Consider the following 72,089-nt stretch of genomic DNA (forward strand, 5'->3'; position numbering starts at 1 on the left):
CAAATTCATAGCCATTTTTCATTATATTATCCTCAATGTTTTAGCCCATAGCAGCAAAGAAAGTATTACATTCAGTTGCGATATTGATTTAATCATTAGTGATTTTGTTATCATTTTGATTAATATTATTTATTTCCACCTTATACATACTTGTTCTACCTGCTGTATGATTTAATGTTTTCCACATTTTTTTAAGATTATGTTGGAATTTTAGTAGAAGATCCTGAAAAAATATTTTTATTCTACTTTTGATTAAGTGTTTAGAATATTAGTATATTTTTCATATTTATGTTTTAAATTTATATCAAATGGGTATTTATATAATTGCTTAGATAATGTATGCACATAATTTGTAGAGATAACTAGTCCCTTAGTAATCCAGTCTTTAAATTTTTAATTTTTTTTTGATATTTCAAATATTTGATTAAAAGAAGACTTATTAATAATTTCTTCCATTTTATCTAAGAAATTATGAAAAAACTTGTCTATATTATTTGCACCAATTATATCATTCCAATTTCGTGTATTAATAAACGTATAAACGTAATTAGCAGTTCTATATAAATTTTACTTATTATTTTATTTTGCAAAATATGACGTTCTTTGGTATTATTAATAGAATTATTGTTCTAAAATGATCTGTGATTTTACATTTTGGAATAAATACTTGAATATTATCACTAGTACTATTTTTGGTAAAAATATGGTCTATACATGAATTTTTGTTTTTAGTAATACGAGTGTATTCATTTGTACAAGAAATAAAATTATGATTAGCCATAGTATCAAGATAGGTACCTAATCAAAAGACTTTCCATTGTAAAATACAAATCTGTTAACAACTTCAGTTGAACATTTGTACCTATCACTATGTGTACCTATAAATAACAAAATATAACAAATAAGTCTCATCGTGTACCTGAGCATAAATTCATAATAGCTGTATGTACTCACCTATGATCTATAAAATAGAATATTATACAGAGATCGCTATTTGTACAACTGTATACATAATAACAACTATTTTCTTAAAGCACCAATATAAACCTTTTTAAAAAATGTTTATTTTATAAAATTTGGAGTGCCTCATTAAAAAATTATTATGCTGTTAATTATTTTAATTTTTATAGTTGGGCCCGGTACTATTATTGAGTGGAAAGATGAAAGTATCGGATTTCCAATGATTATTATTATTATTATTTTTTTTTTTTTTTCGTTTTTGTCAGTGCACATTTTTATGTTATAAAGATACTTTTGATCATCAAATTCTAGGGTGCAGATTTTTGGTAGGAGATTTGATCTAATTAGTACTGAGGAGAGAAAGGGGTAAAAAAAATATCCAGTACATTTTAGAACTATCAGAAAAGTACAAAAAATAAATAAGGAAAAACATGAATTCATAAAGTATTTAAATTTCTTTTAAAGTTCTGAATATATTTATCAAAATATATTTTACAAAGTGATTTTTACAACAGATTTCAGGAGTAAAATTTGCTAGTTAAGTACCTATGTATAAAAATAGCTGTCATATGCCTAAATGATATAAACCTCGCTTCTAGTGTCTTTTGGAATAACAAAATGTTAAATACATTGAAAATTCTATTTCATCTGAGATATAGGCAATCTAAATTTTAAGTTACTGTTCGGTGTTTTGTTGTTGTCTGAATTCTGATTAGTGAACACTATAAATGCCAAACATTTTGTTCAAATCTATGTTAACAATAGTACCTGTGTACGAGATACGTACCTAATACCTATATTATGTTATGTTTTTATTCAATGAAAACTTTTTACTATCCACCTAGTAATACAATGAATTTAAAGTTAACTAGTAAGAACCTATGTATAATTTGTAAAAAATAATAAGATAATAATGTGGACTACGGTCAAACTAAGGGCTAGGTTGGGGGTCAGCTGAACCACAGTTTTTTTCTCAATAATATTTGGTACCTATTCATATATAATTATGTAATAAGACAGTTTTTATTTGAACAAGTATATATACAATAAAATTATTATGTATAATTTAAAAATTGAACACAAGACCACCGAATCCTTATAATGTAGTGTCTCATTGTTGAAGGATTACAATCAATAAAACATACTCAAAACTTGTTTAAAAATTGAAACATCAAAACAAACCTACGCGCAACCCTAGAAAATAATACCTTTTTATTATTTAAAACAATCAATACCTTCTACCTTTAAGCAGATCTTGTGTGGGTAGAAACCTTTACATTTGAAAATAGGCCATTTTACTCAAATATTAAAATAACTGAGTAAAATTGATTATTCTGCACTTAATGTATGCTGTATCATGAGTTTGCCTGTTTGACAATGTACCTCATCTCTGCTTTACATACACTCTATTCTGTTTTATTGTCAACTGTCCAACATTCCAATCTGTAAATTAAAATTACTAAAATATTTCTAATTTATATGAATAGACATAATTACAAATGCACTAAACAAATAAAGATATATTATTTGATTTTATTTCAAAACTGTCTTACAATTTACATATTTCATATAAGTAGGAAGTAAATTGTTAAAAATTAAATTAGAATTGTACTTAAAAAAAACATAAGTAACTTTAACTATACAATATTTATAAAAGTAACAAAAAATACTTAATTTAATAATTTAATTAATTAAATTTTTTTGTGTACCAATTTTATCACAAAATATTTTATATTTATTAAGAACCTCTTCACCAATCTGTAATTTATTATGTTTTAAATTTACAATCACACATTCTATTACATCAACAGGTATTGTCTTACCAAATGTACCTACAGTATCATCACTATACATTTCTTCATCAAAAATGTCTAATATTAAATATGCGCAATTCATCAGTTCCCCATAACTCAAGTATAATCTTAGCAATTCACTAACATTTCTTTTTTTGAATGTTCTGAGAATCCAACTCGGTAAATATGTTTGATGGCTTAGTAACTCATCAGCTACTTGATAGTGCACCAATGTTCTTCCTTTTTCTTCGTACATGTTTACCAATGTCTCCAAAAAACGCCAAGCTATTTTCTTGCAATCATTGCCATCGCTATTGACTCCATTGTCAGCTAACCAAACCCATGCTTTATCACATTGTTCAGAATCCGTGAGGGACAAACATGTTTTCACTAACTCTCTTAATGGCTGATAAAAAGATAAATTCCACATTTTAGATAAACGCATTGCTACTTTAAACTTATGTTTCATCAACAATAAAGATATCACGCTCTGTATGTTCATATCAGTTGTAGATTCATCAATTTCCAGACGAGCTCGAGTCAAAAAACATAATTTTCTTAGATGCTCAATTTCCATTAAACCATTATGATAATTATCAATATCAGTCTCTGGGATAAAAGGTAATGAAACTGTTACAAACCAAGCATCATTAGGATTTAAACATTCTAAGTATAAAAGTGATAGTCTCAAATATTGTTCTTGTTCAACACATGAGTCAGACCGTAAATATAATTCATAAAATGTCATGGATAGTTTTTTGTACTTGGCATATTTATCATGAATTGAACATAAAAACATGTAAAAAGGACAGGCATCAACATTTGACAAAGATCGTGCTTTTTTTAGTAGTATTTCTTCTACTGAGCTTTGTAAGCCAAAAAAATTATAACTTAACAGTTGTTTTTTTTCATCATTTTCTAATAACGTTAGAACAAATGTATGCAAACAATTCAATTTTCGTTCTCGATCCTTTAAACATAAAATGTTATTGTAAGCGCTTGCGTATTCTTTCAATTTTAAATTATTGAGAAAAATGCTAGAATGTAACATTGATGTCGTGATATTATCTCCATTATGGGTACATAGTTTTAGTACATAATTTCCAAGGTTAACTGCTTGATTATAGTAACCGTATTTTTCAAACAAAGTGATTGCTGTAACAAATTTGTCTGTACTTTTTTTTAAATCACTTTTAAGTAACTTAAGTGCATTATCAGGATCATTAATTAACATATATGAAGTAATTAATTTTTCTTCCCAATTCTTATAGTCTAGTAATTGAGCCATTTTTTGTATAAAACTGTATTTTCCCTCTTGTAATAAGAATTCTACGAGAGTAGAACCATCAATAAGTGGCCAAATATAGTTTAACAATCCATCAACATAACACATAAACGGTTCTCTGACTAATAATATATTAGTAGAGACAATTTTTTCAAATAACTTAATATTATTTGCAAATAAAGCCAGGATCCAATAACTATAAGCAAGATTACAAGCGTCATCAACATACTTTTTATTTTGTCCATAATTTTTAGAATTCAACTCAATGAATGTAAGCAATCTACAACATAAGTCAAAACGTGTAATCATTATTTGATAGAAACTATGAGAAACAACACTGGTACCTAATCTACTCCTGAAACATCTTGAATATTGTGTATTTTGCATATCTTGAATACTTTGAATATCTTGAATACTTTGAATATCTTGCATATTTTCATCTGGCATCAAATCAGCATGTAGCATTTTAATTAATACACGAACAGTATCAAGAACATTACATCCATTTAAATATAATGATATGATTGGATCACTACTATCAAACTTATAAGAATCTCTAATCAATTCTAAAAATTCGTCAGGAAAAGCTTTTATGTCTAAAAATAAACTGAATTTATTTATTGGTTCTGACATCAGTATTTTGAGTAAATTATTTAATTTATTATCATTATTAGGATTTTTAAATGAAAATATCTTGTTTTCAACTTTATCCGATGGCCGTAAAAAGCAAAAACTTGAATTTGTTACAACAACTAGTAAAAATGATGGTGATCCCAACCATAAAAGGCCAAGAGGAGCCAATCTCTTACAACGGTAATCTAAACAGCTTTTATAAAAACTGGCACTGCACTGTTCAATAAGTTGCATTTGTGACTCAATATCTGAAGGGTTATATTTATGCATTTCCTGAGCAACTTTTATATCAATTACATTACTTATCTTGGTACGGTAATCAGTGACAAATTCACAACCAATAGGTGTATCATAAACGGCAATAGCATTTTTCAAATCATCCTCTGTAAAATAAGTAGAAGACGAAAATATCTTATCCAAATAAGCTTGTTTTGAGTTAAAAGAGATTTCAATAGGTTGTTCAAAAGCAGCAGTATCTAAAGAACAATCTTTCCAAACACCATTCCTTATATTTACAGATTTAATGCAAGCAGTGTCTTTTCCAGTTCTCCAAACACACCAAATTTCATTACCATACAATGACATATCAACTAGTCTATCGTTCACAGGTGAGCGTACATAAAACTTTTGCTGAAGTTTAAACATACCATGGTCAATGCATGGTTCAAGAACCACAAATATTGAACTTTCTGATAAATTAAGGTAAATAGTAAGAAACAGTTGATCATTGAAAGATTTATGAAGAATATGAGGTCTTAAACTGTTCATCTCTGTTGAAGATACATACATTTTTTTCATATCAATTATATAAATATAAACTGTTTTATCGATTGACCAAACTTTTAATTCACATGTATCATCAAGAGAGTATACATATATGTCTTGTAGAAATGGGTGGACAGCTAAACTATTAATAACAGGATTCTCAGTATGTGAAGAAAAAACTTTGCTTATACTCGAAAGCATTCGAGGTACTCCAGATTCTTGACAAATTTCTTTGAAGGTGGGTAGTCCAGAAATATACTCCATACGTATATAAAGCATGATGTTTTTTTCTAAAGCTATAATAAATATAGCATCATGTTTTTGATCTAAACAAGAAGCAGCTGAATATGGATGACTAAGTACTGCGTTATAGGAAAAAAATGTTGCTGGATCGTCAATAGATAATACATTAAAATTTGAAAAAATTGATAAACCCAATAATACTTTTTCATTTTCATTATCATCATCAATTTTCACATGACTTGGTCGTGGAAATGTCAATCGATGACAACTACATCCTGTTGGCACTAAGAAAACAACAGATTCCGATGTCTCGTATACAGAGATTCCACATTCCAATATAGGCGAATCTCGAAAGTGTATCCTCACCTGGTTTTCAGAAAGATTAGTGTCCAAACTATGTTCAACTAACTCAAGTTTATCATACAAGACCCGCCAAAATATAAAATGGTTAGGAATGTCTTTAAAACAGTATCCACCTGATTGAGGTAGTGTACTTTCATTGCCCAGAGTAGTTGAAGCACCTTCAGGATTAATCAAAATTTCCTTCCATTGATTTGATTGAAAATGCTCAGTAACTACTTGTCTGTAGACAGTATCCACATATGGGTTATTGATAGCCATAGTCTCTAAACAAAATAATAAAATTTAATATTAATAAAAAAATAAAAATAAAAACAAGTTAGAAAAACTCAATCTGTATATTCTATTTTAATACATCGCTATAACTTTAATAGTAATTGGTAACCTTTATTTTGGTAGCTATTTTTTAATATTGACTAGTATGGATCCATGTTAAATTCTCATGTGATGATATTTGTTAATACTTGATAATATGAATGTACTTTGAGTAAAAACACTATAAAATCTTAATAAAATAATAACTATACACAGTAACTACGAACAATAAATAAATATCTTTATATCAACAATCAAACAATCATTACAGGTAAAATAATGGTTATTTCCACCTCAATTTAAAACTCAACATTCACTAACCCAATTTTCAAAACGAGAGATATTTTGTTTCCAATAATTATCACCCAATATAGGTACATAATTTCTATAAGTTTATGTACATAACAGTTGATTAAATAAAATATTTTGTTTAGTAAATAAATTCTAATTTTTTCATTGTAAAAAAAAAATTGTGTAATTGTGACTTAATATTTATTAATGTAATAAATAAATAAATAATTGTGTCAAATAGTATCATATAAAAATAATAAGCTACCATATTTATGGTACATACTTATATACAAAAGTTATTAATTTATCTTTAATAACTTTGAAAACAACTGTTAGGTCATGATATTTTTGAAAACATTAAATATGAATGCAAGAATACTAAAAGGAATTAGTACTTATAAACATAATTTGAACTATGTATTATTAATAAGTCGAAACAATTTTAATTGTGACCAAAAACATTAAGTGGAATAAATGTTTTATTTTAATAATTATTATAATCTTATATTCGAATATATTTCTGATTATTTCCACATTATAAATAATATTTTCAGTTATTTTTTACATGCTCTTAAAAAGAATAATTGTAATTTAAAGGAATTTATTTAATAAATTATTGACTAACAACCGATAATAATAATAATACCTATGATGAATTACACTTTAAAATAGGTAAAAATAAAAAATAAAAAGCAAAATCATATTCAGCTATACAGATACCCAAATTGACCAACATTTTTCATCACTTTTTTATTACAGTATACCTATATAGTCTCTGGGAATTAAGATTCACAGATTTCATAACTAGAACAGAGGCAATTGATAGAATCAGAATGTTAGTTAGAAAAGAGAGCATATGTCAGCTTTGACTCAAAGTAGGGGTAATGTAATGCTGCTGATAAGGTACATCTACACACCACATGACAATCTACTCAACTACAGATGTAATACTATACAGTAGTATACTAGGTACTATAAAATATAGTGATATTGCCGTATTATAAATATGAAATGTATACATGTACCTACCTTTTTTATTAAGAAATTATAAATGATATTATTATTAATATTGTTCATTAAGCAAATTATCAACCGTCCACAGTATTTAAATTGTCAGCACTGAGTTATTCTACCAATTCCAATCATAATATGCGTATTATACAAAACATTAACAATTAAGCAACTATGTCGGAATATGTTATAAATGATTTTAAATAGCATTCAAACAATATAATTACAAGCATTTGCAAATAAAATGATTTGATTAAAACCAAAGGTTAATTCTGGGATTTTATAATGAATGAACAATGAACATACATACATACATGTTAGATTCAATTCTACATTGAATAATAATAAAATATTATAAGTACATTGCAGTATAATTTTAAAAGGTTATTTCATTTTACACAAATACTAATTATATTAAGGAGAAACTACTATTGTTTGTTTTTATTAATGATTTAGGTAATTGAAACAAAAATGTTATTAAATCTTATGAAATCCAGTAAAATAGAGTATCATTGAACATTGATTATTTTAATTTCTGAGCAGAAAGATTAATGTATTGGTTTTACAATGTTGATGGATTAATATGAGTTATCACATATTTAAATCACCATAGCCCCAATAGCTTCCAAACTAAATTATCATGGACATATCCTCAGTAAACTAAGTTAAATAACTGCAAAACTGCTTGTTTGAATTTCGATTCATCATTATTTTCAGAAAAATTGTTTACTAGGTAAATAATTTATAGTATAAAAGGAGGGTTGTTCTCATTTGAAAAACAGAAGTTTGCATACCCGCAGGACACTCCTTAAGTTCTAGGAAATATTTTATGAATTTTAAAATATGGTCTTCGAGTAGGTAAACACATTTAAAAATTGAAAAAATTAGATTTTGAATAACTGAAGACTTGAAGAAATTGGTGAGCATGCATGGTGTTAGTGAATCACTCTATAATTTATATACTGATATAGTAATAATATAAATAAAAAATATAGTTGAAACCATTTATAATGACACCGGCTGTAGTGGCATATTGGGTGTTATGACCTTAGATTAAAAATCCCGGCAAAACTTCTACATTGTATGTACTAATTTGAATCGCTTATTATTACTATACAATGACTATACGGATGTTATGTTTATTTTTGGTTGTATAGGAAAAAAATGCAAAATTTGTATGGATCTGAATAACGGAAGTTCAAAGATAAATTTTGAAGAACTAGAAAAAAAATAAAGCTTGATTTGTATTCAAACAAAGTTCAATCTAAAATCCTAATTTATTTAATTTATTTAAATATGATGTACATAATAAAATGTTTTTATCTTCACTTTTTTCTGTACTACACATTACACGAATAAATAAATAATAATAATAATATGTATTGAAGTTACAATTTTTTTTTGGCATTTTTGTTATAATAACAACAGCTTATAACCTATTTTCTTTGGTTCTTTGAATGTCATTATAAACGGTTTCTACTGTGCTCAATGATTTTTTTATCAATAAATGAAAAATAATTTAAATTGGTTTGATACATCCGACTTTACAAAAGATATTTGTTAATTACCTCACTAGCACTTTAACCATACTATTACACTATCAACGTATTCAGTGTAAAAAGTGTGGTAATATATATGTGTAATATATTATAACTATCTATAGGTAGCTTATATTTAATATTATAGATATAAAATCAATACATAATATAAGAGTACATCAAGAATATAAAATTTTTCTATTACGTATATCACTTTTAAAGATTATTATACGAAAAACAACTGAAAATAATAGGACATTAAAACTAACCTATTTATTTTACATTTTATTCATACACATCATAACCTTACACTGAAAAATATGTTAATCCATTAAGATTTTGTACTCGATCGTCGGTACCTAATGGTTGATCAATAAGTCTGTAATTTATTCAAATTATCTGAGAATACCTGTAGGCCAATGAAATTAAGACGTACCTATACTACGAAAGTAGGTACCTATAAATGTTTCTGTTCACTACTAAAACTATAAATTCAGATTTTGATAGACGCGTAGGTAGTTAAAAAAAAACGATAATATTGTAAACAACTTACCGCTTTTAATGGAACTTAATGAGTCAGTGTCAAGACAACAGAATAACAATCGAGGTCGATTAAAACATTTAACTTTCCAGAGCACGCTTTTACGGTCGTCACTACAGTAGTCACAACAGCTATAGTAGTGGTACTAGCTACAGCTACAACACTGTCCACTCTATTCAATAAGAACAAGCAGATTGTTTCACAGACCACAGTTTTTTTAACGTTATTTGATTGCGCTTTCGTTTTCGTGTTGCCGGCGACTACGCTCAAACAATAGACAAGTATATTTGCTCGAACCTTAAGTGACGAATGTTCGACAAACAACAGTCAACAACTTAGACAAAAGGAGGGAGTTTAACATTGTTAATGCTTATCACGGCTTGTTGGCAAAAAAATTCGTTAACGTGAGCATCACACATTTGTCCCAACGTCACCTTCGTCCACAATGTAGATACGTCCCCGCCGACGACCACTCCACAAAAAACGAGAGATCATTTAGACGGGGGATTTTAATTTGAATACATTCCACTGGGAGCGCCACAGTGGCAGAAGCTTACTTTTTAGTTTTTACCGAGCTCGACGTGCAGGCACGAAGCTAGAGGGTGGGTGGCCTTGAAATAGTGAGCGGAAGTAACCTAACCGTAAGGCGTAAATTATTAAAACACTTGCCATTTAGAGTGACTCGCAGTATTTGACTCTCGTTGCCCGGGAAATGGGAATGGGCACAAAATTATTGTTCACGCGATTACGTCGTCGGCCGTCTACTTGTTGACGTCACGCGTCGTCTTCCACCGAAACACGGTTGTTTTTCGTTACCTACTCATCTTTCTACTTGTTATTAATATTTTGTATTTGAATGATTATGATATACAATAATAAAATGTAGGTACAAATATTTTGTGCCTGTAGCAATGATCAATATTGTCACGAACCTCTATTTATAATTTATTAGTATTAACTATTAAGCACAATAAGCATTTATACGCCATGCCCGTCGACGAAATAACGAAATACCGAATGAGCGTCACCGGCAATCGTATTTCATTCTATACATAAGACTCTTGTGAATTCGTATTCAATAAAAGTATTTAGTTAAGTGATTTAAAGTCTATTTAATTAATACATAATCAGATCCTCCGGAAATCTATCTTATAATAATATAAGTTGTTTCCATATACGAAGACGAATCTACAACCCACATAATGTACCTATACGAATTATTATGATGTAAATTCCTTGTATTGTTTTCATTTAAAAAATAAGAAAAAATATACATAATAACCTAACCTAACCAATATGTACCAAATAAAATTAATTACTATATAACTGTGAATTAAAACTTGTAAGAATAATTTAACTATATATTCAAAACTATATAGCTATAAACCCGAGAGTTATAGGACGTTAAATTTTAATTTTGTTTTGTAATTTGTATATTGTTTAACATTTTTAATATTTACATTAGTTAATTTTTTATTGGCAACAGTTTTATTAAAACGTATTATTGTATTATATTATATTCGTAAATTTATTGATTTGCATTGTATATTATATTGCTTAATATTTTTACTTTTAATTTTTTGTCCACTTTGTTGGGGAAACATCCAATGTCCAATAAATATGGCCTTTGAAGGCAGCGGGGAGATTGTCCTGGATTTGTATACTATTTATTAATATATATTATACATAATATTAAATTCACAAAACAAATATTACATGTATATTTTTACATTAACATATAGTTATTTATTTTTTGATATTTCAATCCAGTCACTAAAAAAAAGTTTACACACAAAAAATGACAGTTATACGAGTAATATTTTAAATTTAGATAAATAATAGAATAATAAACAACATTTTACTGAAAAAATAAGTTTTCCAAAAAAACGGGTTATGCCGAAAACATAACCGATAAGACTAAAAAGTATTGAAAAATGCTCAATGATTAATTAATATACTAATAACAACTGTGTACGATAATAATAAAATAATAAGACCATAAAAAAAACTACAGGTAATTCTATTTTTTAATCATAACCTAAACACAGGTTACTACGGAAGAATTTACAACATTTTTTTTCTGAGCAACCGATAAAACTAAAAGTAATGGAAACTGTTAAGTTCTAACTATTAGCAGAGTTATTCATTTACTTTTTGTTTTTTAGCTTATAATGCATCCTTTTAAAAATAATAATTTTTTTGGGGTGTAACATTAGACAATTTATTCCTGGTAAGATTATTTATAAATCTTATAGACAAAAATAAAGTAGGTGCATTCGACGAGTCCAGAAAAGAAATAAGAATAATAAGTTTTTGAATACAATAGGATAGTTATTAAATTTATTTAAATATTTATTTTTTCAAATTCGATTAAATCGAGAATTTTACTCTTTAGTAAATATTTTCTGGGGACATTTTACCTTAGTGCATTAATAATCATGGTTAAAAATTCACTAGTCACAGCGAATTGATACTTGATACTATATTTTAGCGTACATTTTAACTGCTCCGTAAACGTCGACGATAACATAATAAACTCGAATAACTCTTATGTAGTTTAATTATTGTAATATAAGATTCCATGAGTAAAAATAACTAGCTTGATATTTTTAACTTTGTTAGTTTTATGTATTACTGTGTATTTAAAAGTCAATAAGTATGTTGTATGTTTGTACTTTTAGTTCCAGTTATTAGAAAACAATTGTAGGGAATGATATATTTTTAGTCTTGGTCTATGATTGGACGTAATTCTAATATTTTCCCGGACGTAAAAAATCTTAGTTCCGCCTCTGTTGGTGACCTATAGGGTCATATAGCCATATGGCCCGTAAGTGACTACATATAATATAATGTATAATATAATTGAACATGAGAAAATCGTATATAATTATAAAACTGTTTATTTGCGACGATTATGTAATTATAAGATGCGTTAAATTTTTTCTTATACTATAGAAAAACAATTATAAAAATATAAAATAACTACCTAGGTAGGTAGTGGGCACTAAATATACATAATTTATTGTATTAAATATGCATTATGTAGCATAATTTTTAATTATACAATGTAATAGGGTAAATTACTTTATAATAAGAGGCATAAATATATAAAAATATGAAATTTACCAATAAGAGCACCACAATTTAAACATGCACAGTTACGTCTATTGTTTCTTATATTGTTTAAGGTTTTACAACTGGATGTCTAGATATGACCGAATTCAATGCTGTAGTCTATTTAGGTCACGAAGATAATTGTTGAAATATTTCACCTTGATAAAGATAAAAACATATTTTAAAATTGTAATTCATAAAACATGTACAGCTAAATTTAAATTTACATTTGTTTTCACATCGTCCAGTAGATGAGAGTAGTTATTTATAATGTGATCACACACACATTTGGGACTTTTGAATATTTTTCCCGACAAATTGCATAGCCAATTGTTATTTAATAGTTCTTGTGTATTAGAAGTTATAAACTTTTCAATTTCTTCTTCTTCGTTTTTACCTCCAAGCCGAAGTAATTCCTTTTCACTCGCATCATAAGTTGAGGCAATCAACAAATTAGCTTTTGCTTGAGAAAAACGACAAAAATCAGTTAATTCTTGCTGTGTAGGCTGAAATCAATTTGTATTTAGCACTATTAATATTAATACATTAAATAGGTAGGTAGTAGGTACATACCAGAAAACGAGTTGGTGCATTACGAGCATGCATAGTTTGGCATTTGCTCGGCATGTAATCTTCATTTGTATATTCTTTATAGTCGTAAAAGTCAACTGAATGTACAATGCGTAAATAAAGTAACATTCTATCCAAAGCCTAAATATTAAAATTAAAATTATAAAATACCAAGTTTATTGTACATAATATAATACCAATTGAATACCCATTGAATATCCATTCTCAAAAATATGTTTTTAGGCTGGCTACAACATTTTTTGTTTCCTGATTGACTTTAGTGAAACTTAACTATTATACAATTTACCATGGTTTTTGTTATATTATTGATATCAATTTAAAGTTAGGCATGTTGACAAATGTCTACAAAGACATTATATATTATTATGAAATAATATGAAGAAGTTTGTAGTTTGTAAAAATTAGGTCACATGCTCTCATGCTAAGTTCTGCAATGTCCCTTGCCACTCCCCCCAATAAAAAAAAAACCAAAACATATTTATGATTTGAAGATTTTCCTCCCTAATGTGAAATATCAGATAACGTACTATGATTCAATATAAATATTTTAAATTTAATCAATTATATTATTATACCTTTAACAGCTGAATATGTTTTTCAGCATACACTTCTGGTTCAAAAGAAACGCATTCGCCTGAAAGCTCTTCGTCTTCAGACGATGCTTTGTCAATTACGAAATCGTTGATGTTTTGTAATACAGGATTAGGTGATATAACACCATAAGTATTTTCCAAGGCTGATTGCTCTCCATCAATTGACTTCCATAAACTTGCACGGTTATCAAAGTAGTTTATGATACTGACGCAAAGTTTCATATCATTACAAGCAATTTGAAAATGATCTCTTATTCCATTCACAGGCCGTATGCGGTGATTTGGGTCATTGTTACCATAAAAAACATCCATATTACTGCTATGCAACTATAAATTCAATTCAACTAGGTTACTATTACAAAACTGAGATTTAAGGTAGGGGTATGAAAAAAATGAATAGCATCCAATTGAAAATTTTCAAAGTATTGGCTCTGAATATACAAGCCATCAACTGCTTACCACTAAGATACTAGTTTATTGTAATTTGTAGTCTTATTCAATATCAAATGTACAAACTGTTCAATTATGCCACAATGCATTTTAAGTCAAAGCAATTTAAAGTTTAAATATAATTTATAATTTCAATTAGGTAAAATGTACTAACTTCAACATATAATTTCCAAAAAATGTCATTCATCTTCACATCTCCATCATATGTTACCCAAGCTTGTCTAGTCCAAAGATACTTTGGTTTAGGATCACCTATAAATATTCTTTTAAATCCAGTATAAACCTTACAAATCTAAAAAAAAATAGGTACAATTACTTTAATTTATGACAAAAAAAAAATAAAAACCGTTATTACTGTACAGCTTTTGTTACAAAAATCATCAGATCACTGGCAATTTATTTGTTTATACATAAAAATTCACTTACTGCTTCTATATCACTTTTGATTGCTGTATACGGTATATTACGTAAATATATTGAAGTTGTGCGATGCAATGCTCTTGGTTTTACAATATGCTGTAATATACATAAAATATTATAACATTAATATTTATTCTACACGCAATTAAATATTTGTTTATATAATTTATACATTTTGGTTCTTATTATTTGTTTTGTTGTTGATTTCTTGTCTTTGAACAATATCTATATCCATTGCTTCTATAAACATATTAATTAAATACAAACAATTATTTTTTCGTAGAGAATTAAAACTAAAGTGAATAAATACATTTAACTCAACATAAATAAATGCTGAAACTATTTTCAGCAAGTTAATAAAAATAATCGACTATGAGAAAGTTAAGTTAATCCAATTAAATTACCTAAACTCAAAAGTCAAAATTTAACAAAGGAAAAATGTAACAAGATAAAATTAATGTTAAGATAAAAAATAAAATAAACTTAAATCAGTTTAAACAGTTTAAAAATGTTAAATTTTTTTCAAGCTACAATTTGTATAAGTCATAGTATTTTGTCAAGTATTTTGATTTGCACAAACATTTTTAAAGACGTTCTATAACACTGTGCAAACATTAGATTATTATGATGAAAATAAATTACCAAAATGCAAAAAGAGTCAAAAAATTAGTATGTCTGTTGGTTTCACATATAATATGAAAAGAAAATCAACTTAACTGCAAGATAATGATAATTAACTATCTAAAAGTTAAGTTTCAACAATAATAACAATTTTTACTGAATAACTAAAGATAATAAGTTGAAAACAAAAATAATTAACTAAGTAGACGGTTAAGTTAGCAAGCTTAAAAAAAATTAACTTAGTAACTTAACTTAAACTTTTTGACAAGTTAATTCCCACTTTTGCTATTTTGAAAAAAATATTGATAGTGTTATAAACATAGTTTAGCGAAATTTAATAAATTACCTTCGGCTTTATTGACTTCAAATTTGTCTATTTTATTTCTTTCATTGCCATCTTTTTTGTCAATATCCACTATGCCATCAGAATTTTCACCATCAATTAAACTATGTATAACATAAAGGTTAAAATATTAAAATTGTATTTTACATTAATGTAAAATGAATAAATGCTAGTTCATACTTGGTTTTTTTATTGGTTTCATTTTTTCCATGTTCGTGTTTATTTCGGAGTTTTGATGTCTCAGTAGGACCTAACACTGTTAAATCAAAATCTGTGCCTCCTTCAAGTTTTATTACAACTGAATCAAGTAGACGAATTAGAGGGTCTGGATTCTCAGCATCCACACTAACGGAATCAATTTTACCATTTGCAAAAAATTCTTTAAAAACTTCTAACCGTTTCTGAAAATAAGAAAATAAAATGTAGTTAAAAGTATTAGAATAAAAAATATAAATAAATGCTTACTTGAAGTGCTATGGCTCGATTTTTCTTTTGTATTATAATATCATCAGGATGGTATTTATTCTTGAACCTTATGCAATTAAAATGTTACGACACTTATTATATGAATATATTAACAACAAGGGAGTCTTGTCAAACACATGAGTAAAAGTATTCAAATATTTTTTATATACTCAAATACAGTAGAAACTCGATTAACCGTCACTCGATTTACCGTCAGTTTCTGTTATCCGTCGAAAAAAAAGTTTATGTGTAATGCGATAGCGATAAAATCGTCGCGGTACCTAACGCGACGACTATCATACGTATAAAAATAGTGGTAATTAAATGATGATCAAATTATTTTTAATTTCACTACCGTTGACGAAGAAGTTGATTCAGTGCTTGACTTAAAACCATGAACTAGCCACGCAGAAGTAGAAGCAATGTTATCAAAATGCATTGATTGGTTTAAGGTACAAGAGGAGGAAAATGCAAAGCAGGTCTTACTTCTTCGTAAAATATGAAACATGGCCGCTCAAAAAGCTCGTGAATCAAAAAAACAGAAGATGACGGATTATTTTGTTAAATATTTTATAGAATGGTATATTCTTATGTTATCACATAATATGTATTATATATTATTTGTATTTATTATTCATTATTATTTATTATTATTATTATATTTATTATTTTTGTCTGAAAATTACATTGTAAAATATATGGTTTATTGAAAAATTGTTTTGTATTATTGTATTTCTGTCATAGATATATATATATATATATATATGTTTTATATATCTATGATTTCTGTTAACCGTCATTGTCCCAGTCCGAACACTGACGGTTAATCGAGTTTCTACTGTACTTAACTGTTTTAAATAAATTTTCAAAGTATTTATGATTAACTTAAATTCTTAATTTTTTTAGTATATATATATATAATATATTCTATTTTAAAATTAATTTTTATCATGTAAAATAAAAAAAATAAAAAAATTTAGAATTTATAATAAAATATTTTTTTATTGTTAATATACTCAAACGAAAATTATAATATTTTGACAAAAAACCAGATGGGTATTTTTTAGTTACTCCAAATATTTAAGATACACTGTAAAACGCTGAAAATGAGTTCAGTTGATTTAGTAAGTAAAAAAAATGTACCTGAAAACATCTTTTTTTGTACTCAAATACTTTTTTTAACTGAGTATTCAAATATTATTCAAAATAAATATTTGTTTATGTGCTTGAATACTTTTAAAAAGTGTATTTTGCAATATTGCTCTAAGTATAGTATATTTATATAATTACCATTCCTCATTTTTATGTACAATAAAAAAATTAGTTAGTTGGTTTCTTTGAATCTGCAACTTGTACTCATCATGTTCAGATAGTGCTCTCTTGTCAGTAATATTATCTCCTTGAGTAATCGAAAAATCTCTTAAAGGCATCATAGTTGGTGGAGTAAATCTGGAAAGTGGTTTTTGCAGTTGTTGGAATAGGTTGCTAAGCTAAATGTGCTCCAGGATCTCTCACTGTCATAATTATTAAATAAATACTATAATATAAAATTATTATTATCTGAACATTTTATATAAATTTAAATACTCCCAAGTTTCACCAAGATCATAGTCCATAATTATAGGAGGTTCATAGGTCATTAGTCATTACCAAAATGTCCGTTTTCCCATAAATTAATACTTTAATTCATATTTAAATATGCTTAGTAATTTAGAAAATATAATTATTTTATATTAACCCTTTATACAAATAAATTAAAAATGTTTAACTAAGGTAAATACTTACCTATGTGTATACCAAGTTGTCTTAACTAAAAGCGATTGATCTCTTTGAGCACCTTGACTAAGACGATCACACTTTGATTTTCTATAGGTAACCTCTGAAAATTATTTAACATTAAGTCAAAGATAACTTATTTTAAAAATTTAGACTAATATTTTTTAAATTGTTACCAGTTCTTTATATGAATAAAATCGCTACTAATCACTAAAAGCTAAGACTCATAAAACTTCAATAATAAATAAATAATACGTATCTCGGAGTCTAGTGTAAGTATATAATATTATTTAAGTGCGCTGAGTCTCGTGAACGGGTAGGTACTGACTACTGAATAGCTGCTGGAACTGACTGGACAGTGGAGCCTCAGTTTAATGCCAGGTGCGTTTTGATTGGTCGCCGTCGGTTGGCAATCATCGTTACTCCTCGTTTTCGGCGGCTGCTGACGTGTATATAGATGATTACAAAAACATTATATTAGTATAGGTACCTACAATATATATAATATGTAATCAGGGCTTGCATTTTAAAAAAAAAATTTTGTTTTGCGTTATTTACAATCAAAACGTTATACAGATTTTGAGTTTATCGTTATTCAAAATTTAAACGTTGTTCTACTTTTGCGTTTATCGTTATTTAAAATTTAAAAGCATTTAGATACCTGTTTTAAAAGTCCACAGGCCGCAATTTAAAAGTATATGACTATGACCTTTTTTTGGGGATATAATTCCCTTATTCTGAGTTTTAAGTAGGTATTGTATAATTATATTTATTTTATTAAATGGGTTAAACTAATATAAAGAAAACGTATGCACGTTAAAACTATAAGTATATTAGTATAAAATATAAATATTAAACATATGACAACAATTAGACAAACACTGACGAGTGACAACTGAACAAATCTGAGCAAACTGAACACCGAACACAATAGTTGAATAACTTGAATGGTATAAATTTCGACCATAGTACAGATAGTATAGTACAATATTATCAGAGTATCACTATTATTAGCTATTGGTAATTAAGTTATTCTATTAATACCTTCTTATTAAGTTTTAAAATAATACCTAATACGGGATCTCCCAGATAGGCCGGATACGGAATAAAATTAATTCTTGGATTGAATAAATAATTGAATATTACTAATATATTACTCATAGACGGAGCATGCCTTGCCGGCGGTGTTAGGTGCACCGGTGACCACGCCGAATCGCGTTGCATTGACGTAGGTATTATCATTTATCATAACAAGTCAACATACGTAGGTACCTAACGAAAATGTAAAGAAAATCAAAAACCAGACGAGTTAGTATAGTAATACTTAATCCAAGGTTATTCATAATTCGTTTAATTCTTTGGAAACTTGAAAGAGATATTCTTGAATGATGTATTAATACGATAATTACGTATTTATGCTGTTTTTGTTGTAAACTATGCACAAGCTGATGTGGTTTACTCATATCTCCAAAAGTGTGGAACAACACGATCACAGCGGAACCTTTTTTTATGCTCCGTCAACGAGTATAAAGTCTATGGGTAATTATTTGCTATGGTCGGATGTCTTCAGCGACCGACCACAAGTTGTCTCACAAATTTTATTTTATATTATGTAAACACACAAACGTGGAGTAAGGTCCACCGACAAATAAAACATCAAATGATGGATGACGTTGATTTGTAAATTTTTTTCTTTATTTGTGGTAATGTATAAATCTGGTTCATACTTACATTTTTATTTTTATTACATACATATTATGTGATGTGAACCTCTACGTTTACGAGCATCCAGGCCCCATCGCTAGGTTTTTTTGTATTATTATCATTATTATTATTATTTACCCTCATTGGCTATCGTCAATAGTATACAATGTTTTTTCTTTTAAACCTACTGTATCTATTTAGTATATTATACTATTTCAGTATATAATCAGGTAAGATATTATATTATATTATTATTATCGTACCTCACGCTAGGTGTATACTCTATATGAATAATATTTTTTATTTTTATTTTATTTTTTATTTTGACTGTGGATACGCCGATGAGCGGCTATAAATACAACTCAGCGATCTTTATAGGAAATGTGTGATTATTGGATTAGTTATTAGTTACTTGTTATTTTTTACCAATAACTAATATATCACATTCGCTTGGATATTCAGATAAAATTAATCATGTTTTTTTTTGCTTAACTAAATAATTTTATTAATTGTTTATTATTCCACGTCGATACCGACCTGCCTAGAAGCATCTGTGGTTGTCGAGTTTGATTGTTATTTATTTTGAGCCAGCGACTATTTCTTACTAAAAAGGTTCAGTGCCGTATTTCCCAGTAAACAATATAAGCTAGTGCTTAGGGTGGCAATTTCTAAAGGGCGGCAAATAATTTTTAATATTACATTTTTACTATAATATGTAGGTACCTAACTAGAACTAAAATAAAATGAAACTAATTATAAAATGTTTTTAGATTAACGGGATTGTGGTAATATTTATATTTTATGTTTTCCAATTTCATAATCGTAGAGTTGTATGTTTTTATTATTCATCATTAAAATTTTAAGTAAAAAATAAAAAACTATAATTGTATGCTCTAATAACATTTTTAGACTAGAAAAATATTTATATTAAAAGGCGGCAAATTATTTAGTGCTTAAAGCGGCACAATGGTTAAATCCGGCACTGAAAAGTTATAGGTATACAATTTAAGTACACGTTTATTTTAATTAATAATAACTAATTATTTATTAACTTTATCGGACTAAATTTATGCCTAAAACTTTCTCAGTGATGTCCTCTTTAATTTTAAAAAAACTGCACGACGATTGAATAAGTAGTTTGGGAGTTTATCCCGAACAAAAGAAAGCGACTTCATATTATATAGTAGTAAGTATAGATGTACTATATAGATATAAATATAGTCTATAGATATAGATTTAGATCTAGATATAGATATAGATATAGAATAGATATAGACATAGATATAGATATAGAATAGATATAGACATAGATATAGTAGATAGATATATAGATATAAATAATAAAAATGTAGGTACCTCAATCTCACTATTATAGCACCGGTGCCACTGAAACTCCGCAACCAGCAGTCTGTACAATCGAAAATAACAAATTTGTAATATAAAAACCAGATATTATTGGAAAAAAAACCAAAATCACAATTTATTTTATTATCGAATTGTATTACATAATTGATTGTAATTAATTGATTATATATTTATACACATTTATGTATAAATGTTACTTTATTTATTTTAAACTTAGTACTAAACTGGCATAGTTAGGTTTTTGAATTTAAGGTGTACTGGCTAGTGGTTGTTAGTAGCTATTTGTTTAAAAAATAATAAGAGATATAATTAGGTATACATATTGGTGAAGTTTTTGATGGACTGCCAGCACCAATGCACCATAAAAAGCGAAGTTGATTTTTTATAATAATTTTTTACTATTTTAGATCTAATAAAAATTATCAATGAAATCTACTCAAAAATAATGATTACTGTGTGAGTTGGTATTCAATATGTAGAATTTCGTGTAGGCACACAATACAGCAGCTGTTTCACTTCTTAAACTGTGTTCCTCGATAGTAATTTTTCATGGGCTCAGTGGACATATCCGAATTAAATTAAATTAAAATAATATGATATGGTTCTTTATGTTTAACCCACATAATACTTATTGTTTCGAAGTCTAAAACAATGGTAGATGCGAGTTTGTTAAATATTATATTGTATATGTTTCTTTATAATAATCTTTCATGAATTATTTTTCATAATTTACCTATATTTTATAACCATTCCAAATTCATTTCTATTTCTATTTAAAACACCAAAATCATTATATAGCTGGACAGTTGATTAAAATCGATCTTTATTAATTATAATTTTAATTAAAGCATCTACTGCAACCTCTTATTTATGTAAACTAATTTTGTTCATCCCACCCCATGGCCTATATAACAGTTATATAACATTATATATCATATCATATTATATGTGATTCCTATCTATATTATTTTAATGTATATGAATATGGTATATCTATTTTGATTCATTATAATTTATAGAAATAATAAATTCGTAAAAATAATCCACAAGTTGTGTATTGTACATTATTGTAAGGAAAACAGTTTTTGATAATACTACATTTAACACTTAGAATATTGCGCTGGTATAGTTAGCCACGAGTCAGGTTAAAAATACTATACAACACTTTATTACTAATTTGACAATTTTAGGGGTATTTCTGTCATCTTATGAACCACCTTGTACGATAGTTAACATTTACTAATCAAAAACTTGAGCTGGTAATAAATATTATATTATTTTTCATTAATTGTCCGGTCTGTATAATATCTTCCAATATTGTATTAATGATGGTTCATAATTCACAAAAATTATCAATTATCATAGTAGGTTTTCATTAACATTTGGTTGACATCCACTGACATTTTCTACTCTTCTACAAATTCAAATATATTTAGGTAGGTACTATTGTTTGTCAATATTTAGAGTATTTTGGAATGGGTTACTTGGAGGCTAACTTGTTCACCAATTATGGAGGTGGCGAATTTTTAGTGCCGATGGCCCTAAAAAAGATAAAGTCCACCTCTGGGTACCTTCCATAAAAGTGATTCAATGTCTTAAACTCTTATCCCATCCCTTAAATAATTCCTAAACACTCCGCTGACACTCCTACATATGTATATATGTATAATATGTATATGTATAAACTCGTAGCTAGACATGCTATCCTTTACTTTTCCCGACTCCAGCTCTTTTGTGAGTGTGTATACTGCGCCACTGCATATTATATTCGATAAAGTACTGCGTAGTTTTTAAACAATAATAATATTACTAGTGATATATTATTATAATATGTGATTATTCTCATATCATTTATCAGTGTCATTGTTTATCGTAATATATACTGTGGTATGTCGTGTCTGTGTGCGTTCACTATCTGCCCCTTTCTTAGTAGTAAACTCATCTCGTATTGTCAATTGTCATAATTCTTTCTTGTAGAATTGATCGTAGGGGGATTGTAATTGTGTCTCCGAAGGTTGACTCCTGTCATAACCTGCCACTCAATATTCATAACCCGCCACTTCATTGTGACTCAATTTATAATTATAGGTTAGATTGGGTTAGGTTACCATATGTAGTGGCGATTTTGGTAGTATTTTTTTGGTGAGGCAACTTATGTATCAACCATTGGTATATTGACCCTAAAATACAAATTTGGTTTTAGGCGCAATTGGTTCCTCGACTCACTTCTACACTCAAACGTCTCATTATTGATGGTCTATAAAATACAATCATACAATATACACAGCTATATAGGCAAATTCAACGCAATATGGCAATTTATTCTTAAGACATATTATTTTTCACAAAATGTTCTTAAACGATGAAATATGCTTTTTTATGCTCCAAAAATGTTATATATCAGTTCATAGAAAAATTAATCGTCGAGAAAGTGTATTCAATTGGAGATATTCTCAGTAAAAATATGTAAAACATAAATTTTCGGTCTTTACTTAAAAATATAATATAGTAACTACTATAGTATATAATTTAATTCTTAATATTCCAAAAGGTTACAGTTAGCAATAGTAGGCCAAAATAGTTACCTAGTATCTGCCTTCTATTTCGTAGACCAGCCACCAGGCTATACGCTAACCTAACCTATGGTATGACTCATTTTGGAACATTTTTGAATTTGAATGATCCACAACATATTAATTACAAAGACTCGGAATTTAATGCACTTATGAGCTTATAATAGTACAATTAATATGATTTAAAAATATCCTCTTATTTTTTTTTAAACAAAATTGTTATAAACAAAAATATTTTACTAAAATATATTGTTATATTTAATAGTTTGTGCTAAATATGTATTAATAAAAATGATAAATTGTATCGGAATTTGAAAAACACGATACAATAATACCATTAATACCAGATAATTCTCTGTGAATGTAACTTTACGCGGACATGCATTTGGGGTGATTACACGAGTGATGAACTACATAACAACCAGCATTCGATGCTCAACGTCGATTGTATCGGAGGTAATGTTAGTTAATACAGTAGAAGCCGCTTATTAGAAACACTGATGATTGATATAATCGCGTTATTGAAACAAAATGTACAGCTAGGGATGGACCTGCCGTATATTAGAACATTGAAAATAAATCGGATTATTGAAACATCACATCGGTTATTTGAAACAATTGGGAGGTCAGTTGACAATTTTGACATATTCACCATTTATCCTTGCGAAAACCAATATAATTTAATCTTATTTTTGCTGTCTATAGCATACATTAATATATATATTACATATATATATTATATACTATATGTCCATATATAGTATATAAACATCACAATATTACGTATTTTCTAGTATAAATTGTCGTACTTACATTAATATTTGTCTTAAAAAAAATAAAAGTATTGGTATAATACAATAATCATAATAATGTCAAAAAATAAAAGTATTCATATGTTAATAAAAATTTTTTATGTTATAACTGTTTTAAGAATATAGGTAGTAGAATATAATGAAAATAATTTTTTAAAAAATAAAAATATTCATATATTAATAAAAAAATGTTGTTATATAAATAAAAATTTGACTATTGTTTTGGCAAAACTTAAAACTTATTTTTTTTAAATTAACGTTTATCTTAACGAGTTAAACGCGAAAAAATATGAGTAACTTTTAACTTAACTTAACTTTATTATTTTAAAATAATTTAACTTATCGAGTTAAAAAAAATCGTTACCCTGACCAGCCTTGGTAAAAGGTATATATATATTATATAGGTAAGGTACAAAGATAATGATAATTACTCGGGCCACAACTAACCTATACCTAATATATTATCGGGCCGGAATTCACCGGTCTCCAACACCGGAAACGACGAGTCGGGCCGCAACTCACCCACAGCCATTCTATACGATGTATAAGAATGCTTTTTCCAATACGTATCGTTAGTTCAGCTTCGGCGTGCGTACGTAAAGGTGATTTAAGTGTTTTGTTATTCTAAAAATCTAAATCTAAAAATGTCTAAACGCCAAGATATAAGTTCTAAACAGAAGTACGAGTTATTAAACTCATACGACATGCTTCCAAAAATGTATACATTTTTACAAAATATGTACTTTTTTTAAATTATACATTCATTTTTCATTTTTTTTTCAGGGTACAAATCAAACCAATCGCTTATTAGAAACAATCGGTTAGTTGACACATTTCACTTTGGTCCCAAAGTGTTTCTAATAAGCGGCTTCTACTGTAGTTGAAAACAAAAAGAAAGAAAACTCACTTGACTTCTGGATTTGCAGTTTGTACGTAATTATTTTTCTGTTACTGACATGTATGTAGTATGTGGCTCCATTTGCTGACAAATAATAGTATCTACCTACAACGAAAAAATGATGTTCGTGCCGCATAGGAATCTAGGGAGTTCCACCCCCCCCCTCTTCCCCAAAAATGGAACAATTACCACCCGGACAAAAAATTAAAATATGATAAATGGATAAATGATAATAATTCACAACCGAGAATGAAAGACAGTAAATAATATAAAATTTACCAATAACAATAACAATAATAATAATTCAGATGATTTAAGGACAATATGCTAATGAGTTTATGATTCACAGACGAATTTTTAGTTGACAGAGAAGATTGTGGAGGAGTTATGGTACATCTGGCCGCCATGAAATTGTCTTTTATACAAGCCTTGTAAATTCTAATTGAAAAAAGCGACTTCTCCATGAGCCGATCGTGCGACAGACGCGGCCGTCTTTGAGAGGATGCTACCCAGGTTAGGTTAGGTCATATCTCGCTTGAAAAGTCCAAAAATCCGTAGAGGCTAATCTAAGCATAGATAAGTTTTTACCTAATACTTTTATAATAGGTCAATTTACTCTAATAACAAAAATAACATCACACTATTGAAACTAGTGAACGAAAAAGTTTTATGACATACGTGTGTGAGACAACAAAATATACATAGGTAGCGTCCTCCTAAGTGTAAGTGCCGTGTTTACGCCGATCGCTCGTTATTTTTTGCTCGCACGCTGTCGTTGTGCGTTGGCCCGTGACCTTATATTGTGGCTCAACACTCGAGAGAACGCCGCACTTGTGTCCCGCCACTCCCGCCGTCGTGTCATAATATACAATGTACTCCGCGAGTCGCGTGAAGAGCATGACCGGGCGGGGGGCGATGTAGGGTAGCTGATCATCGTTATTTTTTTTAATCTTCTGTGTCAGGATTTCTACCTGCAGTAAAATACTCGCGACGCACACGTTGAACAATAAACCTACCTCGCATCTCTCACTTATAACCGAAATATTATGACTATACAGCAATTTGGTTGTGTACCTATAATATGTTAGGTTTACCACACGTGGCCCCCGAAAGGCCAAGCATTTTGATCACCTATGTAACATAGTAGGTATTGTGGACCGATGTGGTGCCAGTGTGCCGCTGTATTATAATATAAATAGGTTTGAGGGGAAGTAATGCTAACGCGGTCACCCCTCTGGTCCTCGATACCACAACAAACAAAAAAAAAAATATAAATAGATATATTGGTAATATTATAACAGCCCTCTCTATTGTTATACTCAACAATGTATCGTTAATCTTATTGTATTATATTGTCACTGACGCCGACCGATGTCTACCAACTTGTGTACCTGTACATAGGTGTAATATAACCAATATACTTAAGCATGTCTGAAAATTCCCAAAAAGAATATTTCGGAATAAATACTATTTGGTTCGTTTCAAGTTAGTTTACTCAATAATCAATATTTATATTTTAAAAATAAATTGTAAAATATGAAGTGCTCGACTTAGGAGGACGCTATACACGGATATTTGTTGTCTCCATCTTACAAGTGCGTAATATGGCAAATTAACGATCAGCAGATTAATTTCAGCTTCGTTAGCTTAAAAATTAGATCGAATCAACCTATAATGAGACTTAATGGTAAAAACATTATCTGTGTTTGTATGTGGAGTTTTGACGATCATTTATTTTTTAAGTGAGTTATGAACGTTTTTAATTTTAGCTAAATTAGATACTCAAATCTTGGTGAAAGTTGAACTATAATAAAAAAACCCACATACAAATGCAGCTTATTAGCCATTTACAAGCTTATCGTGAATTTTCATAGGCATCAGGGCGATTCACTTCGCTCTAGTTTTTATGAAAGGAGCTAAACGTAATCTGCTGAGCCTAAATATGGTATTTTAAGCACTTGTAAGACTACGATGAAAACGAATGTCTGTGTAACGTCCTCTTAAATAAACGTTTTTACTTTCAATATTTTTCTAAAAAATAAAATTTGCAGTCTAATTTAGAATTCAAATAAAGGAAATATAACGATAATACAACATTGTTATTGTTTAGATTGTGTTAAAGAATACTGATATTAATACAAGTCCAAATTCCGATGGGTGACAAGACAAGTGGCAATTCTATATATATATATATATATATCCGCTTACTATTCGACCCGGATGTACAGAACTCCAGGAAACGACACGTTTTTATTTATATATAATGGATCCTATTAACAATGGACCTATAATAATATACTTCGCACACATTGTTGTTGGCTTTTAAGAGTAATATTTTATGTTTTGTGTTATTTTTAAATCACACCCGAAATACCCGACCGCCCGCAGTTTACATATATATAGGGTTAACATAACCTATATGTAAGACGCTCTCGACTTTAGCTTCTATACACACAAATGTCTTATTGCTAATGGTCTATGTCTACCTATAGGTATCATACAATAACACACAATATAATACTGTGAACACTTTTTTTTATTTTTACAGCTGTGGCCACAAATATTATAACTTTCTGATAGAGGTTTATCGAAGGAATGCTATATAATATAGAGTTTCTCCGATTTTTTATTTAGGGATTAACATTATATACCTACAATTTCTAGATGGTTAGATGGATGCAAAACTACGTGTGTCCTGCGATTATGCAAAGACCCAGAGTTAGTGAATTTCTTCCCCGGAAAAAGTCAGTCATATGAGTAAGTACTACTTGTATTGCATCATTTAAAAACCTGTTAAGTGATTAGGGAACAAAAAGAAGAAAATATATGGGAAGGTATACTGCAAGTTTCGTGGTCAGCCGTGAGTTGTGAACATTTTAATTTAAGTTAATGAGCCAAACATTAGATATTATGTAATATATTATAATATTCTGTATAACGAATATCATCAGCTGTCTGAAAAAATTCTTCAATTTTCATATTTTCACTGCGAACCAATAAAAAATGAATACTTACCGATGTTTACATTCGTAATACAGGTTTATTTGTTTTTAGATAAAAAGAACACAGTATTGGTATTCTATTAAGTACAATAAGCGTATAATGATGTATTAAATATTATTATATTTATATAGTACCTAATCGAAACGATAGTAGGCAAAAATTACACCTATAACACCATAATATATTGTAACGATAAATAACATTAAACAATTGGTATGTGCCTGACACGGAGGGCTGATCGAAAAAACAACAGTAGGTGGAACCAAGACAAATTATATGCACGGAGTGCTATTTAGCGCCTACTAGCGTTTGGATAGGCAACCCAACTCAGACTCTGAATATACAAGTATAGATTTTAGTTGTTTTATATCACTTATCATTTCAAAATCCTTTATTTTTGTGTTTTTCAAACTTGAATAACTTTTTTGTAGTTCCGATATCATGAAAACGACATTTTAGTGTGCCCAAGTCTTCTTTTTATGCAGTGAAAATGTCGTTACTTAGTTATAACTGTAGCTCTCGGTTCTCCCGAGGAAGACGAACACATGACAACACATGTGGGTGGAGCGTCTTCTTAAGATAAAAGAACAAAAAATAAATAAGTTAGATGTTAACAGTTAACAAATCATAAATTTAACTCGATAAATTAAAAGTTAATATGGGGAAAAAACATTAACTTAGCTCAGTTTAAAAATACTTAATCTATTTTTTTTCACATCTCAATTAATAATGCAACAGAATATATTAATGTTTTTATATCAAATGGTAATTAAAGGTCAAATAATATAATGCCTATCTAATCAACTAAAATATACCTATAAATACACACGAAAATAGTATTAAGAAAAATAACAGACATTTTTACAATACTTAAGTATTGGATTATTTTTATTTCTATTTTAATAATTACTTAGAAAACCATACAAACGAAATAATTACAAACATTTATAACTTGATGGATTATTTTTAAATAAACTGAAGAAATCTAATTATTTCAACTGTCAATTAAATTAGTTTATTTCATAAGTTGATTAGACAATTCGGTAAAATACGATATAGAATGCCGTTTTCAGCAACTTAGTTGAGAACGCTCGATTTATTTTTAAAATGTTGCCAAATTTAATCAAATGACAATTTGAGCATGATAATCTGTTGATATTTAGGATCGGAACTTTACTGAATTTACTGGATGTATAGTAACTTAAATACCAGATACGAGAGAGTTGCGGTCGTCCCATTAACGTCAACGAAGTATTCGTCAGTTTTTATACATATTATGTAGCATATAATTATTCGTCAACTAATGGAAAATAACGAAATAAAAATTATACGCAGTGAACGAGGTAAAGATCTAGTGTTATTAGATTGTAATAAATATCGTTGTGTTCGAAATAGTAAAGATACACATATGAAATGGAAGTATTCAAACAATAAATGTACTGCAACTATTCTAACAGACTCAAAAAAAAACATTGATTCAAAGATTTGGTAAGCATAATCATTCTGATATGCCTGACTACACTATAGAACATCAAGTTAAAAGTGAAAACTGCCAACGAAATCCGTAGAGTACATTTCAACATATCCGAATAAGACAATACGCACATAACTTTCAACAGACAATAATTCGACTCTGTGCCATAAAGACATTAGAAAACTAAGAAAACTACGTACACCAAAAGAAAAATATATAACCCACAATATCCAAAATCATTTTATGAAGCATTCACTCAACTTAAGGAAAATCAAAACGAAAACAGTTTAATGTGTGAAGGTCAAAAATTTATTCACGTACCTGACAATCAACTGTTCATATGTTTAAGTTAAACAGTTTAACTACTATTACACAAAACAGAGTGTTAACTAGGTATTACTAATTTCCACTTGGGCTTTGAACCTAACCCTAACCTTTAAAGCAGCGAAAAAAATGTTCACAGATATTAAAATTATCGGTTGTAGATTCCATCTAGGACAAGCATGGTGGCGAAAGGTAACTTAAAAATAAATTATAGTAGTAGCTTATTGTTTTATCCTTCTTGAATATAGGTTAATATTTAAGTATATTATTTATTAAAATAATATTTAAAAATGCAAACCTCAAAAAGGATAGCGATAAAAAATAGGTTGGTAAATAAATCGTTTAAATTGAAACATTGATTTTTTTTAGATAAATAGTAAAAGTAAACTTCGAAATGCATACAACAATTCTGATGATGCCCCAGGAAATTGGCTAAAGATGTTTTTTGGTCTTTCATTTGTAAATCATGACGAAGTTTAAGATGCATTTGTAGAATTAATAACTGTTTGTCCTAATGAAAAAGTTGGTCATATTTTTCGGATTATGTTTTAAACAATTACATACAGCCTGGCTGTTCGTTCAATACGAAATTCTGGACAATGAAACCTTTGGAAAATCCCAGTTAATTTTCAAATAAACGAATGCATGAAAATTAGTAATTACAACAGTTCATAACTCTTTAGCGCTACTAATGCCGCAGAAAGCTTGCACAGAATATTCAACAGCCAATTTTACAGCCTAGTCGAACAATAGATGTGGTCATAAAAAATTCTAGTCAAAACTCAATCCGAAACAATATTGAAAATAGCTACAATATAACAGAATCATGAAAAAGAAATTCCAACAAAATAAAAGGAAATTATACTCAATATTCATAATAAATACATGTGGTATATGAGAAATAAAAGTCCTAGTAATTTATTAAAATCTTTTGAGTATGTTGGCTCCCGCTATCCCGCCATAACTGATTTATAGGTAACTCATTGGTCATTCAATATGCATCAAATAATTTATACATAATATATTACACATTTGTATAAGTTCTACATATTTTTAATTAGTTTACACAAGGAGATACAACATATTGGGGGCTCATATATTTGTATAAGATTAAAATAAAGTTTATGACTTTTTTCAAGAATATTTATTTTATGTATATACCTACTGCTGAATCTTTCAATAGCCAAATAAATTATATAGCAACGTTTCCTATAAATTCATTCTCAATTAAATTCTTTGTTGCGTTTTTTCGGATCAACGGTAAGTTCATAATTAAATGTTTATTATTTTATTAAATGTTCTCAATCGTTCAGCCAAAAAGGTATAACGTTCTCAAACGTTCGATAGCTAGAAAATTAAATAGCCATACAACTTCCTAGTTAATTCCCAACTTTGTTGTGTACCACTAAGTTTATTTTATAATAGATATATTTATGTATTGATTTAAGGTAATATAATATATAGATATCTATAGTGGGCTGAATACATGTTTACCGAAAACATTACATTTTACGATTTTATGATGTGTACAATATTTTAATAATATACATTTTTTAGAGCATACAATTCCAAGTTTATTGTTATTTAATGTTTCGTTATGATTATGTCAGGAAAAAATATTAAAAAAAATATTAAGATCCAACATCGCCGTTATTCGTTGCATATGAAAAACTATTCTAAACGAAAACTGTCTTTTCGTCCGTATTAATGAATACATTTTATATAATTATTTACTGTAATATTATAAATTACACTATAATTATTATGAGTCGTTAATTATTTATGACCTTTATTGTTTATTTAATTCTATCGGTTTGTTCTCATTTTGACATTTAAACTAGATTCATATAATAAGTACAGTCGACTCTCGATAATTTGTCTATTACGCAGTATAATAATATATTCCACTTAAAGATGAAATATTAGTAAGCTGTAATATAAAACTAGAATACTAAATTGAATTTCTAATTATAATAATGAATAAAAAAATTAATATTTTTGTAGCTCATTATTTAAGTTCTCAATAATAGGAGCCCTAAGATAATTTGTGTAACATTATTTTAGGATACCTAGTATGTACTAATAAATATATACTTAATTCAAACAAATCAAAAACAATATTATATAAGAAATAATGATACTAATTATAATTTACAAAATACAAACATTTATATTTATTCAACTTCAATATTATAATGTTGCCTAGAACGCATTGTAATATATTCTACTCAAGAATGAAATATTAATTGTCTAGGGACCACAATAATACAAACATTTATTTCCAAATAATAATGGATAAAAATAAATCATTTTTTTTTTAAACTTACTAGTTATTATTAAGAGCCAAATGATTTTATCCAAAATATTGATTGTTAAAAAAATATTGAGATATTACCTACTTTCTAAACTCCAGAGCATTAGATAATTTCCATCCTCTTCCACACAAGATTAAACATTGTGAGAGAGTGATTGATCCTGACCACTATTTAATGCAGAGTGATATATCTGGATTTAGAATTTTACAGAAAGAAAATTATTTATGTTAAAAGTTTTTTTACAACTAAGTCATGTCAGAGATTTGACAATCTTATATTTCAAAAGTATCTACAAGCATAAACTATCTATTTTAGATTTTAATAACTCCAGGACTGGGTATTCTGATCATGTATTTGTATATGAAGTATATTAAGTATATTCCATAATATGTAACAAATTATTTTTTTTTAATGGAAAAATAACATAAATATTACAATTACTACTGTATGTACCTTACTTAATTGATATGAAAACAAAATAAAATTCGGTGAATTATCTACTATGAATTTAGAATAAATTTTAAATACTATTCTATGTAAATGAATACTCACCTTATCATGTCCACTTTGTGTTTCTTCTATTAAAAGCGTTTGAAGCATTTTGTGTTTGCTATAAGTTTATTAAATTATGTGTAGCTAATTAAAAAAATTCTTCTCCTGGCAATTCCTCCAGTGATGCCCATCTATGTATTTGTATTGTTCCATTTTTTCCAACCTTAATTTCCTTGGAAGACATTTCTTTTTTTTCTAGTAAAATGTATGACAGTATTTATACATATATTATATACCTTATAATATGAGCAATAATAAAAATGAATTTATTCAATATTTTCCACATACCTGATATTTTGCTTATTTTTTTAAAAAATAAATTGCTCAAAACTTGTTCACATAGCTTTTCTTTGGCCAAAATCATGGAAATATCATATTCAGTATACATCTGACCATCAATCTATAGTCTTTTTATGTATTTATGATTAATTATTATATTATTACACAAGTTATAAAATCTATTATTATAATTTAACTATACCCCAACACTTACCTTAAATGTGGCACTATAACGTCTTGGCGTCTTGCACAATTTAAAAATGTTTGAGGGCGCTTTTGTAATTTTATTTGTACACTTTGGAACAACTCGGAGAATACCAAAAATGAGGTTTTGGGTGATAGTAAATCATACTTTTTAACATTCAAGAGCTTTCTAAATTTTTCCCTTTTACATTCTACAGTAAAAATAAATTCAGAAATTTAAAATTATCAATAAATAAGTATGACAGTAACATTATTTAAAAATAATTGTCATACTCAGTATGGGGAGCATGTTTAATTCATATTTTTTGGTTATTTCATCTTCAGTTGTAATACATATATTCTATAAAGCCAAAAATAAAATAATCAATTTGTATAAATGTAGCAAAGAAGTATTTACAGTTTGCACAAGATACATTCATTTTCACAGATAATATATCAAGACAATTAAACATCAAATATAATTAATAATAAAAATATTTTAATTTTGGAACTATTATCATCATCATCATCATTATTATTATAAGAGGACAATGTTTGATCTAAAAAATCTGTGGGGTTGTCAAAAAAACTATGACACAATTTATGAATTGGAATTAATTTATTAATTATAGTCTAAAGAAACTAAAAATATTCAAATTATTTTTGATTTTGAATAATTTATTAATTGCAGTATTAGGTAATCATATTCATAATTCTATTTTATATTTGAGTAGAAATAATAAATATTATTAGCAAAAAGCAATTGCTTCAACCATATTGAATTTACATCACAAGTTACAACCAAATTGTATGCTTAGCTCTCTCACAATTATGCGAAACGCCCAGAAATAATATTTACAATCATTAAATCTGCACTATGACAAATTTATTTTTGTAGGAATAAATTTTTCAGATTCATACATAAAATTGCCTAGTTGGTCCCCTTTTCTGCAATATTATTTTCATTACAATATGATACTATATTAAATAAACAGGACTAGGTATAATAGTATTATTTATTTGTACCTACATTTAAAATAAAAAAAATGAATACATACCTATAATATTAACTTCATTTATCATTTAATAATACACAATTCATAATAAAAATAATAATACATTATTTTTTAACAATAATATTATTTTCAGTAAAATAGTTTAATACATATAATTATGATACGATTTTCATTTAAAACACAAAAATAAAATTTTTACCAGACTGTGCAATTAGTGATATTTTAAATGTAAATTTATCTGACAATCATTCTCATAGTGTTAAAAGAAAATTAATTTCCTAATAATATTATTGTTAAAAAATAATCTATAATAATAGTAGTAATAGTACCTATTATTTTTATTATTAATTGTGTATTATTATTATATTTTAAATGACGAAAATATTATATGTATTAAACAATTTTACTTCTACTTGGAATCTACCAATAAATAAAACTTCTTTAATAGTCCTAATTACTAATCAGTAGGTACCTATGTAAATATGTTAAATTAATTCACAATATCTTAAAGAATCTTAAATCTACAATTCATAATAAATTATATTTTTAATTACCTATCAAATTAATTTTCTTATATTATTATTAACTATTTTTTTTATATTACAACTTACAAGTATAAAATAATTTAATACCATGTGACGTGTAATGCAAATTACGTCTGTCCTAATTATTTATATCAACTACCAAATTACCACTGCACGTATATCCTTGGTATAATATATATATATATATATAATATATACGCATAATGTTTTGTCGAATTTGTACTATCGAACCGTCGCCGCAGCCGTTATCCGTTATAAGGAAGCCCTAGGCCGTGACGATAACCGCTGCCCACCTACTATACTGCACACCCAGCATTTTTTTTCCTTCTCTTCTTGCCCTCCGACCTGGACGCAACCAAAAGCCAGCGTCCGAATTTTTTTCATATATTGTGTAAGGCTTAAAAATGGAGTGAGATCCACTAAATCGTTTCCGCGGCGGATTACCGTCGGTGGATCGGATGATGAGTGGAATGTTTTTTTGTTTAACTATGTTGGTGTGTGGATTTTTGGCTGGTATGTAATTATTTTTTTTGTTCCTTTTATGTATATAGAAATATAATGGTATGTATACCTAGAAAAAATATGTTATGTATACCTCGGCATCTACGAGCGACCGAGCCCATTCGCGAGGTTTTGTAGTATCATTTTCATAATTTATTATTATAATCGGTGGCATAGTCATATGTATGACGACTGTCAAAATATACATTATACTTTTTCTTTGTCCGAGTTTTATGCCGTTCGGCTTTCTCGGCGTCAAAATAATTTCAACACAAAAAAATCAATAAAAACAATAGATTCTTTTTTACATTTCGTGATCATTTATTATACATATACAAAATCCACGATGCTCCGGTCTTTTGGGCCTCGGTTCGTGGTTGGCGACCTTGTCAAACGGGCGACCACATGACGTTCGACGAGCAATTTGTCTAGGCAAATTGTCGAACGGTCACAACCACTATAAAATAGTATAGTAGTATTAGTGTACAATAGAAACACACATGGTCATGTCTGTATTCCTAATTAAAATTTAAAATATTATATTATATTATTATGAAAATAATCTAATAACTTCAGCAATGTATCTCTTATCATAACAGTTTTTTAATTAAAAAAAAACTAAAAAAAAATTGGCCATTAAAGGCAATTTCATATACAGATCCAAAAAATGTTTTCCTGCTAAGATCCAATCATGCACTATGACTCTGAAATAGATGTACCAACAACCTACAAATTACTGTAATTTTAAAATATGTGGGAAAATTCAATGTAAAAAAATATAAATGAATGAATAGACGTGTTCTTTTTTGCAATGTCGTAGTAGGTAATTAGTTTTTAAATCAATATAAATATTAATAGTAGTTTGGTGTCATATTACATAAACCTTTAATTGTAATCACTTAAATGTAATTACTATTTAGTATTCACTATTTAAAATTGAATGCCTAATGCTAAAGACAATGGTAAATTAATCAGTTAATAATTGTTTAAAACCTTTGATAATAAATATTTTATGTATTTACATAATATACTCTGTAGTCTGTTGAGTTAAACTCAAGGGTATACAACGGTGAACAAAGGTATACAGATATTTTGATTTAGAACATTTAGTTTTGGACTCACCTACAGTTTGCAAAGCAAGTTATCGTAGGTAATCAATAATTTATCATTTGAATCTAAAATTAACGTTATTTGTGGGAATATAACAATTGTACGTAGGTAATAGGTATGTTATACATATTGTCTCATAATTTCATATGGGGTTTTTTTCCGTGGTTATTTTTTCACGGGGTTATTTTTTCGGGGTCTAAATTTCCGGGGTTATTTTTTTGCGGTACCACGTACATTTGTTATATTCCCACAAATAACGTTAATTTTAGATTCAAATGATAAATTATTGATTACCTACGATAACTTGCTTTGCAAACTGTAGGTGAGTCCAAAACTAAATGTTCTAAATCAAAAACCGCTGAAAAGAGTTTAAAAACCTTGTGTGAACGGTTAAATTCAAACGAAATTGAAGTAGACATGTTTTTGAAAAACAATATCCTTTAATTTGAGAAAACGAATATAAAATAGATATAAATATTATATATATTATATACATTTTTTAATATTATTATTTACCGTGACTGAAAAAATTGAAAATTTGTTTTAAATTATTATTATATTATTGAAATTGTATTGTATTTTTTCCGGGGTTATTTTTTCGCGGTACCATTTATTGTATGATTAGTCGTAATAACAAGAATGATGTTGTAAGCTTGGCGGTAAGACAAGAAGTTACAAACTATTTCAAGGCCATTAAGAATTCTAAGCACATTAACATTGGCCGCCCGAGAGTGTCGCTTCTTTAGTGTTATATGGTAATAATAATTGTGTCACCCTCACGCCACAAATATGAGTTATCATAGGTATAATTTCATGATATTCACTAATTCGTTTGAGTTTTGATTGTTCATGGAAAAAAATTAAAATATACTAATAAGTTATAACACAAGTTATTTACAATATCGCAGACGAGGTCAAACGCACGATTTCAAATTGAGCATTGCACAACTAGCGATTATACAAGGCAACGTAGTAGTTCGGACGGTTGACGCGGTAAGTTTAAATACAGTTCTTGTCAAGGCATGAGAGCGAAACGATGTCCCTAGGGAAACTTACACAATGTGAGATGAAAAGTGGTGAATCGTGCACGAGAGTAGGATAGAGAAGTTACATTATGTTGCTTGTTAGAGGCCGGATCGTGCGACTCTTTTCGGGTCGTTATCATAAACGGAGTTTGGTCTCTTTATTCTAGTCTTTATGGTTTGAAACTTAATATTATTTTATTCATCTGGTATTTGTATACTAATAATTATACCTTCAATGGAAATGTTACTGAGTATAGTATTTTTATATTGAAAATAATTTTTCAAATATTTTTTAGCAATCTATCTACATGCAATGGCATCAGCAAAATCAGAAGTTTCCAAAAGTGAGTGTTGCGCTCATGCCTCGCAAAATAGTATACAACACATGGGCATAATGGATTATAAAATATTTTTTAAAATTTTTTAACTTAGAATATTACAATTCTGGCAAACTGCTATTAGCATTTTAGCAACAAAAATAATAATTTTGTGATAGTTCCGCATTAAGATCTCGATTTAATATATATAATATATTTAAATATATTTAAAATAGTGATTAAGATAACACAATGTAAAAATGTATAATAGATAAAACAAATAGTACAAAAAACGTTTCGTAACGGTGAGAACATCATTGAAATTATTAATAAAACTGAAACTATGATTTCTCTATGTACACGACTTTTGTCGCGCATTACCAACATTATTATTATTAATATCACTATCAAGTATCGACAATTGATTTTGTAAAGTAGGTTTTTGGTCGTTATTTTAATTAAATTTAAACCAATGAATTATTAATTCCAATACTTTTCTCAATAAATACGTTATACGATGTATACTTGATTACTTGTGCGTAAAATCATCGAAAACTAGCAAACATACGCGCTTGGCGCTTCAAACAGTTGAAAATTGCAGAAGTGTTATCTTCAAATAATACAGATGTATACCACTTACTAGTTGCACTTACACATAAACATAGTCTTTTTGACATTAAACATTAAACATTTAAACATTGGTATAAATTTGGCTGATGATAAATAAATAAAATGTCTTAATGATCTTTGGACACCTGGTAAGATTTTTTGTATTTACCTAAGTCATTAAGATTTCAATTAATTTGTCTTGAAAATTGGAATTGGCTTGCATATAGCAGTATAGAGGAATGACTAAACTCTCATTTTGAGTTTTCGTAGGTAAATTATAGATTTTTTTTCTATAAATGTCAATAAAATTATATCTATTGGGTCAAAAAGCTTGACTATTGAATACAAGGGAGCTTAAACATTTAAAACAAAGTTTTAAAAGTCTTTAAAAACAAAAATATATAAAAAATATAAACACAGTTTTTATAGTTATTTTATGTTCAAATTTGGACGAAATTACATATTAAATAACCATGAATAATGATTTAAGTTATTTAGTTATAATTTAAAAATGTTACTCGAGGGTACCTACTTGAAACATTTAGAGTTGGTTAATTTATATTTTATACATACAATGACATTTTTAATGGGATTTTTTTCTACTTATATGAATTTATATAAATGAATACATTTGCATAGTGAATTTATATAATTTATATAAGTTTATAGGTAGTAGTACCTACTGTAGTACTAATGCTTATTGGTAAAATAAATTACTTTAATCACAATAATATCCTAAAATATATCTACTTAGAAATATTAAAGGCTGTCAAACTGTCTTCTCTCAGAATTGTTTTTCGTATACAATTATTATTGAGTTCAAATTTAACGCATCTATTACAGTTACTTCCAAGAAACCAAACGTACAGCAAAGCGTTTCCCACAAACCAATCATTTTAATAATGTTTGGAACGAATTTAATGTTATTTTATATTTTGTGTAAATATAGGTTCTAAATATACTGTTAAATGTACTATACATTGTAATTTTTGTATTTTATTACTGTAAAAAATGTATTGACATTTTGAATAGTTTACAGAACTGAACACAATGCACACAAGCCGTAAGCGAAAAAAAAAATTAAGAATTTATTGTTATACGCTAACAATATACTGCCTATATTAATATAATTCATGTAAAATTAAACGCTTATATACAATAATAATTCAAAGCCACAAAAAAAAAATATATACGCAGACGTATAGACGTATAGTAGATGTACATAAAGATATAACTCATAATATTATGTTAGATATGTATAGGTTTGCTATTGACAAATGAGACTTATCGCAGGGAAAATACTTTTCGACAAATCGTTATAATACATTAATACATCATACTTGTCTATTGTTATTGTTAAGGTCAACAACTAAATGTACCGGGTGACTGCTGTGGTTAGTTTTCATTCATAAAACCTGTTTATAATTACAACCACCCCGGCGAAGACGTCCTCTTAAGTAGGAACTATAAAGATAATCATTTGTATCGGTGTTTGACACATGGTGTACAGTACACGCTCATACACATATTATTCATATATACAGGGAGATTCACCAAGCACGCTCACCCTCATTTTCTACTCCGACAATGCAGTTATTCAATATCTGATTTTTGTCTATCGTTAACATTTGAAATAGTCAAAATGATCAGGTTCTCGACATCATCATCTTTTCTGGTAGGAAAGTGAAATTACATTGGTTTTATGAGTGGTCCAAATTACAGAAGTTTTTAAAAGCGTCTTGAAAAACGAAAAAAAAGTGAAATAAATTGTAATTTTTGAGCAAACCCAATTTTTGAAAAAGCCTATTTTATTTTTATGGCGTAACTTATAAATATTATATATTAAGTATATAGTAACATTTACGAAATATTTTTCGTGCTATTTATAGCCTTGAGACATTTTTTTTAAATTTTGAAAAAAAATTTTTTATTATTCCTTAAAAACTTTTTTACTCAATGAAAGAGTTTGAAAATTTAATGCAAGGATCCTCCATAAGTTTTTTAATGAAAGTTTAAAAATATTATAGATACTTGGGCCCGATTATTTTTTAAATGCATCATTTTAATTTCAAATTTTGACAAAATTTATCAAAATCCAGAAAATGTTAAAAAAAAATTTCAGTTGGAAATTCATAGGTAAGTTTTTTTTCCATGGCTAACATTTTAATGGAGGATTCTCCACAAATTGTTCTACTTCAAAAAAAAAAAAATTGTCTTGCCGTATAGGTATCCACATAATAATACATTATTAAAGTATTAATAATATATTATGCATATAACATATTTGTTTCTTCTATATACATAAATAGTATTTTTAATTTATCATGAGTTCGTAGAATCCAAATCTAAATAGTCAAATAGACGTAATACAGGGCTTTATCAGAGCCAGGCGTAGCTAAGTGTAGGTTGGGGTATGTGCATAGGGAGGCTCTACCAAATGAACGAGTTCCTACTATTATAGTTAAAGAGACGAACAGTGGAAAATCCAAGACGCACAGTCAGGCCAAATAACGAACTCTAACATACCTACCGAAAGCATCGAATTACGACGAGGTACTAATGCCTAACACATCATTATAGTAAAATCAATAAATTCATCACTCCACTCAGAATCTAAAATTAAGGAAAATCAGTGATTTTCACGCAACCCAGTTTTTGATAAAATCGTTTTAATTTTTTAATTTTTTGATGCGTAAGTAACTAATAACCGTGGATAGCTTTATTTTTGCCCGGATCATATATAAGTATTCAGATACTAATTTCAAAAAATATTTAAAATAAGTATTTGAATACTCGGTAAAAAATGTATTTGAGTACAAATACTATGAATAACTGTTTATAGATATTTGCAAATACTTTCAAATATCGTATAAAATATTTTTTTTTACGTAATACAAATCAACTGAACCGAGGTACATGTGTTCCGTAAATTGTGTAGAGCATTGTACACCGTATTGATAGGTGTACGTAACTATGAAATACTCTGTTTTCTTTATCAACATTTTGGAACCTTCGGTCGGGTATAAACAAGTAAGAGTACCTACACGCAGTAAAAAAAATATACTTTTAATTCTCAATGTTTTTTTAACGTGATTTAAATTTAAAAAGTAAGCACGTATAGGCATAAACTCAAAAGTAAAAAAAATTGAAATCTAGAATTTAATTTTAAATATAGATACTCTGAGGAAGTATTTAAAATACGACGCAATTGTATTTAAGTGAAAAATCACATTACGTGCCTATAGGCTCAACCCGCGAACAAGCCTGCACAGGGTTAGGTTCACACAGAACACACAACTTCATGATTGTGTTCGGTGTTACTTTTCTCAATATAATTTAAAATATTTATTTTTAAAAATTATGAGCACATTTTTTTTTATACATTTCTACCGTTTGATAATTTTTTTTTTTTGGAATCAGTTTTTAAAATCAGTAATCACAAAGAGTTTTTAGTTTTTTTCCACTTAGCATCACTTCTGTTTTGATAAACTCACTTAAGTTGCAATAAATACGCACGTGTAACCTGCTGTTAGATTAGTTGCCACTAGTTTTACGAGAAGCATTTAAGTTAAATTTAATAATCGATAACATCCACAAGACCACACTTATTCTATTCTGTCATTATCATCATCATCTGTACACGGGCAAAAGCAATTCACATTTAAGCTAACAACACAAAATCAAAAATGATGGGGTACAATATATGTCATGTTGGTATATTGAGAAAACGGAGACAATAATATATACAGATATCTTCATAGGACATCAGGCCATCAGTGCAGTGTCATCATAATTTTTTTATAAAAATCTTATACAAATATATATGCACCTGCCACTTAATAAATAAATAATGTGTTTGTAACTATAAATTTAACATATATTTGAAATCAACATCCATGGTCATATGGTAATATTACTAACATGTAAGAAATAGATACCTACGTAGTAAATATATAATGAGTTCGACGATAATAATAATATATCAATTCCCGGAAAGCATAAGCCTACATAATATAAATATTTGAATAAGTCAACCGAATTTTTATTTTCCAAATACCAAGTAATACATTTATTATAAAAATGTTCTTTCCATTATACTAATATTATGTAGACAAACGAGATGAATCATGAATACTTCGATGACTGCTGGCAGTGCCTCTCGCTGACACCGCGAGAACAACCGAGAGCGAGTGTACTATAAAAATTGTTGCACTTGGATCAACTTGCGTCGACCTGTTTCGTCGTCTTGTCGTCACTAGGTCTGAAGTCAATTTTTCGGTGCACCTTTTGTCTCTCTGTATATTCTCAAACATTATTGATTATTTTTTTTTTAGTTTCATGCTTCTCGAAAAGTTTTAAGTGGTTTTTACTTTGAACTATTATCATTATTCAAATAAACATGTCGGATTGGACCAACGAAGTCACGTTGAAGTTTTTAGAGCTCTATCGAAATGAACACGTTGTATTATGGGACCCTATGCATGCACACCATAGGAACAAAAACAAAATAAATGAAGCATGGGGTCGATTAAGCACACAACTACAGTGTTCAGTACCAGATTTAAAAAAAAAAAAAGACTCGCTCATGGCTACATTTAGGCGCCATCTAAGGAAAAAAAAAGAGTCTATCAAATCAGCAGCTCGTATGACTGATATTTATAAGCCATTATGGTTTGCCTATGAATATATGGAGGCTTTTTTAGCAACGGAATTTTATGAATGCAATCCAACTATGAATACGCAAGATACAGTAAGTACAATAAAATATAATAATACGAGTTTTAATGTTACTAAATATATCATATTAATTATTAATAGGTATAGGTGATTCATATTATAAGGAATAGGTATTATATAATTTATAATATAAAATAGAGTAAGTTACAAAATAGAATTTATTTTACATATCACAAGTGGTCACTTATCAAATAACTTATTTCAAAGACTGGGTACACCTCATAGCATTTGTGGGTAATCCTAATAACACTCGTCATAATTTAAACGAAGTACCTTTTTAAGGCCCCCTCAAACCCTATCGTTTTTTCACCAAAAAGACCTTATAGTGACTGACAAAAACTAAGGTACTATTAATAGTTCGATTTAAAAAACGTATAGACTTTTCATTTAGTAAAAGAGTTTACTTAACATTGATCTTATATATTTTCAATATATATAATAGGTATAAATAAAACCGGTTGAGTTGGTAACGCTCTGCGGTATGTTAGTTGTCTAGGGAATCACTGTAATGGATGTGTTAAATTTGAATTCAATTCAATGATATAAAATCATTGAATAAAATTATTTAGCCTATAATATTACTAATTAGGTATATTGTATGATGTTATTGTAATTAAAATAATTTATTTTACTTCTAATAGGCATTATAGTAATAATAGTAGTATATTAGTACTTTAAATTCAATTTTTTTCGGAAAAATTACATTTGAAAATGTCATTGTGTGTATATAAGGTATATAATTAAAGTTTCAAGTACCAACGAATAACATTTTTAAATTACAGTAAAATAAATAAAATCGTTATTCTTGATTAAAAAATATAATTTTATGAAAATTTGAATTTAAAAAAGAATAAAAAACAGTGTTTATATATTTTTAGGATTTTTTGGTTATATAATTAAATACTAACACCTTATTTTGAATTTTCAATCCTTAGCTATAAAAGTTGAACATTTTATACATTATAATTATAAAATAATTTGTAAATTTTGAATTTAATAAATGTTGTCAAAATATGAACTTTAAATGATTATAAGAAAATCTTGAATATTTATTTTATATATTTTTAAACTACTAACAAATACCAACATATTAATTATATTATATATTTATTAAGCTTTTGGACCCCAACAACAAAATTTGATTGACATTAAACATAAAAAAAAAACTAAATGGAAAATTGAAAATGTCCTTACACAGCTCAAAACTAGTCAAAATATTTCGAAAATTTTATCGAGTATAGAAAATCATAAAATATACATTTGTTGTAATTTTCAAGTACATATCTATGGTTGTTCGTACTTGAAAATAACAAATTCTCTAAATCGTTTAAATAAAAAAATTACTTCATGATAAATCTAGTGAATATAAAATGTTGTAAAAAGTTTGGATTGATTTTTTGAACTTCGAATAGGGCATGACCCACTTCTAATCTTATGTACCTTTTATCATATCTTAATATAATATACAGTGAAACCTCCACTAACAGACACCTCTCAATAGCGGACTTTTTTTGATAACAGGGACATTTTCACTACTTTTCCATATAAAAACCTCCGAAAAGCCGACATTATTTTAATCTTTATTAGAAAATAATACTTAGGTATTCACATTCGTACGTACTCTCGTAATAATGTAATTACGATAACAAATTCGTTGTGGGACGTCAAGGTTACGACAGATTCGGTTATTGGTGAAACGGTTGGGCCCGTTTTACATAGACGCGTATCATACGCGACGTATCGTACACGCGCGTTTTTAGTTTGCATTGGTTAAATTCATACGGTGCGCACCGACGGTGACGCGTTTCCCTTGCGGGTATGGTGCGCATGAACTTAATCAATGTGAACTAAAAACGCGCTCGTACTATACCTATACGTCACGTATGATACGCGTCCATGTGAAACGAGCCTTATGAGTTTAATGACAATACTACTACATATATCATACTGTACATATCTACGCACTAAATCGCACTAAATTATATTAAAACGATACTTCGTCATAAACATATGATGTAAATTTCATGTATCTTCGGTCGAGGCCGTATCTGTGGGGGGCCAAGGGGTCCTCCTCCCCCCCAATTTTTTTCAGTATTTTAAAAATGTTTAAAATAACTATTTATTTTTAATACCAACACAAATATTTTCAGTTATAACTTATAAATGACTTAAACTCCAATTAAATTGACTGCTGAGTGCTGACTAATATGAATCATAACATCATATAAAAATATTATTACTTCGTCTAATAATAGATTATTATTGATAGACGGAAGCATACGACCACTATCGACGCCGGTTCAATAAACAACAATATTAATTTTGTGTACATTAAAAATATTATTTTAATGACAATTAATATACTGTCGTTCGCCGTACTGTGACAAATACGTCGAATACGTATTAAAATTAAAATTCATCATGAGTAAACTTTGTTGGTCTTATTTTTAACCAATTTTTAAAACCTAAATTCAGTAAAATTACAATTAACATATTTTGGACCCCCCCCCCTCGAAAAAAAAACAAAAAATTATTTCTGGATACGGCCTTGTCTACGGTTATTCGTTTACGAAAATGACAAATTTTTTCAAGTGCGATATTATTAAGCACACCCCCAACATTCCTACACTTTTAATACATTTTATTTAAGTATTATAGCATTTTAGTTTTATTTTATTTAAAATAAAATATATTTAACTATGTAAAATCTAAAATGTTAGTGAATATGGATTTATATTTCATATTACGACAAAATAAGAATATGACTCCATGATAAATTGAGTTGTGAAGATTTGAACTTTAAAAGTCGTTATAAACGCTAATACAAATTTACATAGACTTTTCGGTAGACATTTTTTTTTATGTTAAAGGTAGACAAACTTGACGAATCTCGTATTACATTTTTTAATCTTAAATATAAAAATAAAAAATGTTATGAATATTTCTAACTCAAAATAATTTGCAAATTTTCATGATTTTAAACTTTAGACTAAACTAAGAATTATTGTGAAATTACAATCAACTTTTTTTTTTATTTCCACTAACAAAAACTTACGAATAACCTTATATTATATTTCCAAGCTACTTTTAATATTGCAAAAATTGTTTTATCGATATTAATTTTTTTTAAATTATAATAATCGAAAATTTCATATTAAACTAAATAGTCAAAATATTTTGAAAATTTGTTTAGAGTTACAACACAAACCAAAACTGATTTTATACGGTTATATACGAAAAACTGTTCTGAGCGGTGACGGTTTGTCGGCATAGGTTATTTTGTTTTATATTTTGTATTATTATTATTGCTACTGCAGCCGGTAGGTTGAATTAATATTATTTGCATATTATCATATTTGAGTATAATAATATACTTTAGTGGTTTCAAGTACCCACAATAATATTTCTAGATTACAATACAATAACTTAAACCGTTATTCTTGGGGTTATATATTATGTAATTTCGTCCAAATTTGGACACAAAATAACTATAAAAACAAACTATGTTTAATGTTTATATATATTTTTTTAGATATTTTGGTTACAGAATAACCTACTTGAAAATTAAATATTTTTTATATTAGAAGAAAATAGAATTAGATTCAGATATTTTTAGATTTATTCAATTTCTTTGAATGCCATACATGATACACACAGATAGGCTATAATAATAGTACAAAATGTGAAATATGTAAATTATTTATGGATTTAAAGGTGTTAAACTGTTAACTAATCATTTGTTGGTCAAATATGTTGGAGTAAATATATAGCTTGTATCCTATAATCAGATTAAGATTAAGACTCAATTACGCAAAACTACCATTTTTTCAACAGACAATATTATACCCTGAGGATTAAATCGATAAATTTATACGCAAAATCCATTTTTTTTGTAGTTTTTCAAAAGCATATAACCGTAGTAGCTATCGATTTCCACAAAATATTTGCATGAAGATATTCCTTCCAAGGTAAAATGTTTTATTATTTTGACTCTTTTTAAGCTTTTTTTCTATAAATATTGACAAGACATTTATACTAGATCTAAAAGCTTGACAATTGAATACAGCGTTCCTCGTAAGTTGTTATTACAACAAATTTTAAATATTATGAAAGATACATGAGCACAATTGTTTGTATAACCAGTAGTTGTCAATATCGTTTTCAAATGGTAATAACATGGTTTTAATTTTGAAGAGACTGTTCTAGAGATGAACAACATATTTTGTGACATACTTTGTACACTAGTTACATCAATTGTTAAATAAATAACTTCCATGCTAATAAAAATTAAAGTAGGTGTCTATATATTAAAATGTTATATGTTTTTAAATATTAAATAATACTAAAATGTAAACATTATGCAGTAAATATTATTCACGAAAATAATATTTTGCAGGTTAAGAAATTGGTGGTTAGGTAAACTTAGGTTTATAACTCTGTAGGTGGGTATCAGTAATTATTCATTTCCGCACCTAAAAAAATTAGTTCATGCAATAGCAATATGCATATCATCACCACTACATAAAACTACTAATCGCATTCAGGCCCCTTAGAAATATAATACTATACAGAAAATATGTATAAAAAAAATATATATATAAATACAATACTCAAACCATTCAACACAAATCATGACTATAATTCTGAATGGAGATAAATATTTTGATTTTACAATATGTTTTATTTCGCTTGTCGTCACCTATCATAAAGTAAAAATGTCTTCAATCTTCAATTTTGAGGTTAGTTTCTAGTAGAAAATTGAATCGTGCTGGTATGATGACAAAATTCAAAAGTAAAAATAAGATCGGCTTTCGTCAAAATCGATTTTGTTATTTTGTTGAAACTTAAAAACGAAAAATTGTGCATCATAAAATATCTATATTAAAATTATGTTTACGTGGTATAACTTCCAAAAACTTATTTTGAGCTATGAAAAACTATTAATTGTCAATTCAAATTTTTTATTTTTCTCTGTACCTAACTATAAAACCTTTGACGAAAAAAATAATTATGCTAAGAAACATAAACAAAGTTTTCCTAATGTTCATTTAAAAACATCGAAAATGCATGTTCAAAATATTCTATAGAAATTTTAAGTTCAAATTTCAACAAAATCGGATACTTTAATAAAAAATAATTTTTTTTAGTTATTTTGTGTTAGTTAAAAATATATTATTTATAGGGACTTGAAACTTTTCACCGTTACGTGTATTATTATTGTTTAATAAGCTCATTGTGAATTAAAAAATATTTAGATACATTTTAAGCTGTAACTACTATAGGTAATAACTAATAACTTAATATACATATATATTATATATGTAAGAGTATATAATATAATAAAATATTATTCTTTGTTTGTGTTTTATTTAGATTGAGTCTTTTGTATCTGGATCTGCATGGGGCGAAGAGAGTCGAGCAGTGGTAACTAGAGATAGAAAGAACTTTACAACAGAGGATATGACAATCCTTGCATCACCAAACTTAATGCCACCACCGCCTGCAAAGCACATGCCATCAACTTCTTTAGAGTCAATTGAAACGCCAACGATTCGACGTCGCGGTAACCCCCCTGAGCTTCGAGAGGCCGAAAGTCAAATGAAGGAAGCATTTAACACGCAAAAGAACATATTAACCAAAAGGCCAGCTAGTGACAAGAAAGAGGATGAATATGACCTGTTTGGAAAAATGCTAGTAAAAAAAATTAAAAGATTGCAAGAGTGTGAACGAGAAGAATTTATGCACGAGATCGACGGGTTGTACATCAACAAATTACGCAGTGGAAATCCTACACCTACCGCAGCTCATTCCTATACTCTATCTACTGACAGTTTTGATGCACCATTATCATCTGTTTTGACCCCTAAGTATGAGAAAAGACTTTCGTCTAATTTTTCATCATTTTCTGAGTCAGGATTTGTGACAAATCCATCAAATTTGTATCAACAACATTTGAACAAAAATTCATCTGTCCGTCAAATAAATTTACCTATGACATCTCAAGAAAAAGAACATATTATGACGAAAGCCTTTTCAATGGCTGTCGGACATAAAAACTACAATTAATCAAATTATGTTTTTTAAAGTACATTAATAAAAGTCGACGTTTTTTTTCCGTTTGAAGTGAATAGGTCTATCAGTGGTATGTGAAATTAATATAAATTAATCGATGAATAGGACCTACATACATGAGTATTACATTAAACGGATTTGATGTTAAATAAATAAAATATAAATATTTCGTTTTAATAATTTTTATCATATACAAATTAATTAAGTACCTTTGTGGTCCAATAAAATTGTATCCGAAGCGGCATAAACTTCTGGTACAATTATTGATATGATTTCACTGGAAACGGTAAATAAATAAAAAATAAATAATTTATATTTGAATAAATATAAAATAAAAATTTAGAAACAGGTTAAATTAATAAATAGTCGAATAATTATTAGTTTTAGTTTTAAATAACTTAAAAATATAATTTCATTAAGAATATGATTATTCTCAATCAAACATGGTTTTCGGCCTTTTAATTCTGCTAAAATGCTTTTAAATTCAATACAAACTTCTGCTAACTAGGTGTAATAAAAAAGAAATCATTTTAAATAGTGGTACAGTAGAACTTCGATTAACCGTCTATTCGATTAACCGTCATAGCCCCAGTCCCGACAGTGACGGTTAATCGAAGTTCTACTGTACAATCATCGTGAATTATGAATATTTTTTAAGAATACATGTTAAACAAACGGTGTTATACTAATATGTTATACATTACACTCTGGTCTTTATAATTATAACTACATAGGCGTTGCCAAGAATTTTGTCGAAGGGTTGCGTAACCGTGCATAGTATTTGCTTATTTCTAAATAATGTTTAAATTATATAAGTTACATACGTAGGAATATTTTTTTAAATAATAAAACAAAATAGAGTTGTTTTTTTTTTGATAGCTTCAAAGTAATAAGAGGTATTAGAAAATCCTAAAAAGACTGGATGGGAATTTGGGAAAAAAACCGATGCGTTTACAGTTATTACTTAAAAAATAGGTTTTTATTTTAAAACAAAATATTTTCAATAATACTAAATTTTTTTAAATTGTATTTTGTTTTTTTAAACTGGAGTAAAACTTGGTGGAATCACGAAAATTTATAAAATTATTTTTTTTTTGTATAAGACTTGCAAATGGGACAAGATTATTCAAAAGTTAGTTCACCAAAAAGAAATCAAATTTTTATGTGAGTTTGAAGTAAAAATTTTTACAATATATTTACTATATACTTAATTTATGTTAATAGGTAGCTATAATATAATACTTTTTTACTATAATTGATATAATTATATACTTGTCAATCACAATTTACTGTACTTACATGAAAAACATACCCTATTTTTTTTAAAACCTTATTATAATTACTATAAAAAATGCACATAATAATAATATTTTTGTCAATCACAATTCATCTACTTACACGTTATACGCCATAGTATGAAAATGTGTTGGCCGTGATATTTATTTATACTGGATAAACCTGCCAGTCCTAAGCCTGGAAAAGTGTGAAGGGAAGTTTAAATATAATATATTTGACAAGTATAGTAAAAATCAGTAGTATAATTTCAATTATAGCAAAAAAGTATTATAGCTACCTATTAACATAAATGCAGTATATAGTATATAAAATATTATATATAGCACCCAAATTGTATAGTCCGGTAGATAGAAATAAATTGACCGCAAATGGCACGCAAAAGGTGCCGACCGCATCGGTGCCGACACCAATGTTTCTTACCAATCCGCATCTACAATTTTGTATACTGGTACAGTATAGTTTTCTTGCACACGCCAGTCGCCGATGAGTTGTTTAACTGTACGAGTCGTGAAAATGTCAAATAACTAGTATTTCATTTCAAATATTTTCATTGTAGGCGCAGGATAATGGTGTACAAAAATTAGACAAAAAATGACTACCTAATTAAAATCAATAAAGATGACAAATCCATATGATTATAAGAACTTAGTATTAGAACAAGTAATAATTTTATTAATTTTGATTGTTAAATATATAAAAATTAAAAGGAATAAAATACTTTTAAAATTAATGGATATATTCTTATTATTTTAAAATTTGCTCATAAATAATTTACATAATGCATAATTTGAGTGCATCTTATTCACCATAATATAATGTATAGCAAGTAATAAAATAAAATAAAATATTTCTAAATGTTATTAGTCATTAATAATCACTAGGTCTCGAATTAGCACTGATTTAAACTTAATAATATTAAATTGAAAATCCAAAATTAGTATGAAAATAAAATAATTTATACCCTAGGTAATAAAATGTATAAAATATAATTAAGATACTATAATAAAAGTGACATTTATAATCATTTTGACCATAAATGAGATTAAGGTTAAATTTAACCCACCTATTCACAGAGCACACTTTACAATAATATTATTAGCATAAAATATGTGGTTTTATGGTGGTTTCTACTAGATTTTGACTTAAGTTAGTTACCATGAATCATCATTTTGTGTAACTATTAACTAAACATCCAAATTAATTTTGATATACTCACATAAAAATCAATCATAAGACTAGATATTTTTTTTCAAAATAAGAATATTTACAATGTATAATATGTACAAAAACACTTATCCAATTGGTATAGTTGTAATTAATAAGAAATATAGAGCCATTACACTTGGCACCTAGACATTTTACTTTAACAATATTTGATACAAATCTAATTGATAAAAATAATTTTTAATGAATAAAAATAGTTGAATATACATTCAACTCATGCAAAATAGAATTTAAAAATGTAGGAAGTAGTTTGAATTTATTATGTATTATTATGCATTACATTTTAAGTTCTATATATTAAATGCTTGTGAATGAAATTGTTTTTGTATTGATATAAGCTCCAAGTAATATGATAACATTAAACTGCTGTCTGCTGATAAATATTATTAGTATTAAACTTTTCTAAATACTTATAATAGGTACTAACAAATCTATCAGAGCTTATTTTCATGGACTCAACTAATCCCCCAGAAATAACTTAAGGGAAAGTCAAATTTTTCATCACTTCAAAATCAATAAATAAGTAGGTAAGTTGTACAATTAATTATTGTTTTATTGATTAGGTTTTACACTCGTTTATTGTATACATTCATTACACTGTAAATCCCGATGCCCTTCGCTGCCGAGGGCTACACCTTAAATAGATATAAAACTTACCTACGACTTGAGAAAGTAGCTGTTAGCAACTGATGGTTTTCTGTACACAAATTTCAATTTGTAAGCCAATTAGTCGACACTACTGATAAATACTGTCTATTGTCAACAGCGACATAGTTAGGTACGATCGGCTATGGTCGGCTACCCACATTTGTTGACCAGTTTTCTTCTCCATTATCGCTCGATATAACTAACGAAAACAAAAACCAAAAATGTGTTAAATTATTTATCTTGGCCAATAGAGTGATTACAGACAGTGATAAAATTAATGTATTGCTTCTCGATTTTTAGATTCTTAGCGGAGCGATGAATGTATTGATTTTACAATGATGTGTGTTTTTATATATTTTTTTTTGTGTGTGTCGTCACAGTTTCTTACAGTAGAAGTGCTTCAATTTTCTAAAATAGCAGCTTTCCTGGTAGGAAAGTGAATCTAGTTGGTGCATTTAAGAGGTCAAAATTTAAAATTCACAATAGTTTTCAAAAGCAACATAAAAAACAAACAAAAAATTAAGGAAAAACGAGAATTTTTAGTTTAGGTTTTCAAAACTATTTTTTGAAAAAATCGATTTTGGTTTTTAGTGTAACTCTAACACAAATGACCATAGATACATGCAATTTTCACTGAATATTTGTGTAAGCATTTTCTATACACCATAAAAATTTCAAAATATTTTGATTTATTTTTATCTATTAATAGGCAAATGAATTGTTCGATTATCTAGAATAATTGAAAATATTTTTACAAAATTCAAAAAAATGTCTCTATACTCAAATATTTCGAAAAAATAATTCTTAAATGTTACCATACATGGAAAATGCTAGTAAAAATATTTTGTGAACATTTTAAGTGTCAGCGGTTATTAGTTAATAAATTACACGATAAAAGAAGGAATTATTCTGGTTTTTTCGTTTTTTTAAAATATTTCATTGTTTTGAACCATTGCCATCTTTCGAATCTATACGAGCATACACGAGCATAATATGTGTAATATATATCCTTAAATAATAATTTTTGTCAGTAGTTATTATTATTGTTTTGAAGAAAAATTAATATCATTTGCAATGCTAACCTAACTTACACCGTATAAATATCGAGTAAAATGAAATATTATATTTTAACCTAACCAACATTCAACACCTATAATGTCAAAAAATTCGTTTCAAACAGTTTTCTGTCTGAGTAGATATAAATATTTGTCCATTTAGTCGATAGATACAATGTACAAACTCGATAATTATTATTGTCAACAAACATCAATGATATTATTGTAGTGAAATAATAGATTTCTAATTACAATGAACCCGGATGTCCCTTTGTGGAACAGTGCCAGAAAGTAGAGGCAAAATCGTATGCGTACGCGCATGCGTACACGTACTCACCATTAACTACTTAACCTGCAGACCACGGCACACGCATGCGTTGAACTAAACGCAAAACGGGTTATCTGTGGTACCCGATGGTAGCTAGCTCATTCTGTTTTTCGCTCTCTGGTTCTCAAGTATTCCGCAGTAAATCTACTCCGTTTCACCTCCGTCACTCGTAAGTAAGATAATATTATTTTAATTGTATCATAGTTATAGGTATTATAATCAATATTTATTACCAATAATATTATTACATTTATTGTAAAAGATAAGAAAATAACACTTGTACAAATAAAATTAATTTTTATAAGATAACCTTTGGCATAAGTGAATTTTATTTTAAATCATTTTTCCAACTATTATTTTCTAATTTATTACTTTTTTTTTTTTTAAATATGCATTTTTAAATAGCTTTTAATTTTAAAGGATCATTTTAAAAATTTAATCTTTAAAGGTCACTTTTGGCCATTTTGACAAAATTTTATTGAGCAAAATAGGACAATTAGGACTTGTACGTACCTAAATTATTACGATATACTTGTAAAAAATATATGTATGTATTTCTAAAAATGTTTTCAGTTTTTGAAATGATTTTCATTTCTTTTGATCTGGAAATTTAGGAATTTATTACATTTCCGTTACGGATTGAAATGAATCAGCATGCATGTATAAAAAATATAATATTGTCATGATTTTTCGAATTCAGCTTTTTTTTTAAGTTCGCCAAAATCACGACACTGCTCATAATAATAATTATCATCCTGCAAGCTGCAATACATTATACTAAACAAAAATCATCTTGAATTCGATACTTCAGAACACATCTAATTGGAAATCGCGTGTTAGTACAGAGTGATAAGCGCAGATGAGTGATTTCAGTTGTTTAGCTTTTGGTTCTAATATGTATTATCAGACCATATATATTATATAGTATAATACAGTCGTAATCGTAATTAAGACGTTACATCTACATAGATTGTATTAAGTAATTAGTAACGTATACAAGAATAGGTATGTCGTAGGAAAGTGATACGATTTAAATATTATAAACAACTATAGGAGTATAAATTACTGCTCGACCCTTTATATTTTTTAAATTTTAAATTTTATCATAATATTATATTAATAATATTTATATTATTATTTTATAATTTTAGTGCCTAATATTAATAATATTATATTAGGCACTAAAAGTAATTGCTGTTGGTAGTTGGTGTCAGTTAATGCCAGACTGCCGATATATTTGTTATAACATGAGAGTTTTATTATAATAAAAATAATATGACCACCGTGCCGTATCTGTTACAGTAAATCAGATTTGTATAATCATACATCATGTCTGACAAACGTTGCTGTGAGAAAAGAGCAAAATTGGAACTCAGTATCCAATCATCCTATCCTCGTAACTGGCGTCGTGGATTAATTGCGCGCTTGAGGAATGGGACTTCGGCCATCTTCCGTGCGGTAAGGGAGCTCCTGACCGTAACATCACCAAAGTCAGAGTCGCCCTGTCGTATGCTGATCCGTGGTAAATCCAGGACCATAATCAGGACAACCACAACGACCACGATTGTTGTGGAGAGGGCCGAGGTAACGACCACTACCCTCACAACCACGATCACGGCCATCACCACAACTGTCGCCAACTCTAACTCGGTCACAACAGACGTCACCATTAGCGCCATGACCTACAGTAAATCTACCATCCCTTCCGCTGTGACCAAGGAGACCACGACCACCGAGTCTAGAATCATTACTACCACTATCAATATTACTGACATCATTCCAAGCTCGAAATCCGCTATCGTTGTCACAAAAACTAGTACTTGTACCCATACATTCTAAATATAATAATTATTATTTCAAAATTATACACTTATTATACTTATAATATATCATGATGTTCTTTTTATTTGCTAACAAATAAACCTGCATTAAGGTCAACACACACTGGAGCGGTGGTGGTAAAATTATTTTGTCTTGGTGGAACCACAGCGGTGGAGGTAAATTGTGCCTGGACTCATTTTACCGCCACCTCCTCCGCAGCTACCGCTGCAGTATGCGGGGACCATTATTGGTGTATTCATAGGTATTTATTTCGCAGTTAATAATAATATACAAGTAGAAAAACAAACAATAGGTTATGTTTTTATAGTTGTAATTCAAAGTAGGTAATTCAAAAAAGTACATAGACTAAGAACATACATATTTTTTTTCAAATTGTTATGCACCAAGTAATAATTAAATGAATTTAAAGGTAAATACTAGTTTGTCATTGGCGTTTAAAATTTTTTAAAAATTATTTTGTTTTGATATTTGAAAACAGTTAGATATAGCAGAAATGCAAAAAAACTGATATGAAAAAGTATTTTAAATGTTTAATTAATTAACTTATTTAGCGGCAAGTGGCTGGTAGCTAGTAAGCGGCATGCGTTTCACATTTTGTGATCTTTTGCCGACCAATTTTTAATAGTAAAGATAACAATAAAAAATCGTATTAAATATCAAATTTGATTAACCTACACAATAATACTATAATTACAAATAATCGGTTGATTATTGAATTCGTGTAATTGAAAACAAATTCGACTATTTTAATATACAATATTATTTGAAAATGTCAAATGATAAATTTATATAACAAATTATTGTATGGAGACTTTAACGATTAGTTTATTGAACTAAACTGTACACGCTATGCGTCATTATATGTTATCATAGGATATAAGTGCATTACACAAAACTATCATTAAAGTTGGATAAGATATTATATTAGTATAATAATTTGATGTTTTATTATACATAAGAATTTGAAACAAATTTGAATATGCATACACCATTGGACCTTATCTGAGAGGAGTGGCAGTTGGACATAGAAAACAGGAATCGGTTCTTAAGGAACCATTTGGAATGAATTTGTAATTTTTTAAATTTTGACAGTTTTACTTATTTTATATTAAATAATAATTTGTGATATTTTATGATACTTATATAAATGACAATACAATAGAGTCTTGCTAATCCGGGCTCTATCCGGATTATAGAAAATCCAGATTAAACGAAATGACGTTTTTTTTAACTTACTAATAAATATAAACAAAAAACACCTTATGTATTTATATAAATTCAAAATGTATTGATTCACAATTTTACACTGCACATTATTATTGTTATTATTACTATAATATCTTAATCATGGATATTCCCGAATATATACATTATACATATTATACTGAAGTACGAAATAAAGATTGTTCGGATTAGAGAGACTCTACTGCATATATTTAGTCATTTTAATATTTTAAACTGCATATTAACCATTGATTAGGGCTGTAGTAAACTCTCTAGATATTTAAAACTAAAATACTTTTCCGACGGTTAATTTTCTTGGGTCAACATTATGATTTATGTTTACCTGAGGGAATTTGTAAGCTCTCCGGAGGTGTTTTAAAATTATATCGCAATAAATTGTAGACTATACTGACCAAAAAATAATCACTTCAAGTTTTTTTTTTAATCTGTAAGTTCATATAGTCATAACAATTAACTTCTAATATTAATTATAAATTGATTGAAATTATTTTGTATAATTTTAATTCCAATTTTTTTTAAAGAAATTCGAATGTTCTTATATTAAATTTAATACATATGTATGTTCGTATTATTTTAAGTATTGAATAATTATAACGATGTAATGAAGTTGTTACAGACGCTCGGGATAGTTTTTATGAACCCTTGATGTAATACTGCTTAAGTAGACCATGGTAGGGTTTATCTTCGAGATAGATTACTGGTCATTAAAACCGGATGAGCTTACATTCAGCCGTTGATAATCCAGAAAGTAGAAATTAATACTTTAATACGAAATAGGTTAGACTAGATTATTGAACGAGAGAATTGAGTCAAATATTTGCATTTTTCGGATAGTTCGTAAAATGCGGATAATTAAAATACTTGAATTTTACAAATTCGGATAATCTGGATTTTTTAAATTCAAATATATCCATCACTAGTATGTATTATAACATCGGTCCTGTTTGTCCCAAAAGTAATCTTAATACCAATACGGGTAAAATGTATTATACATTTTTTTTCAGCCTTTAATAATTGCTTCCATATTTTTGAATACCAATCAAGTTCAAGCAGGTGTATCAATAATAATAATTTTTTTTTGCATTTACGGCTAGACTCGTTCTTGTTTTTTCATCTAAATTATAAAATCTTAACTACCTATCTTCACAACATTATAAATATTTATGCACCTAAGATATTGAATTATAAATACATTTTCATATATAATAAAAGTATATTTAAATACATTTTAAACATCGATAACTTCGTTGAAAATTTTCTACTAAATCGAAAGTTATATTAAAACTGAAGAAATTAAGCGGATCTGCTGAGAGTAAATTTACTATGTCACGCAATTGTCAGACGGAGACAATACATGCCATCGTGGAGTCCTCTTAACACAAAATATAAAAAGAAAAACAATTATTCACACTGCGGGCACATGGGTACATGTATAATATATCTTATGAGTTATGGTTACTGACTAGTTAACCACGTCAGTAAGTTATTAATATAATTATGAGAAGTTATGAGCTATTACCAGATACCAGAGGTTCTCTTTATTTCTATGTCAACAAACGTTACGTGGATGAAACACCTTCTAAAAAGCGCCGTGCTAAGCTATCTCACAACGGTGGAACAAATTATAAAAGTGTTGGACTGGCAAGGGTGGAGAGTAAAACTAGTTTCATTCTCGACGTCGTATAAGAATCATAATTACTCCCAGCCATATAACATATTCAGGTGAAAAAAAAACAAAAAAATAAATGTGGTGAGTATGCAGTTTGTTCGACCTTTCTGTTGATAACAATATAATATGCCGCGTTACGAGTTCATCAGGCAGTGATGATCGCAACCGGTCATTCCCTAATGTTGGTGACCCTGCCGTCGTAACTGTTACCCCGGTCTGGGTAATGACGCGGGAGATGCCGTCGTCGGCGTTGCTACGCGCCACGGTGCTTGCGCGTACCGGCTCGTTTTTTGTACTTGTGTTCGTTCGCTCTCAACTGCCCGTTGCTCCACGTGATTCGATCATCGATCATATGCCGTTTGCAAGGTCGTTTTAGCTCAACGTTCCGTATTTCTCGTCGTGTGTTAGCTTAACACGCAGTTATTTATGACCGTTCTGTTCCGTGTCGATTTTATCGTTGCTCTACGTCGCAGCTTCACAACCGGTCGCTCGCAACCATCCGTTGCTCCACACAGCAGCTCCGCAACTTTACACGCGGTGTTCTGAATACAAATTTGGAAAAGGTTATATTGGCTGTGATCATCATCATCGACTGTGCAGCCCGCAGAGTAGAAGTCCACCATCGTCAACGTCAACGTCGTCGCGGTCAGCAGCTCCGCTCAAGATTTCGGTAGCTCACCGGAGCGGTGATCCCCGCCCCTTACCGTCCCATATTGTATGAAACCAAATATATGTATGTTGCTATTGTTAATAATAATATATGTATGTTTTTTATTGCTCAACATTGTAATAGTATTGTGCCCCCTCCCATAAGTCCTGAGAACTCAGCGTCCAGCGTACGCCCTAGGTAAGGCCCGTTGGCGCAACACAGTTAGTCTACGGTTGTCATACGTTCCAGTGTACCTGGATATGTAACCAGTTCATTACTTCGGTCCCAGTTGTCCCACTAGACCCTCCAAAAGTCCCGGTTATGTGTAAATAACATTAGTACCAATAATTATATTAAATTATATTTTTATAAAAATGATATTTGTATTCTTACGCTATGTCCTTCGTGAACGCAGTGAACGCGAGCGAAAATTATATTATGAATATGCTGTTCGTCACGCGAGCGAGCGACGAAATACAAGCTGTTTTGTTTTTCGCTGCGTCGCCCGCGTTCACGTAGGACATAGCGTAAAACTATGAATTTCACATCGGACACTCTTATCTAATCTTTACTGATAATAATTGAACTGTGCTATTATGCCATTATGGTTAGTGAAAAATAGAACATTAAAAAATACTAGTGTTATGAAACACATCAGGCGTCAGTCAACATGCATTCATTAATTCGAATCTTACCATCGTTGATTTAGAACAAACATTTTCAGAACTCGCTGAAGCTAACTTTTTGGGAATTAAAACTAAAATTGAATATAATAAAATAAAAGACAATGCTCAGCTTTTTGTTTGGATAAAATTATTCGACGAAGAAGATGATAATTATTACAAAACAGCACGGGAGTATTTACGACAGTTAGTCGGAACGTTGAGTCTGGCGCGTGGCTGGTGATCAACAGCTGTGCAATATTATTGCTTGCAAATAAGTAAAATGGAATTATGACTTTGAAACCACAATCTAGCTGTTTAAGTTAGAAGATTCTAATCTTTTCGGCTGGTTTGACGCCGGCTACAGCGAGCGCCGAACATGAATGTAATATGTCGCCTTGGTTGTATATAAACATTATAAATTTATAAACACAGGAAAACATAGGTTAAACAGAGTAACTCAGTGTAACTCTTTAACTGTTCAAGCTAGCCGGTTAGTTATTGTGTATAGCCGTGAGGACACCGACTTCTGGCAGTGGCGTATGCCATAATCGTCCTTCTAGAGATTGATAACACACAACAGTAGAGTGCGGTGCACATACCATGTGGGTGCACCGAAATCAAAATCATTAATACTTGTGAAATGAGTTATTAAAATGTACGTGCACGTATACGAGAGCACTTCGCTATTTATTTTATACACAGCTACTCCACTCTAATCATCAATTATTACACAAATGCACATTTAAAGGAAGAGATAACCTAAAAAGTTACCTATAAAATATGCTGTACCTCAGGGCACAGTGCAATTCGTACTTTTACATTGTATTGTTATATATTATTTGATGAATCAAGACCATTTGTTAAACTAAAAACTACGTTTTTATTGTTAACTTTATTGCATGTATATATTCATTAATTATTATTTTTATACACTCAAACGATTGTTCATATTTCTGTACAGTTTTCTATAGCTAATAAAATAATATTGTCTAGTTTCATAAAAATACAAAATTATGATCAATCTTGGCAATTATATTGATTCTACATACTCGCAAGTAGAAATATTTTAATGCAATCTTTTTCTCGTGGACTCTGGGACGAGGCGGGGGTGTTATTATATTTTTTTTTAATGGGGCATATGACTTAGAAGAGATTAGGAACCTATGATCTAGAATTTTATTTATTTATACTACAAAAAAACCCTTGTACATATGATACTAGTCATTATTTTTCTCTGTAATTAAAACGCCAAACTTAGTAGAATATGTAGGCCCATAGGTGGTGATCTCCGGGGGGCTTACGGGAGCTTAGCCCCCCCCCCCAAAAAAAATAAATAATATGAAGTTAAAGCCCCCCTAAAAATATTAAACAAACAATACCGTCATTTTGTACAGTTTGTAGAATTATTTTCATTATTTTATTTTATATTCTTATATCCACAATTATATAAGTGCACCTATTACATTCATACTATTTACCTATTTATTATTTACGGTAACATGCCGAACAATTAAGTCACAATTCACAATTATATTATATTGTGTTTATACACCTAATATTGTACATATTTTGTACCAATTGGCCATCAATATTAAATAACATATTATACCGTTCTATTTATAGATGGGAAAAATATTATTTCTTTTCTAATTTTTGTTAATTCTCGAGAAGCGATAACTATTATAGGATTATCGATATAGCTGTAAGCCTGTTATAAACCTATCGTTAAGTTTATCGTGATTGAGTAAATCGTATTCGTACATTTTAATGGGTATCGTACATTCGTATTCGTACCGTTACCGTAACCGTATCGACCATTTTATTCTAAATTATATTTTACTTATTATTTGATGTTCTTGGGAATACATTTCTTTTGAGATTGTGATTTAGATTTTTAAAAAATAATTTAGTTCAAATAGATTTAAAATATTAAAATTTAAATATTTTATTAATTATTCTTTTTTTTTATGTTTATAATTATTTAAGTTGTTATGATAACGAGTCAACGAGAACAATTTTTTATGAGCTGCAAGTTCTCCGCCTATGTGTAGGCCTGTATCTTGATGGCTGTTTAAAGTAGAATATAAATATCAATAAACTTACCAAGGCAAATTCTTGGCATAGGGGTGCCTGTAGTAAAACTAAAAATCTATTATATGTATGGTATGAAAAAGGGAGCTATGCCCTCACAATAAATAAATTAGTATATAATATAGTTATAAGTTTTTTTTAAACAGACACGATTCATTTATTAAAACAATAAGTATAAAAATACAAAGATCAAAAACTTGTAGATATTGAGATACGTGCTAACAAATACAGCGTACATTGAACAATTGTAGATTTAATTTTAAGGTATTCACGGGTAAAAGCACGATTGCCCTTCTCAGTGAAATATTTGAATTTTAAAACAAAATCACTAAAGAAAAATTATATTTTTACTATATTTTATATACAATTTTTGAGCTTTTACTTTTTTTTATGACGACATACATTTTCAATTTCATTTTCATTTTTTGGAGCAGAATATTGTTTAGAATTACAATTAGTAAGAATTACCTTTTGCATTTAAAATTGATATGAGCGGAGTAGTTGCGTATGTTTACATATTTTTAAATATTTTATTTACCTATATACCTTTATATTTTTCAAAAAGTTTGATGTGAACTGCATATTATTAAATATAAAATGATTCTTTTATCAAGGACTATGTAAATATTTTATAATAAATATGAATATTTTTTGAAAAAACAGCATTTAAAAAAAAGTGTATGTATTTTATAATTTGTATGCTTCTCGGTTTTTAAGTTTTTTTTTTTTAATGAAAACACAGTTTTAATGTCATATTCTAAAGCAGAAAATTGTTCCAAGTTAAATAATTATTTTAGAACTACGGAACACTACCATAAATACTTTCCTTTAAAACATTTATGTTTTGTGTGTAGTTCTATCTCTAATGTATGAGAAAACGCTTTGTCTTTAAACCGCTTGCCATTAAATATTGTAAAAACTAAAATGTAGGTAGGGTTATTTAAGGTTAGATATTAAATGTCTAAGATATCTCAGACGTCTACTTATAATGGAAATTTAAACGCTCTTTTCTCATACAATAATATAATCGAACTGCAGACAAAGCGTAAAAAAGACATTAATTTCTAATTTACAGAATATTATATAGAGTTTTTATCCGATAAACCGGCGCCACTGTTGTCACAACGTTGTACGATGTAAATGTGTTCTGTATCATGTGAGTCACATGATCGGAATTTATACACAAAAATATATTTTATTGTTCTTATAAATAATCAATTGTTCTGGTATGTTCAAGTCTTTAAAATGTACATTATCAAACTTACAAGAAATGTTTGAATACAACGTGTTATAATTACATGTGGAAAGTGGCGAAGCCAGGAATTATGTATGAAGCTTTTATACTAAAAAAATTACCATTAAAATTGTATTTACACTGTCTAAAAAGTTATGTTCTTAATAGATTAATCAACGAATTATTTATAAAAAAATTATTATTATTAGGTATTATTTTACCATGACTCCAATTTGTCTAACTGATATTTTTTTCGGGGGATTTTGGTCCAAAATAACAGTAAATAGTAAAATTGGTATCAGTTAGCATTATTTAAATGATTATTAAGAGAAAGACTACCTGGAAGTGTTGTCCCGGTTTTAGCACTTGGTACATACCAAATTTTCGTTCACCAGTTTCAATAGTGTACCTACTAATTAGTTTTAGTATTAGAGTGAATACTAAATTTACCTACTATAAAAAATCGGTACTTGTTTGTTATCGCCCCGCCAGTACGACGTTAAAAATGTATCTCCCTGCCACTCTTGTTTGGTATCGCCCCTCCATATAGTTATTTGTGCGTAGGAAAAATAATGCTGGACGTATTCTGCTACAGCAATGAATTTTCGGTGGTATATGTCGGGAAACCAGTGAGTGTACCTGATCGATCGGAGAAAACCTTTCTACCTATAATACAAAAATATATAAGACCAGCATCAATAATTATGTCGGATTGTTGGAAATCTTACAATAATTTGCAGCAAGCAGGATTCAAACATAATACTGTTAACCACACGTATAATTTTGTCGATCCGGACACAGGGGCACACACAGAAAACATCGAGAGATTGTGGGGATCTGCTAAATGGGGAAATAAAAAGCGTCTCGGAAAAAATGATGCATTTGAAACAATATTAAAAGATATTTCTGAGTTCTGGCCTCCTTTGTAAATTTATAGTTTTTTTTTAAATTTATAATTGTAGTACATTTTTATATTAACTTTTTTATTATTTATTTTATTTTATTATATTATATTTTATTTATGGAGGGGCGATAGCAAACAGGAGTGGCGGGGAGATAAATTTTTAACTTCGTACTGGTGGGGCGATAACAAACAAGTACCATGAGTGTGTACAATTTTAATATTGGAAAATGTTTATAATTCTACGAAAAATGAAAATATTGTAAAAAAAAAACCGTTAAAAACACAGATAATGTTCTTACTAACAGATTCTTATTACAGAGAGTCTTCAATATAATATGATTTAACGTATATAGGTGAGAAAATTGAAATGTTAAGATAAGTTAGGCCAAAGAGGCTTATTAAATACTAAATAGTTCGATCTAGGACAAATCGCCGTCGCCACTTCCCCGTAAAACCATTTCGCCGTCGCCGTTTCGACGTGAGGCCATTTCACCGTTAAAAAAAAATTAACTCATAACAAAGCATACAATTGTAAATATTTTATAATAGTAATTAATTGTATTGATATATTTTAATCATTATGAGTATTTACATATAACATTAATAACAATAAGTTTTTTTTCTCTAAAATGTCTATAAAGAATAAAGACTGTTAAATTTTTTATTATGTTATACCTACCACTTAACCAGTACATAATATTTAGTTAATATTGTTGAAAATAATTTGCTCTACTCTGTAAATTAATAATAATTTGTTTATTTATTTTATAATTTTGTAATTTTTAAGTTGTTTTTCTCTGAAATGTCTATAAAGAATAAAGACTGTTAAATTTCCTATTATGTTATACCTATAGGTACCATTCACCTAGTACATATTTAATCAATATTGTTAAAAATGATTTACTTTTTAAGTGCCTATTATTAAATAAAAAAATAAACCTAAATACAGCTAGTATAATTTTTCAAAATTGAAAACCTAAAAATGTACTACCCATGATGCTATTTTTTTATAGGCATAATCTTTTCGGTATACAGTAAACAAACTACACAACTAAATGGGCCTACCCAATTATTTTGTGCTGGACACGCCACTGAAGAAATATCTGTTGGCTGTTATTTTATTACTATCTTAATTCTACCTATTTTCGTTAATCGCTAAACGCGATTATAAGCTATGATAAACACAAACTCTGCAGCATATCTAAACCTTCAGAAATCGGAACATAATAAACTATTTAGACGTCGATAAAAGATTATTAGGTATTATTAAATATTATTGACGAAAAATAAATATTTTTTATTATTATTGAATATTAGAAAATGTGTATAATAAATAATAATAAGTAAAATGCTCAAAATTTTGTTTAACGGCGAAGTGGCGACGGCAAAACGGCCACGGCGATTTGTCCGTGTTAGTTAATGTGTTGAGACGACAACAATATATTTTCCTTTATGACATCAGGCATCGGCAGTGTTGGTTCTCCTGCGAAGTCCGTATGTTTAATAGTGTTTGGTATTTTTGTGTTTGTTTTTAAAATAATAAATGTAATAATTCAAATATCATGAATTGTCAATTATCATCTTATTTTGTGTACCATATCGTATTTTGGGTATACGACAGTGGCGGCCGTCATTCGTAATTCATTATCTTAATTTCTATTTAATATTTGAGTCTGTGTTTTTATTGGTTTAATTACAAGTAACTTTTTGTGTGTTCTATACGTTTCGTGTTTTGTATGTTTTTTTTGGCAGATTGAATTTTTATGGCCAGAATACTTTGTGGAATTGGGTCCATAATTTTGGTATTTTACGCATTGAGTTGAATGTTGGTTTATGGTTATATTTTGTATGTATGAGATCTATATTATTTTTATGAATTTTTCATTAACCAATATTTTAAGTGTTCATTTATTTATTTTTTAATCTTAGTAGGAGTAATAATTATTTAATTAGGAATTTTTTTTCATTACATAATCATTCTAGTAGTATACATTTTCTGATAAACAATCCTAATACATTTGTTTCAAAATAAATTTAACAAAACTTCTTTCTACAGTGTGAAATCCAATTTAAAACAGACAAATCGATATTTTAATCATCATAAACAACGTATACTGTATACAATTGACGCATACAAATAATACCGAAAAACCTAGGATACTCATGAAGTCATGAGTCATGAGTCATGACCATACTTCATAAGAATCCAGGAATATATAAGTACCTACCTACACATGATATACAATACACAACGATCATAATTTTTAGAAATAAATTGTCCACAATTACAATCTTATCGACACGATATTTATCTACATTTATTGTAAATGATTATATCTAATTTTTTTTTCAGACAAAACTATGTAATTTAGCTCCAAATCAGCAAAACCACTAGCGGAGACACCAGTTTTTTATATAAAATACACGCACCCAACTATGTATAATATAACATCTTAATCTAAGTAAAAATAATAAAATAGAATAAAAAAATGTAGAAAATAATATATTTGTAGAATATTATCCATGTTAAATTTATCAGAAGCGCATAGTTAAATACCTATTAGAAACAATGTTATTGAAGAAACAAAAAAATAGGAAAATATATTTTACATAGTATTTAACTATACTGTGTGCGCTAATCACCACTTGTATTTATCATAGGCGTGAATCGCCTTATGAGGACGTGATACCTGCATGTGTTGTCTCTATCTTACAAGTGCGTAACATTGCAAATTTCACGCTCAGCAGAACACGTGTAGCTCCATTAGTTTAAAAATTAAAGTGAATTGACCTCTTATAAAATCTAAAGGTAAGATTATTATCTAGGCAACCTCATAGGTTTTTATTATATTTTAATTTTAACGCGAGTTATGAGTATTTTAAAATTGTAAATTGTTTATACATATTAAGATACTTATAACTCGCGTTAAAATAAAAATATAATAAAAAGCCTATGAAGTTGTCTAGATAATAATCTTACCTTGAGATTTTATAAAAGGTCAATTCACTTTAATTTTTAAATTAACGGAGCTACACGTGTTCTGCTAAGTGTACAATTTGCTATGTTACTATTATAATAACTTACTACTATAATAATATTTAGGGTTTAAAGTGTTAAGAGAGTTATAAAATAAGTAATATACTACAATTTACATTGCTCACTATTTGATCCATAATAATTATTGAATTATCAATAACAACTTAAGATATGACCTCCTAACGATTATAATATCCCTTAATAAATAAATTTAAAATAAATAATTAAATGCTAATATAAACCATTTAATAATGATAAAAACTATAGTAATAATTTATAAATAATTTAATGCCGAACGCAAATTAAATATTAGTTTTGATTAAATACGTTACTCGTGAGTCAGAGAGACACTACAAATAGTGCGCTGGAATTCTGTTATATTATAATTATTAATTAGTTATATGATATTAGTGACTGATAAAGATAATGGAAAATAGTTAAGTAATTATATGATTATAATATTGATTATCGAACAATAGTTGTTTGATTATTATATTCATGTAACTGACAACCGAAGTCGATCAACAATGGAACTGAACAATTTAATATGAAATGATAAACATATTATATGATAAATTAATCTACAGAGACTTAAACTTTTGGTCTATTATACTACAGCATCATCAATAGTTATCCTTATCAATGTTATCATAAAATTCTAAGTAACGTATTAGTCATTGGTGCATTACTCAAAAATGCATACGATATTACACAAAATTAAGTTGAATTAGATATTATATTAATATAATATGAAGCAATGGCTCATCCAGATTTTTTTTATTTGTAAGAGGGGGTATTGTTGTTGAAAATCAATTTTTGACACATTTTATCTGAAAAATGATCAATTAATGACATTTTTTATTGTTTAACAATTTTTGGGAAGAGTTTTTACAACCCACTTACCCATCACCACTGGATACGCCACTGATTCATTACATAGGAAAATCGTACTAGACTTACACTTATCACTATTATACCTACCATAATAATGTACTATTTTACACAAATATTTTTGTTTAACTCTATGATTCTATCGGTTGTTCTATCAAATTACTCCCTATAAAATTGATTATAGGTTGACTCATAAACCCTCACACTCTATAATGTATTTATATCGATATGTTTAATCTATTAATTGTTTATGTTTATTCAAAAACAATTAATTATAGTTTATGTATAAAAAATGTAATAAATGTAATTTAAAAACTATGTAAAAATGTAAATTTAATTGTTCAAAGTTTTATTGGCTAAAAGAGATTTCCGGTGTGTTCTAAAAACTTCAAACGATTTCTGTCCCTTAAAAATGTTTCCCGACATTCAAACTGGTACAAACAAACCTAAAAACAAATACAATTGAATTAAAAATTGTATCAAAAATATTACTATAATTATGTATTTCCTAACTTGTTTTTGTTTTTCAATTGGACAGACAATATTTTCAATTCCATTGTGGTACTGGTTCATACATTCCACTGTATTGATATGATATGAATATTTCGTAGAACATCAATAACCTTAAAATATATAGATGGATTCGCTGAGCAAAATTCAGAATAAAATCTTTCAGCTCCATTTGAACTTTGAAGATCTTATTGTAGTTACATTTTCACCGATTGGATGTACCCAAATGTCCACTGGAAACTGTCCTTTGATGAAGTTATCAAATATGTAGTCTCCGAATGTAGTACACGCATCTTGTGGTGGAAATTAACTCGACGAATACCTCAGTGATTTCATGTAGTGGCAAATATGGTAATCCAAAAAACAATTTTAGTCACTGACCTATTTCGTTTTGATGTTCATTATATGGCTGTTGGAGGTCAATAATTGATTGGATTTTCAGCCACACAGCTTGACCGAAATGGAATCTATACAACTCTTAACCTTAACTCCGATAAATGCCTTTTGTACAGCATTATGAGCAGCTATCCCAAAATCAAGGTGGGTAACGTTAATATTCAAAACTTGTCCTAACTCCGTACACAGCTTCTTAATGTTGGCCCACATATTCAAGTAACAAGATTCGGTTTTAGAAGTTAAAAAACAATGTATTAAAGGAAAACAATAATTCCTGCTCCAACTGTGTATACTGTACTGTTGATAAAATATTTTGGCTTATATATAAAAGTACCGCTAGCCAAGTATTCATTGCAATGATTACCTACATAAAAATGCAATATTTTTTTTACATGTCACGATGGCCATATTTCTTCTTGTTTGTACACGTAGGTCATTTTTTCATTTTGGCATGTTAAAATATTGCAATTTGGAAGAAAGTTTAGAGCTTTTTCTACTTTCTAGACGTTTCCTGAAGTTTCTTACTTTCATCATAGATCTCCGACTTTATTAAGCTTATGGCATTGCTTCCAGCTAGCGTTGTATTATTTTCTATGGGTGATTTATTTTTGCGTATTATTTTTCGAGGTATTTTATGAATGCCTGTCAAAGCCTTACATTTACATTCATTACATTCCTCTTGAGTTTGAACTTTTACTCCTTCCTTTTGTTTGTGTATACTATTATTAACACTCAGAATATGCTTCATTTCACTACATAATGTTGTAATAATGAACATTTTTTTATAAAGCACAGTCAAATTCCAATTCCAATTCCATTATTATTCACTCTAAATATTCTGTACTTAAAATCTTTGAGTATTAAATACTTGCGACCTTTATTACCATTAATAATTTTAAAGTCCATTATAATTCAAAATATTTTACAAAAAACATACACGTTTTGATCACTGTAATACAAGGCGTTCGTCAAACGGCGAACGGTGACTAAAAACTTATAACATGCATGTTAGCACGATTATTGTTACTTTTATCTTTCTACAGTGGCATAATAGCCTTAATGACCTTAAGCAGGGCTTGCATTTGAAAAAAAATTTTGTTTTACGTTATTTACAATCAAAACGTTATACAAATGTTGAGTTTATCGTTATTCAAAATTTAAAAGTTATTCAACTTTTGTGTTTATCGTTATTTAAAATTTAAAAGCATTTAGATACTTGTTTTAAAAGTACACATATCGCAATTTAAAAGTATATGACTATGACCTTTTTTGGGGGAAATAATTTCCCTATTCTGAGTTTTAAGTAGATATTGTATAATTGTATTTATTTTATTTTATTTATTTAATTAAATGGGTTAGATAACCTAATTACATATTATTTATAAAATATAGAGCACAGCGATACAGATTAAATTACAATACATAGTTCGTAAAGAAATGGAAACAGAATAAATGATAATACAGTATGATAATAATTAATCTTAAGAGTAATAAATAATAATGTATTATTGAATTTAATAAATTGCCTAGGCTCTAAGGACTTGACAATAAAATAATAAATGTAAAAAGAAAATCATGATTATTATTTTTAAATTTTGAATGTATTATTCATTAGGTTTTTAAATGTTAAAACTATTTAGTAAGTTTTACAATATTGTTTTAAGCAGGAATTTATAAATATGATAATATTAATATTAAACATTTGACAACAATTAGACAAACACTGACGATTGACGAATGAACAAATCTGAGCAAACTGAACACCGAACACAATAGTTGAATAACTTGAATGGTATAAATTTCGACCGTAGTACAGATAGTACAGTACAATATTATCAGAGTATCACTATTATTAGCTATTGGTAATTAAATTGTTCTATTAATAACCTTCTTATTAAGTTTTAAAATAATATCTAATACGGGATCTCCCGGATAGGCCGGATACGGAATAAAATCTTGGATTGAATAAATAATTGAATGCTACTAAGTATTATTAAATAATTAAACTAACCTTGATATATCATATATTTTGTTAAACGTTACGTTTTATTTTGTGTAAATTATTTATTTATGTTTATTGTTTTCCGTTATAATTACGTTTACAAATTTCAATCGTTTTTTATCAAATATAACCATAATCATAAAGTTATAATAACGTTTGCAAGCCCTGACCTTAACATCTCTAATGTGTCGTTAATCGGAATCGATGAGATCATATACAAGTCGTAAATACTATTATGTTCCGAGTTCCGATACTATAAACTAACTGCCTTACGTAGAAAACCGATGGCCAATAACAGATATGCATACATATTAAAAATTTCAAAAACTTTATGAAATATCTTTGCTAAATTTTCTTTCATACATGCGTTATAGTTATTGATATAAATACACAAATAATACATAATTTATTTTACATACAAATATATTGATATAATTTATAACAACCTTAAAAAGTATTTAATCTACTATAAGTCTATAAATATATGTGGTTGTGTCCTGTATTTTTATCTAAAGTGAGTGTTGCTTTTACTTTTTTTAACAGACTAGAAGACAAAACTTAAAAAAGCTGTATGCCTATTAGGTGTAAAATTGTGTATATTTAGCGAGTAGTCACTGTAATGGATAATGGGTGTGTTAAATTTGATTTCAATGATATAATTTTTATACGAATCTGAGAAAAACGGACAGGCAGTTTTTTTTACACTGTTTTACCACTTCTATATTTTGTTGGACGTTATTTAAAAATTAAAAGTTTTTTATGCAAAAATTAAAACTGCTCACTTCATAATTCAGCACATTCTCATTTTGCCGAAAAATAAAGTTCACTTAAGAATAGCTTTTGATTTTTGTGGACAATCCCCAAATCGTAAGAAAATTTAC

At 28.2% G+C, this 72,089-nt stretch overlaps 2 protein-coding genes across 2 annotated transcripts; both read right to left on the reverse strand.

Annotated features, from left to right (window-relative positions):
* Window positions 1-2,344: 2,344 nt before the first annotated feature.
* LOC111038109 (nuclear pore complex protein Nup160-like) lies at window positions 2,345-10,144 on the reverse strand. The gene is made up of 3 exons (XM_022321051.1): window positions 9,748-10,144; window positions 2,676-6,305; window positions 2,345-2,403 (listed from the first exon to the last, which is right to left on the reverse strand). Exons 2-3 carry the CDS (start codon window positions 6,298-6,300, stop codon window positions 2,345-2,347), a joined length of 3,684 nt encoding a protein of 1,227 aa, XP_022176743.1. The 5' UTR covers window positions 6,301-6,305; window positions 9,748-10,144.
* Window positions 10,145-12,956: 2,812 nt separating this feature from the next.
* On the reverse strand, window positions 12,957-17,853 carry LOC111038111 (serrate RNA effector molecule homolog). Its single transcript, XM_022321052.1, is given in 12 exon segments — window positions 12,957-13,007; window positions 13,077-13,355; window positions 13,423-13,560; window positions 14,016-14,360; window positions 14,638-14,775; window positions 14,910-14,999; window positions 15,076-15,143; window positions 15,871-15,971; window positions 16,048-16,268; window positions 16,333-16,399; window positions 17,623-17,786; window positions 17,788-17,853. Coding segments are annotated over 12 exon segments (1,728 nt in total).
* Window positions 17,854-72,089: the final 54,236 nt, after the last annotated feature.

The sequence above is a fragment of the Myzus persicae genome, unplaced genomic scaffold (assembly GCF_001856785.1).
Source record: "Myzus persicae strain clone G006 unplaced genomic scaffold, MPER_G0061.0, whole genome shotgun sequence".
NCBI classification, from domain to species: Eukaryota; Metazoa; Arthropoda; class Insecta; order Hemiptera; family Aphididae; genus Myzus; species Myzus persicae.

Coding starts and splice junctions, on each gene's coding strand:
- LOC111038109 (XM_022321051.1), bottom strand. CDS start 6,300: ATGGCTATCAATAACCCATATGTGGATACTGTCTACAGACAAGTAGTT. Junction 2,404..2,675: donor ATATAAAATATTTTGTGATA/AAATTGGTACAC, acceptor TTTAATTTACAG/ATTGGAATGTTGGACAGTTG.